The sequence below is a fragment of the Paramisgurnus dabryanus genome, chromosome 1 (assembly GCF_030506205.2).
Source record: "Paramisgurnus dabryanus chromosome 1, PD_genome_1.1, whole genome shotgun sequence".
Lineage (NCBI taxonomy): Eukaryota > Metazoa > Chordata > Actinopteri > Cypriniformes > Cobitidae > Paramisgurnus > Paramisgurnus dabryanus.
This window is the reverse complement of record NC_133337.1, coordinates 23,821,170-23,893,258: the sequence shown is the minus strand read 5'-3', so window position 1 is coordinate 23,893,258 and position 72,089 is coordinate 23,821,170. Positions and strand designations below refer to the sequence as shown.

At 38.1% G+C, this 72,089-nt stretch overlaps 1 protein-coding gene across 1 annotated transcript; it reads right to left on the bottom strand.

Annotated features, from left to right (window-relative positions):
* Positions 1-44,710: 44,710 nt before the first annotated feature.
* On the bottom strand, positions 44,711-46,408 carry LOC135779022 (uncharacterized). Its single transcript, XM_065289654.1, has one exon. It carries the CDS (start codon positions 46,406-46,408, stop codon positions 44,711-44,713), a length of 1,698 nt encoding a protein of 565 aa, XP_065145726.1.
* Between the last annotated feature and the right edge of the window lie 25,681 nt (positions 46,409-72,089).

Sequence of the window (72,089 nt, the reverse complement as noted above, 5' to 3'; positions counted from 1 at the left end):
CTTTAGTTTAGTGAAAAAAACAGTTGTAAGACCATTGGGCTCGCTCAATGTCAAAGGTTTTGTTCAATTATGAGGCCAACGAGTGGAACAGGCATATTATTTTTTGGGTATTGCCTCAGACTCTGCTCAGCCATCAGCGTATCAAATCTGGTGAAAAAATGTCATTTCGTTGCGGAGGTATAACCATTTATGTGTAAAAAACACAAAATTTTGAGGTAATTTTTCGTTTTTTGCAATTTTCTGCCATTTCTGATAGAAATTTTAACATAACGCCAATAGACTTTTTTGTTCAGAAGGTAATGCAATGTTCTTCCTATGGTCGTTTAAAGTCAATCGGAATAATCCTCGCAGAGTTATTCGCGCATGTTTTGTAAGTGCTATTTTTGCTGTGCAGAACTAACCGTAAGGCGAAACCTGGCATGCTTGGTATCGTAGGACTCGGAAACAATTCAGGATGCTAAAAAACTAACTCCCATGAAAATCTCTTGACCACAGATAAAGTTATAGGCGTGAAAGTTGCAACCATTGCATAATCACAGTATTTAGTGCTATTTTCCCCGTTATAGCGCCATCTAGTGTCCAATCGGGGAGCTTTTTATATCACGACCTTAGACCGATGGCCTACACATATGATTCAAGCCCCATGATGATATCTCAAACGCCTCTCGAGTTATGGCCGTTTAAATGTTTTAAGCTCCGCCCAGTTCGATTTTTGGCCACTCCTTGCGTGTTTGAATACAAATTTCAACTTTTTTTCGATAATTATTCATATTCCCACTCCACAGAATCAATCAGCTTTCGTTAGGTTCAGATCGGATGAAAAACCTAGGACTAGTTCGCAAAAGTAGGTTTGAACGTTATCGCCAATAACTAACGAACCGTTTGATTGACAACAACGCTTTAAGAGGCAAAGTTTTTCGTCATGAACCGATCTATCATATGATGTCATGTTTGTGTATGTATGTCAAACGTCACGTGATACAGGCACCGACATACGGTATTACGCCCCCTAGTGGCCAAATGACACCATAATTCTTACAGACCTTCTAGAGCAGTACACGAACAAGCACAGTGAGTGTCGTTCCGATCGACCTTCGTTAACCCTGTCAAATCAGCCCTCACACTTCATTGGCCGATGACGGCCATGTTTTTGCAGATACGCCAATGTCCTTCTAGAACCTCATGGTACATTGTACAAAGACACACCATACCAAATATGAAGTGTATCGGGCTTACGGTTGTGTAGTGATAGCCATTTTCGACCCTCAAGCTTATTATAGCGCCACCTAGTGGCCAAAATCCGCGTATTTTTTCCTGTGACCCCGGAGTGAGCTGATACACATGTGTACCAAACCGCGTTAAGATATCTCTAACCGTTCACGAGTTATAGCCATTTTCCTGGAGATAGTCTACTTCCGGTATTGAATTTTGGCGCCCCTTAGTGACACTGAAGCGAAATTACACATTCTGTTCGATAATTATTTACCTACTCACTCCACAGATTTCTCCTGCGTTGGAACGATTCCGATCGGGCGAAAAACCTAGGACTAGTTCAGTTTGGCTTGAAATGCATATTATGCAAATTAGCGAAAAAATTTGCATACCGGAAATGAAATCGGAGATATACATTTTTTAAGTTTGGAGCCAGGGATTACAATGATACCAAACACTTGAGTGTAGGATGTCCGGTTTAGGAGTTATGAGCCCCAACGCGTCGGGCATTGCTATAGCGCCACCTATGGGCCGATTTGGCTGATTCACTGTATCTGAGTAGCCTGCTAATATACAACCAGTTGACCAAGTGGCAAGTTTCTACGACTTACGGTTTGTGCTGGGCGACGCGTTTTATGGCGGAAAAATAATAATAATAATAATAATTAAAGCTGCAAGCAGCGTTTACCGGGTTTCGAGCATTAAAGCACATACAACATGTCAGATGTCGTCGACCAGGCTGATACACCACATCGCATCCAGGAAAACGTAAGAGATGGTTTAGAAACGGTTCAGACAGACTATGTAGCTTACACACAGGTGCACCTATAGGACAAACATGTCACATCCTTAATGTTAAGTCATTCTGATAATTTGTTAACGAGAATTAGTTTTTCAGATTTATACCGTAAAATACAATTCAGAAATGGCCGTGTTTAGTTGAATTACAAGGCCATTGAGTCAGGTTCAAGCGATTTGGGACCTTAAGACCTTTAAGGGCATGCCTGTGTAGTTTTGCTGAATTGTACAAAATAAATTATAAAAAATAAGCTACCTCACACACCTGTTCAAAGTCATCAGCAAAAAAGGTGCTATCATTCAGTGAAATGTCTCCCTCTCTTCTCACGAAGCATTGACAAATAGAACACTGAAGGAAATGTTTGTGGTGCTTACAGTGGCAAAACTTGGGTCACAAAATGTTAAAATAGTGTAAAAAAGTCAAACGAGCCGAACCCCATATCTCTACGATGTTCTGATACAAAGATACAGCTCTTGCTAAATGGTTGCTAGGGTATTCTGATTGGTTGCTAGGGAGTGAATTGCAATCCACCAATGATTATACTCAAAGCCATGAAAGGCATAATCCACGATGACTCATGATTTTAGATATAAGGTTGCAGTATTTTTAAGTCAAAATAACAAATAACCACTAGGTGGCGCTATGAAAAACTTGTGCATGCAACGTCATGAATGTGTTACATCTAGCTAGTATCATGGCTATACACTTAAGTTTAGTGAAAAAAACTGTTGTATGACCATTGTGCTAGCTCAACGTCAAAGGTTTTGTTCAATTATGAGGCCAACTAGTGGTGCAGGCATACCATTTTTTTTGTATTGCCTCAGACTCTGCTCAGACATCAGCGTATCAAATCTGGTAAAAAAATATCATTTCGTTGCGGAGTTATAACCATTTATGTGTAAAAAACAAAAAATTTGGAGTAAATTTTTCGTTTTTTGCAATTTTCGGCCATTTCTGATGGAAATTTTAACATAATGCCAATAGAACTTTTTGTTCAGAAGGTAATACAATATTCTTCCTATGGTTGTTTCGAGTCGATCGGATGAACCCTCGCGGAGTTATTCGCGCATGTTTTTTAAGTGCTATTTTCCTGTGCAGAACCAACCGTAAAGCAAAACCTGGCATGCTTGGTATCATTGGACTCGGCAACAATTCAGGAGTCCAAGGAAAAACGTCGCATGAAAATACGTTAAACTCAGCCTAAGTTATAAGCATTATTCGATTCGTATGACCACTAGGTGGCGCTGTGACGAAACGATGCATGAAACCTCAGGCCATGACTCTCATCACAAGTACCAAGTGTCGTGTTGATACTTCATTCCTGTCCCCAGTTATAGCCAATAATGTTCTAGTGCCTGCCCACAATTCAGACGTGTGGGCGTGGCATGTTGACCGTGAGTCGAAAGTTCAACTTTTTTTTGATAATTATTGATATTCAAACTCCAAGGAACATTTTAGCACTGGAATGATTCCGATCGGGCGAAAAACCTAGGACTAGTTCGTTTTTATTTTTTTCGACAAAATCGAAAATAGCGGAACATTTTTCATGACGGAAATGAAATCGGAGATATACATTTTTTAAGTTTGGAGCCAGGGATTACAATGATACCAAACACTTGAGTGTAGGATGTCCGGTTTAGGAGTTATGAGCCCCAACGCGTCGGGCATTGCTATAGCGCCACCTATGGGCCGATTTGGCTGATTCACTGTATCTGAGTAGCCTGCTAATATACAACCAGTTGACCAAGTGGCAAGTTTCTACGACTTACGGTTTGTGCTGGGCGACGCGTTTTATGGCGGAAAAATAATAATAATAATAATAATAAAACAGACAAATACAATAGGTTTTCAGCACTTCGTGCTCGAAACCCTAAATATAGCTGCAAGCAGCGATTAGCGGGGTTCAAGCGATCTGGGACCTTAAAGGGGTCATAGCGTGAAAATCTTTTTTCCAAGTGTAAGTGCTATAATTGGGTCCCCAGTGCTTATATCAACCTAGAAAACATGAAAAAGATAAAAAATAAAATAATCGAGAGCACAATTGAATTTCAATTACAACAAACCACCATCATTGTGATCAGTGTTTGCATTTCATCCACTCATTTGCATTTTAAAGGAAACACCCAAAAACTGCACAATTTTGCTCAGGCCTACAAAGTGTCAATTTTAACATGCTATAATAAATGATCTGTGGAGTATTTTGAGATAACACTTCACATACACACTCTGGGTACACAAACAATTTATTTTACATCTTTAAAAAATCTCATTATATGAACCTTTAAGACCTTTAAGGGCATGCCTGTTTAGATTTGCTGCATTGTTATCAAATATACTTAGAATATGAAATACTAACATGTTACCAATTAGGTAAATTTTCTGAAGAGAAAATTATGTGGTGCATGCTGTTGCAAGATTTGTCACACAAAATGTTTCAAAAATTGTTAACATGAGACAAAACAGCCCACCACAATTTCTCTACGATGTTCTGATATAGAGATATAGGTCTCATATGGCTAATCTATAACACAGCAATGATGAAGAATAAGCTAAAACACATACATGCATTTACACACAGAAGCAGAAATGGCAGGGTTAGGAAATAAGACTTTGAAATAAATGACCAATCTCCATATGCTTGGTGTCCTTTAAGAGTTCATCAACCTATTTAAATGTTTATCCTATGTTCGAATGTCACATGACTGTTAAAACGGATACCGTCAGAATGATTGACGAAATGTTATTTTAACATAATAATACTGACTTCATAAAGTTAAATCATGCATCCATTGATGAAACCTGTGAACACAATTTCATTGAGTATACATTTTAAATAATAAATAATAGTTTTAGCCAGCAGATGGCAGAAGATGACCTTCTGCCATCTGTTGGCTAAAATTATTGTTTTCCTTTTACAATTAATTTAACATAAAATTAGTATTGAATATTTAAAAGTAAATAAAGGTAGACACATTTTTAACTCAAATCCTGATAAGCATGCTCTTAAGTATATTAATGAGGGTCTGTGTTTCACACAGAGAGTATATATTTTTCATATAATCCTTTTATTGTGTTATTGTAAGAGAATACCAATTTATGGATTTGGAAACAATAAAGCAAAGTTACATATTTTAATAGAAACATTTTTAGGCTCTGTCATGTTAAATTGTCAAATAGTGGTATAGCTCTGCAATTATTTTCATGTGATTTTAGGCTGGGCCAATAAATAACTGATCCAGATATGTTTTCAATATCAAATTATGTCAATAACAAATGTCATGTTATTTAGTAGATTTGCAGCAGATTTGCTGGTGAGCATTTGTCTGTGTTACTTTCATAAAGTGCTGCTTTTTAGTCGGGTTCTAACAGGTCATTTATGTGAATAATAACCAATTGCATTATCACATGAAGTTTTTGGTGCAATATTTGAAAAATAACATATAAAAATGTAACAACTTTGTATTATACATCATGTCAGGACACGTTTATGTCATGGAAGGTAGAATAGAATCCTAATGCTACTGATGTAAATAAATGGAGATAATGAAAAACTTTAATCCATATCTTTATGAGTTCCTTTAAACACACATGCTGCAATTCAGTCGTACAAATGGCACCTACACCAATGTGTGACATCACATGAAATCTATGCTTACAAAAGCAGGTATTCAAATTCATTACATTTTGTATTTGATATACCTTTACACACAGAGGACAGAAAAATGTACTGCGCTGATTTTATTGTTGTTGACTGAAAAAATTCTAGTAGTTTTGAAAAGTTGTTTTTGTAATTCAAAGCTAAACAACTAAAGGAATAAGACGTACAATTGGTGATAACAATTTGGCATTCATATTTGCTCACAGACTACAGGAAATTGTATTGCATTGGCTTTAGTGGTGTTGAGTGAAAAACCAAGTATTAGTTCACAAAATAGTTTTTTCATATAAACATAAACATATAGAGCAGTGGTTCTCTACTCCGTTTCTGGAGAACCACTGCTCTGCACATTTTGTATGTTTCTCTCATCTGACACAATCAGTTTAGTTAATAGAGATCTCTACTATTGTGCTGATTATGTGAAGCAGGTGTGTTGAGAACCACTGATCTAGAGAACTGTTTACTTTGCACACATTGTGTTAGATGCAAAGATTTTCAGAAAGATGAACTAAAAATCCTCACAGACACTTGGAAACATAAGACCAACAGTCCCATGAGTTTAGTTGTAATCACACACCATTAGGCTTGACTCGTACATGGTTAATACTGGTTGGCTGTTGAGTGGCATGTTTTCAAAGATAAATAATTATCCTCATAGACCATTATAAGAACCTGAAAGTAGATGTAATGTGCAAAATAACAAGTAGGTCAGACAAATATTTATGTGTCATATACATATGCTATAGTTATGGTTATTTGTTCTTAAGTTATAGCGCCACCTAATGGACAATCTCTGCAATTTTTTGCATGTGACCTCAGCTTGGGTCTATACATATGTGTACCAAGTTTCATGTTGATATCTCATTCCTATCATAAATGATAGCAATTTAAGTATTTGTGGCCCCGCCTCTTCGTACTTTTGACCGTAGTGTTGCGACGACGAGTGCAAAGTTCAACTTTTTTTTGATAATTATTGATATTCAGTGTCTAAGGAATATTCCAGCACTGGATTGGTTCAGATCGGTCAAAAAACCTAGGACTAGTTCGCAAAAGTAGGTTTAAGAGAAAATTATGAATATCTAACAAACGATTCGACTGAGACAAGTGCTTCTTGAGGAAAAGTTGTTCATTAAATGTAGCTCTATTAAATGATATAAAGATCTTGTTGATATCTGAAACACTGCATAATACACAATCACTTAAACATTGAAAAAACGTGATAGCGCCTCCCGGAGGCCGAATTTTTTCTTACTCTGCACAGACCTTCATGGCCAAGAGACAAACAGGTCCACCACGTTTCGTTTCGATCGGCCTCCGTTAACCCTGCCCAATAGCTGCTTTTTCTTGATTGGCCGATGGCGGCCATGTTTTTTGAGCTACGCGAAATTCCTTTCCCACACAGATAGTACCCTAGACCAAGAGCACCCGTGCCAAATCTCAAGTTGATCGGTCCCATATTTCTCTAGTTACAGCTCTTCAAAGTTGAAGTAGTGTTATAGCGCCAACTAGTGGTCAAGCGATGCAATTTTTTGCACGTGACCCCAGAATAGTCCGCTGTATATGTGTACCAAATTTGGTTTCGATACCTCTTTCCAATCCCAAGTTACAGCCATTGAAGTCCAAGAGGCTCCGCCCATTGGGGGCGTTTGGGCGTGGCTTGACGACGACGAGTATAAAGTTCAACTTTTTTTTGATAACTTTTCATATTCACACTCCAAGGAATATTACAGCACTGGAACGGTTCCGATCGGACAAAAAACCTAGGACTAGTTCGTTTTTATTTTTTTCGACAAAATCGAAAATAGCGAAAAAAATTTCATGACGGAAATGAAATCGGAGATATACGTTTTGTTCGTCTTGACGCAAGGAATCCAGGGATATAAGACACTTGACATTTGGACAAGAATTCTGGGAGTTATGAGCATCAACGCGTTTGTTATCGCTATAGCGCCACCTATAGGCCAATCGGGTTGAAACTCTATCAACCTCTCCCCAAATTGGGTCCTACCATTTGGCCAAGTCTCAAGTCTCTAGGCCTTACGGTTTGGTCTGCACGATCCGTTTTACGGCAGAAGAAAAATAATAAAAAGAATAAAAATCCATACAAATACAATAGGGTTTCAGCCCTTCGGGCTTGAACCCCTAATAATAATAATAATAATAAAACAGACAAATACAATAGGTTTTCAGCACTTCGTGCTCGAAACCCTAAATATAGCTGCAAGCAGCAATTGCCGGGTTTCGAGCTTTAAGGCAATGTCAAAAACCTCACACTTCGCTTACCAGGCTGAGCAGTTAAACCCGAACACAGCCACAATGAATGTTAGACCACCTCGCTTCAGAAAATGAAAGAGATGGTCAAAAAAAGATCATACAGACTATGTATGCTTACACACAGGTGCACCTATAAGACAAACATGTAATGTCCTTAATGTGACGTTATGAGGATAATTTGTTAAGGAGAATTAGTTTTTCAGATTTATAACGTAACATACAATTCAGAAATGGCCGTGTTTAGTTGAACTACAAGGCCATTGAGTCGTGGTATGGTGCAATGGTGCAAACAGACTGCACAAGTGTACATAAGAAACAAACACAGCAGCGCAGCAGACCGCAAGGACCTACAGTGAACAGCAAACACAGCTGGAAAGATAATGCTTGACTTATTTAATGTCCTCCTGAATTGTGTTATGATAACCCCAGGCAGGGGTCGGGTCAACCGCCTTAACCTAATGTGATGCCCCGGGGCTAAGAGGTTTTGTAGGCCCCCCTTCCACTCGATTTTTAGTCTAATTTTTTTTTAAGTGTAATATCTAGGTACATCACAAAATGCATTAGTTTCTTTCGAGACATACAACAGTGAGTTTCCCTCTTTGAGCCAGAAAACACCATAATATTGTTATTAACATATCACTGAGCCCACTTGAGCATAAACACAAGACACTTTATTTAACAACCACACACAGCAACATGTGGTGATAATAAAACCAAAATGTTTGAAAGTATATATGTTTATAAGCTTTATATTTATATAGTTTTTGGAAAATACAAATTTGCAGAAAATTGCCACTCACAACTAAATGCTCACCACAGTTTTAAAAATATAATAAGTTAAAGTTAGTTTTAAAGTGAAAATGCATTAATGATAACAAAAGATAAGTCTTTATAGACAGAATCTTGTTAAATGCATTAATGATAACAAAAGATAAGTCTTTAGACAGAATCTTGTTTTTTAATCAGTTATTTATTTTGTAGGCTATTGAAGATATAGTATGCATTGTATTTAGTATTTATGCATACATAAGCATGTAAAACGACCAAGTATGAATATGCACAAGACAGACAGGGAACATACCTGTATATAAGATCTTAAGATAATGAGATTATAATGGTGCTATCAGGGGATGATCATTTGAGATGGTCTAGTCGCTCTTTACTTTCTTAGACTTGCACCTTTACCGTTGCGTCTCTTTCTCGTCTTTCTAAACCAACAGATGTGTGTACTGTGAGCTAACGTCGCGTCAAACATCGCTCCAGCTGCGCACGCGTCACTGATATAAACGCGAGTAAACTTAAACTTTATAACAACTAACAGCATTATGTGCGGGAACTCCTTTCTTTATTTAGCGGCACAGTTTCTTGTGCACATTTGGAGAGACTTCTGCATGCCAGAGACTCAGACAGCTGCACGAGCACAGAGAGAGCAAACGAGCGAGCGTGCGCGCGAAAGAGAGAGAGGCCTGCACCTCAGTGCTTATTATGAAATTTCAGAAATTACTCTTACATTTGTTGGTGGATTATTTCCCGTTTCTCTGTCACACTCAGTCTAACATGCAGGAATGTCAAGTTGACAACGCGCACTTAATTACATCACGCGGAATAAAAAATATGTTACGTCTAACATTTTATTTCACGTTAAGTTACAACGGACCAATCAGCAGCCATGTAACGTGCAATTAGAGTGATTGACAGAAAACCTGACAAGTTACAAAACAATATGACCTTTTCAGCTCATCATGAACGCAAACTTGGGAGGCCCTTGAACTTGGGAGGCCCCTGGGCTTCAGCCCAGGTAAGCCCGTGCATTAAGGCGGCCTTGACCCCAGGACTAAGCACAAGGCAAAACCGGGCATGTTTGGTATCGTTGGACTCTGCAACAATTCAGGACTCCTGTGAAAAAAGTCCCATGAAAATACGGTGACTGCAGCCAAAGTTGTAGGCATGTAAAATATGCGTCCGAAACTGCAGGCTCCCTCAGGTCCTGACAGCCATCAGAATTACCGAGTACCATGTCATTACGCATACGTTTGGTGAAGATACAACCTTAAATACATTAGTTATCAGCAAGAAAACGGCTCTCATTCAGTGAAATCTCTCCGCTCTCTATTCACTTCTAAGTGAAAATAACAAATAAGCACAGGGTGGCGCTACGACAAAATTGTGCATGCAACGTCAGGTCATACCTTTGTTACATCTAGCTAGTATCATGGCTAAACACTTCAGTTTAGTGAAAAAACTGTTGTAAGACCATTGGGCTCGCTCAATGTCAAAGGTTTTGTTCAATTATGAGGCCAACTAGTGGTGCAGGCATATTATTTTTTGGGTATTGCCTCAGACTCTGCTCAGACATCAGTGTATCAAATCTGGTGAAAAAATGTCATTTCGTTGCAGAGGTATAACCATTTATGTGTAAAAACGACAAATTTTGGGGTAATTTTTCGTTTTTTGTAATTTTCGGCCATTTCTGATAAAAATTTTAACATAACGCCAATAGACTTTTTTGTTCAGAAGGTAATGCAATGTTCTTCCTATGGTCGTTTCGAGTCGATCAGAATAACCCTCGCGGAGTTATTCACGCGTGTTTTTTAAGCGCTATTTTCCTGTGCAGAACTAACTGTAAGGCGAAACCTGGCATGCTTGGTATCGTAGGACTCGGAAACAATTCAGGATGCTAAAAAAAACAACTCCCATGAAAATCTCTTGACCACAGATAAAGTTATAGGCGTGAAAGTTGGAACCATTGCATAATCACAGTATTTAGTGCCATTTTCCCCGTTATAGCGCCATCTAGTGTCCGATCGGCGAGATTTTTATATCACGACCTTAGACCGATGGCCTACACATATGATTCAAGCCCTATGATGATATCTCAAACGCCTCTCGAGTTATGGCCGTTTAAATGTTTTAAGCTCCGCCCAGTTCGGTTTTTGGCCACTCCTTGCATGTTTGAATACAAATTTCAACTTTTTTTCGATAATTATTCATATTCACACTCCACAGAATCAATCAGCCTTGGTTAGGTTCGGATCGGGCAAAAAACCTAGGACTAGTTCGCAAAAGTATATTTGAATGTTATCGTCAATAACTAACGAACCGTTTGATTGACAGCAATGCTTCAAGAGGCAAAGTTTTTCGTCATGAGCCGATCTATCATATGATGTCATGTTTGTGTGTGTATGTCAAACGTCACGTGATACAGGCACCGAAATACGGTATTACGCCCCCTAGTGGCCAAATTACACCACAAATCTTACAGGCCTTCAGGAGCAGTACACGAAGAAGCACAGTGCATTTCTTTCCGATCGACCTCCGTTAACCCTGTCAAATCAGTCCTCAACATTCATTGGCTGATGACGGCCATGTTTTTGGAGAAACACCAATGTCCTTCTAGACCCTCATGGTACATTGCACAAAGACACACCATACAAAATATTAAGTGTATCGGGCTAACGGTTGTGTAGTAATAGCCATTCCCGAGCTCAAGCCTGTTATAGCGCCACCTAGTGGCCAATATCTGCATCTTTTTTACTGTGACCCCGGACTGAGCTAGTACACATGTGTACCAAACCTCGTTAAGATATCTCAAACCGTTCACCAGTTATAGCCATTTCATTGATGGTAGGCTACTTCCTGTATGGAGTTTTGGCGCCCCTTAGTGACCCTAAAGCGTAATTTCAAATTCTGTTCGATAATTATTTACCTACTCACTCCACAGATTTCTCCTGTATTGGAACGGTTCGGATCGGGCGAAAAACCTAGGACTAGTTCATTTTGGCTTGAAATGTATATTATGCAAATTAGCGGAAAAATTTGCATACCGGAAATGAAATCGGAGATATACATTTTTTAAGTTTGGAGCCAGGGATTACAATGAGACCAAACACTTGAGTGTATGATGTCCGGTTTAGGAGTTATGAGCCCCAACACGTCGAGCATTGCTATAGCGCCACCTATGGGCCGATTTGGCTGATTCACTGTATCTGAGTAGCCTGCTAATATACAACCAGTTGACCAAGTGGCAAGTTTCTACGACTTACGGTTTGGCCTGGGCAACGCGTTTTACAGTGGAAAAATAATAAATAATAATAATAATAAAACAGACAAATACAATAGGTTTTTAAGCACTTCGTGCTCAAAACCCTAATAATAAATATAGCTGCAAGCAGCAATTGCCGGGTTTCGAGCTTTAAGGCAACGTCAAAAACCTCACACTTCGCTTACCAGGCTGAGCAGTTAAACCCGAACACAGCCACAATGAATGTTAGACCACCTCGCTTCAGAAAATGAAAGAGATGGTCAAAAAAGGATCATACAGACTATGTATGCTTACACACAGGTGCACCTATAAGACAAACATGTAATGTCCTTAATGTGACGTTATGAGGATAATTTGTTAAGGAGAATTAGTTTTTCAGATTTATAACGTAACATACAATTCAGAAATGGCCGTGTTTAGTTGAACTACAAGGCCATTGAGTCGTGGTATGGTGCAATGGTGCAAACAGACTGCACAAGTGTACATAAGAAACAAACACAGCAGCGCAGCAGACCGCAAGGACCTACAGTGAACATCAAACACAGCTGGAAAGATAATGCTTGACTTATTTAATGTCCTCCTGAATTGTGTTATGATAACCCCAGGCAGGGCCGCCTTAACCTGATGTGAGGCCCCGGGGCTAAGAGGTTTTGTAGGCCCCCCTTCCCCTCGATTTATAGTCTAATTTTTTTTAAGTGTAATATCTAGGTACATCACAAAATGCATTAGTTTCTTTCGAGACATACAACAGTGAGTTTTCCCTCTTTGAGCCAGAAAACACCATAATATTGTTATTAACATATCACTGAGCCCACTTGAGCATAAACACAAGACACTTTATTTAACAACCACACACAGCAACATGTGGTGATAATAAAACCAAAATGTGTGAAAGTATATATGTTTATAAGCTTTATATTTATATAGTTTTTGGAAAATACAAATTTGCAGAAAATTGCCACTCACAACTAAATGCTCACCACAGTTTTAAAAATATAATAAGTTAAAGTTAGTTTTAAAGTGAAAATGCATTAATGATAACAAAAGATAAGTCTTTATAGACAGAATCTTGTTAAATGCATTAATGATAACAAAAAGATAAGTCTTTAGACAGAATCTTGTTTTTTAATCAGTTATTTATTTTGTAGGCTATTGAAGATATAGTATGCATTGTATTTAGTATTTATGCATACATAAGCATGTAAAACGACCAAGTATGAATATGCACAAGACAGACAGGGAACATACCTGTATATAAGATCTTAAGATAATGAGATTATAATGGTGCTATCAGGGGATGATCATTTGAGATGGTCTAGTCGCTCTTTACTTTCTTAGACTTGCACCTTTACCGTTGCGTCTCTTTCTCGTCTTTCTAAACCAACAGATGTGTGTACTGTTAGCTAACGTCGCGTCAAACATCGCTCCAGCTGCGCACGCGTCACTGATATAAACGCGAGTAAACTTAAACTTTATAACAATTAACAGCATTATGTGCGGGAACTCCTTTCTTAATTTAGCGGCACAGTTTCTTGTGCACGTTTGGAGAGACTTCTGCATGCCAGAGACTCAGACAGCTGCACGAGCACAGAGAGAGCAAACAAGCGAGCGCGCGCGCGAAAGAGAGAGAGACCTGCACCTCAGTGCTTATTATGAAATTTCAGAAATTACTCTTTCATTTGTTGGTGGATTATTTCCCGTTTCTCTGTCACACTCAGTCTAACATGCAGGAATGTCAAGTTGACAACGCGCACATAATTACATCACGCGGAATAAAAAATATGTTACGTCTAACATTTTATTTCACGTTAAGTTACAACGGACCAATCAGCAGCCATGTAACGTGCAATTAGAGTGATTGACAGAAAACCTGACAAGTTACAAAACAATATGACCTTTTCAGCTCATCATGAACGCAAAGTTGGGAGGCCCTTGAACTTGGGAGGCCCCTGGGCTTCAGCCCAGGTAAGCCCGTGCATTAAGGCGGCCTTGACCCCAGGACTAAGCACAAGGCAAAACCGGGCATGTTTGGTATCGTTGGCTCTGCAACAATTCAGGACTCCTGTGAAAAAAGTCCCATGAAAATACGGTGACTGCAGCCAAAGTTGTAGGCATGTAAAATATGCGTCCGAAACTGCAGGCTCCCTCAGGTCCTGACTGCCATCAGAATTACCGAGTACAATGTCATTACGCATACGTTTGGTGAAGATACAACCTTAAATACATTAGTTATCAGCAAGAAAACGGCTCTCATTCAGTGAAATCTCTCCGCTCTCTACTCACTTCTAAGTGAAAATAACAAATAAGCACAGGGTGGCGCTACGACAAAATTGTGCATGCAACGTCAGGTCAAACCTTTGTTACATCTAGCTAGTATCATGGCTAAACACTTCAGTTTAGTGAAAAAACTGTTGTAAGACCATTGGGCTCGCTCAATGTCAAAGGTTTTGTTCAATTATGAGGCCAACTAGTGGTGCAGGCATATTATTTTTTGGGTATTGCCTCAGACTCTGCTCAGACATCAGTGTATCAAATCTGGTGAAAAAATGTCATTTCGTTGCAGAGGTATAACCATTTATGTGTAAAAACGACAAATTTTGGGGTAATTTTTCGTTTTTTGTAATTTTCGGCCATTTCTGATAAAAATTTTAACATAACGCCAATAGACTTTTTTGTTCAGAAGGTAATGCAATGTTCTTCCTATGGTCGTTTCGAGTCGATCGGAGTAACCCTCGCGGAGTTATTCACGCGTGTTTTTTAAGCGCTATTTTCCTGTGCAGAACTAACTGTAAGGCGAAACCTGGCATCCTTGGTATCGTAGGACTCGGAAACAATTCAGGATGCTAAAAAAAACAACTCCCATGAAAATCTCTTGACCACAGATAAAGTTATAGGCGTGAAAGTTGGAACCATTGCATAATCACAGTATTTAGTGCCATTTTCCCCGTTATAGCGCCATCTAGTGTCCGATCGGCGAGATTTTTATATCACGACCTTAGACCGATGGCCTACACATATGATTCAAGCCCTATGATGATATCTCAAACGCCTCTCGAGTTATGGCCGTTTAAATGTTTTAAGCTCCGCCCAGTTCGGTTTTTGGCCACTCCTTGCATGTTTGAATACAAATTTCAACTTTTTTTCGATAATTATTCATATTCACACTCCACAGAATCAATCAGCCTTGGTTAGGTTCGGATCGGGCAAAAAACCTAGGACTAGTTCGCAAAAGTATATTTGAATGTTATCGTCAATAACTAACGAACCGTTTGATTGACAGCAATGCTTCAAGAGGCAAAGTTTTTCGTCATGAGCCGATCTATCATATGATGTCATGTTTGTGTGTGTATGTCAAACGTCACGTGATACAGGCACCGAAATACGGTATTACGCCCCCTAGTGGCCAAATTACACCACAAATCTTACAGGCCTTCAGGAGCAGTACACGAAGAAGCACAGTGCATTTCTTTTCGATCGACCTCCGTTAACCCTGTCAAATCAGTCCTCAACATTCATTGGCTGATGACGGCCATGTTTTTGGAGAAACACCAATGTCCTTCTAGACCCTCATGGTACATTGCACAAAGACACACCATACAAAATATTAAGTGTATCGGGCTAACGGTTGTGTAGTAATAGCCATTCCCGAGCTCAAGCCTGTTATAGCGCCACCTAGTGGCCAAAATCTGCATCTTTTTTACTGTGACCCCGGACTGAGCTAGTACACATGTGTACCAAACCTCGTTAAGATATCTCAAACCGTTCACCAGTTATAGCCATTTCATTGATGGTAGGCTACTTCCTGTATGGAGTTTTGGCGCCCCTTAGTGACCCTAAAGCGTAATTTCAAATTCTGTTCGATAATTATTTACCTACTCACTCCACAGATTTCTCCTGCATTGGAACGGTTCCGATCGGGCGAAAAACCTAGGACTAGTTCATTTTGGCTTGAAATGTATATTATGCAAATTAGCGGAAAAATTTGCATAACGGAAATGAAATCGGAGATATACATTTTTTAAGTTTGGAGCCAGGGATTACAATGAGACCAAACACTTGAGTGTATGATGTCCGGTTTAGGAGTTATGAGCCCCAACACGTCGAGCATTGCTATAGCGCCACCTATGGGCCGATTTGGCTGATTCACTGTATCTGAGTAGCCTGCTAATATACAACCAGTTGACCAAGTGGCAAGTTTCTACGACTTACGGTTTGGCCTGGGCAACGCGTTTTACGGTGGAAAAATAATAAATAAATATAGCTGCAAGCAGCGATTACCGGGGTTCAAGCTATTTGGGATCACAAGACGTTTAAGGACATGGCCATATAGATATTCTGCATTGTATATTGTACACACACACATTTACCTGAGAAAGGAGAAACAAGACTGTTAAAGAACAAGACTTAAAATTGACATGGTTACACACTCATTTGGTATGTAGTTTTTTAAAATAAAAAAAGTCTTACTGCAAATGTCATGTAAGTGCCTCCAAAATTATGTTCACGTTTCACAGCTATCATAAAGTGACATGAGTGTTAAAACTGATAACTGAGAACAATTGAAGTGGTAGTCTTTCACTAAATGTGATTTTAATATTATAACAGTAAAATCATGAAGTTAAAGGTGCAGTGTGTAAATTTTAGCGGCATCTAGTGGTGATGTCACGAAATGCAACCAATGCCTTATTACACTGCTCACCCCTCGCTTTTGAAACACATAGAGAAGCTACGGAGCCGCCACCAGACAAACATTTCATCTTCGGAGACAACTTAGTAAAAAAAATGTCCGTTAAGGGCTTCTGTAGAAAAATGGCAGAACAAAATGGTGACTTCCATGTAAGGGGACCCTAGGTGTATGTAGATAAAAAGGTCTCGTTCTAAGGTAATAAAGGATTTTAAGAATTCTAAGACAACATTTGAAGCTTTATAACTTTATTGGGTTGTTTCCCACAGGTTTAAATTGATGCATGACTAGCCATTAGTTATGTAAAAACATTTAGGTACTTTTTACAAACAAACCTTATAAAAACATTACTGGTGTACATCTTAAGACAAAACTATGGCCCTGATATATTTAAAGGTAGGCCAGTGTAAGCTATTTTCAAGTAAGACAACTAAAACTTAAGCCTAAATTTTAGTCTGGAACTACACTTAAACCAATGGTCATTAACATTAATCTCTAAGACTAGTATTCAAAGTTAGTAATACATTTTTACCTTTTTGATTGAACATAACTGTTTTAATTATCATGTGAAAAAATATTTAAATTATTTAAATTATATTTAAATCCAAATAGTAAGACTGATTAGCCCTAACTAACTACTAGTTATTCAGACTAGTCCTTAAAGTCTTAATTATATTTTTTATATTATATAGTTTTTAAATAACATTACTAAAATAGTATGTATCATTTTTTATTACGAGTTGAATTTGAATCCTGAGCAGTTTTAACCTAACAGACATGTTACTATAACAACAACTCTAGGATGAGCTTCGAAGAAACAAATAATTCAACATGAAGCTAAATTGTCAACAATGAAATCCAGCTAACCGAGTAATCTACGTATGAACAACGGACCCAGCAGTGAAAGCTTTTAACAACTATAGTGTATACAGCTCTTGCTTTAGAAGTCCCACAATCAGTTATAAAAGAGGTGGATATTATTTTGTTTAATTTCATATGGAAGAACAGACCGCACTACATTAAAAAGTCAATTCTATGCAATCCAGTTGAGGAAGGAGTTTAAAATGTACTAGATTTTAATACTGCTAACTGTGTTTTTTTTAAATAAGTGGATAAAAAGTTACTGAAGTTGCAAAGGTAGTATATGGAACATCATACCAGAAATGATTTTTAAGAAATTGGGTGGTTTGGAATTTTTTTGCGATACAATTTTGATATAAACTTTTCTCCACATAGATCTGTTATTTGGAATAACAAGAATATTCTATACAAAAACAAATCCTTATTTTATAGAAATTGGTATGATAATAAAATAATATTAGTGAGGCAGTTATTTAAAGATGATGGTCACCTATTTAATAATTGTGAATTCCTCAATCACTATAAGATTCCAGTAACTGCTAAGGAATTTGCAGTTGTATTTGATGCCATACCTAGTGGACTTATTCAACTATTTCAAGGTTATACATCTTATGATTGTAACTCCTTACATAATACTCAGTTATGTATCAAAGAAGTAAATATTCCAGAAAAAAAAATTAATAACTTTTTTATAAGAACACTATGTAGAAATGAATATTTGCCTAGATGTAAACCATACTGGAACTCCTTATATAGTCAACGTGTATGGAAAGAGGTTTGTAGTTTATCACATAAATACTGTCTCATGAATAAGGTTAGAGAAATTACTTATAAATTGGTTCATTTAATTTATCCAGTGAAACAAGTAGTCTTTAGATTCTAAAGAGATATAGAATTTACTTGCATTTTTTGCAATTTGGAAGTAGAATCCATAAAATATTTTTTTATCCATGTATATTTACTTAATCTTTTTGGATTGATGTGGAATACTTGATATTTAAACTCACAAAATATTAATTCAGTTGGCGGGTAAGGATATATTTTTGTATTATAAAAGTAACTGTGTGGAGAAAGACTTGTTAATCAACTTATTGATTATATATGGAAAATTTCACATCCATAAACAAAAATGGGCAAATAATAAACCCAATAGCATTTTATTTAGAACGGAATTAAGAAATTATTTTGAAACTATTAAAAGTCTAAAAAATAAAAAAGCAAAGCAAATATATAACATTTTTTAAACCTTTTCTTTTATTGAATTATTGTAGAATATCCCCATGTTGTTGTTAATTTATTTATTATTTTTTTGATCCATTGTTATGTTGAATGTTAAATAAGCACATTATAAACCTCTTGTATGTATGCAATGTTTTTGATCTTGAAATGAATAATAAAAAAAGCTTTTAACAACTACCCAATTATTAATCCTCTACTGCCATCTAGTGGATAAAATGTCAAAGTTTGGATTTTAATGTTGGTTTAACTCTAATCTGCAGTTCAACCTTTAAACAAGTTTTAATTTAAACTATTTGATTTTAATATTATAGTAGTGAGTTTGTAAAATTAATATATATATATAGAAATTATTCATATTTTAATTTGATAACAGAAGTGGAGATAATTAGATTTTATTTCAAGTTAATAGACACATTTGTCATTTAATACTATTGTTGTTTTTTTAAAAACAGTTTTAATACATTTTGATGATTTGATTATAAAATAAAACAAATATAAGATAGGTTATAAAAGTCAGATGATAAAACATGTAAAGTCAGTCTAGAGTAAGATTTCTACTTCTTAGTTTTCATATTTCTATTCAGAAAGAAACCACCCTGCTGAAAAAAACAATAAAACCATTACAGAAAATTGTAATTGTTTCTGTTAAAATACCAATAGGAACCATTAGCTTTTACCATTAAAACCACTACACTATAGTGTATTTTGGGCCATATTCTATTAGAAACAATACATAGAACCAACAAAACCAATACATAGAACCAATAAAACCAATACATACCATTAGAGACCAACAAAGACAAAACAAGGTTTTTTAGCAGGGCAAAGGTCAATTCCTACACAAGCATTATGTCAATACATCACCTTAATTACATAAATTTGTTTGCTTGTTTAAATATTTGAGACTATTTTTAACAAAAGTAATTGTTCTTATAGAACATATATATTCTTTGACATAGATATTGTGTGCAAACTTACAAGTATTTCAGATGACAGAGTCTCTGTCATATTATAGTAGGCCTAAAATTAGTACTAAAGTACATATTTTTATATTTAACCACTGGCTATGCCCATACATAACTGATCCAGATGTGTTGTTTATATCAAATGGAGTTAATAACAAATATGGTGTCATTAAGCAGATGTCAGTCAGATTTGCTATCAAGCACTAATTTGTGTTCACACATGTGCTGTGCTAGAGTAAGTTTTCAGTAAATCATTTACATTTAAAACAACCACTTGTATCATAACATTACAATTTCATTGCAATAATTATATAAACAATTATTAAAAACTTTATAAGACACATCATGACATGTTTATGTCATGGAAAATAGATTAGAATACTAAAGCTACTGATAACCAAATATATATTCTCTTTATGTATGATTATTAGTTATTATTTCTAATGTTGGCCTGTTCTTTAAGGATCCACATATTTACAGCAATCTTTTTCATACCTTTAGGATTTGAAGAATTCTAAGACAACATTTGAAGCTTTATAACTTTATTGGGTTGTTTTCCACAGGTTTAAATTGTAAGACTGATTAGCCCTAACTAACTACTAGTTCTTCAGACTAGTCCTTAAAACACAGTCTTAACTGAATGGCTACTTTATGTTTATTCAACCAGCCCTAGTCTTGGAAAGACATATATTGTCTGATCTTAATAAAACTATTAATATTTTGTCATAAGCTTCACATTACTAGTTAATTAGTTATATATACTTAGTCTGGTCCATTTTGAAAATGTCATATTTCAAAATGCTTGAATTGATTACCTCAAGTCTTTGAGGTAAATGACTGCAAATCATTGAATCTTATAATAATTTTTATACAGATGCAAACCCATGGACAAAAGGAACATAACAGCAGCTACAAATGAAATAACGAATACAGATTACAAATGGTGCCCACATCACTATGTGACATCACATCAAATCTAGGAATACAACGGCAAAAGTTTATCTTATGTTTCATATTGATATTTGCCCAGATAGTACAGCAAATTCACAAAATTGTTTTTCATATAAACATAGAGCAGTACTTTCAACTCAGCGAAATGCAGTGGTTTCTCGAGACCCAATGCTCGGCACATTTTGTATGATTATCTCATCTGACACAATCAGTTCAGTTCATACAAATCTCTACTAATGATTAAAGTAGATTTGTTTAAAATAGAAGACTTTTGTATATGTGCAGATCAGTGGGCCTCCAGGAATAGGACAGTTAACGTAACACCCGTTGTTCTAGATGCAAATATTTCCGGAATGATGAGCCAAAAATCCTCACAGACACTTGAGAACATAAGACACACAGGCCCATCAGTTTAGTTGTAATCGCACACCATTACGCTGGACTCGTACATGGTCAATGCTGGCTGACTGTTGGTCGGCATGTTTTCTAAGATATGTAATTATCCTAATAGACCCTTATAAGAATCTGAAAGCAGATGTTAAGTGCAAAATAACAAGTAGGTCATACAAATATTTATGTGTCGTATACATATGCCATAGTCATCGTTCTTTGTTCTTAGGTTTTAGCGCCACCTAGTGGACAATCTCTGGAATTTTTTGCATGTGACCTCAGCCTAGGTCTATACATATGTGTACCAAGTTTCGTGTTGATATCTCATTCCTATCATAAATGATAACCATTGTAGTATTTGTGGCCCCGCCTCTTCTTACTTTTGACCGTGGTGTTGCTACCAGGAGTGCAAAGTTCAACTTTTTTTTGATAATTATTGATATTCAGTGTCTAAGGAATGTTCTAGCACTTGATTGGTTCAGATCGCTCAAAAAACCTAGGACTAGTTCGCAAAAGTAGGTTTCAAAGAAAATGATGAATATCTAATAAACGATTCGACTGAGACAAGTGCTTCTTGAGGAAAAGTTATTCATTGTAAGTACCTCTATTAAATGATATGAAGATCTTGTTGATATCTGAAACACTGCATAATACAGAATCACTTAAACACCGCAAAAACGTGATAGCGCCTCCCGGAGGCCGAATTTTTTCTTACTCTGCACAGACCTTCATGGCCAAGAGACAAACAGGCCCACCGCGTTTCGTTTCGATCGGGCTCCGTTAACCCTGTCTAATAGCTGCTTTTTATTGATTGGCCGATGGCGGCCATGTATTTTTGACCTACGCGAAATTCCTTTCTCACACAGATAGTACCCTAGACCAAGAGTACCCGTGCCAAATCTCAAGTTGATCGGTCCCATATTTATCTAGTTACAGCCCTTCAAAGTTGAGGTAGTGTTATAGCGCCAACTAGTGGTCAAGCAATGTAATTTTTTTCACGTGACCCCAGAATAGCCCGCTGTATATGTGTACCAAATTTGGTTTCGATACCTCTTTCCAATCCCAAGTTATAGCCATTTAAGTCAAAGAGGCTCCGCCCATTGGGGGCGTCTGGGCGTGGCTTGACGACGACGAACATAAAGTTCAACTTTTTTTTGATAACTTTTTATATTCACACTCCAAGGAATATTACAGCACTGGAACGGTTCCGATCGGACAAAAAACCTAGGACTAGTTCGTTTTTATTTTTTTCGACAAAATCGAAAATAGCGGAAAATTTTTAATGACGGAAATGAAATCGGAGATATACGTTTTATTCGTCTTGACGCAAGGAATCCAGGGATATAAGACACTTGACATTTGGACCAGAATTGTGGAAGTTATGAGCATCAACGCGTTTGCCATCGCTGTAGCGCCCCCCATAGGCCGATTGGGGTGACACTCTGTCAACTTCGCGCACGAATGAGACCTACCATTTGGCCAAGTCTCAAGTCTCTAGGCCTTACGGTTTGGTCTGCACGATCCGTTTTACGGCAGAAGAAAAATAATAAAAAGAAATATAGCTGCTAGCAGCGATTACCGGGGTTCAAGCCATTTAGATCACAAGACGTTTAAGGACATGGCCATATAGATATTCTGCATTGTATATTGTACACACACACGTTTATCTGAGAAAGGAGAAACAAGACTGTTAAAGAACAAGACTTAATATTGACATGGTTACACACTCATTTGGTATGTTTTTTTTATAAAAAACTAAAAATATATAATTCTTACTGCAAATGTCGTGTAAGTGCCTCCAAAATTATGTTCACGTTTCACAGCTTTCATAAAATGACATGAGTGTTAAAACTGATAACTCAGAACAATTGAAGTGGTAGTCTTTAACTAAATGTGATTTTAATATTATAACAGTAAAATCATGAAGTTAAAAGTGCAGTGTGTACATTTTAGCGGCGTCTAGTGGTGAGGTCACGAATTGCAACCAATGGCTTAGTCCACTGCTCACCCCTCGCTTTTGAAACACATAGAGAAGCTACGGTAGCCGCCACCAGACAAACATGTCATCGTCGGAGACAACTTAGTAAAAAAATGTCCGTTAGGGGCTTCTGTAGAAAAATGGCGCCACAAAATGGTGACTTCCATGTAAGGGGACACTCGGTGTATGTAGATAAAAAGGTCTCGTTCTAAGGTAATAAACACATACCGGTTCATTATGAAAGGTCTTTATACACCCCTGATAATATAGTTTTTTATATCATTTTGCATTTCTGTCAAGAGATCCTTCTAAAATTTACACACTGCACCTTTAAATGTGAACAGATTTCTATTAATAGTAAACTTAGATGATGATTACTCTTTAACTGTGTTTTCTGTGAGTGCAAATGTCAGCCAGTGATTGATCCTCTTCTACCATCTAGTGGACATAACGGAAAATTGCACCTAAAAACCACAATAAGGAATTTGAGTATATTGCCTGATCTCAATAATACATTGTATGCTTTGTCATAAGCTTTAGGGGCCGTTCGTCAGAGCCGTTTTCAAAATGACTGTGTGATAGCTATACTTCTGCAAAGTTGTTTTTGTATTTGATATATTTATATTTATACAGTGTAGAGAAAATTGTACTGCACTGGCTTTACTGTTGTTGAGTGTAAGAACTGAAACAATTTAATAAACATAACCAGATACTTTATCTGAATGGTGGATGATGTTATTAAATCGTGTCAATAACAAATATCATTTCATTTAGCAGATTCATGTTCATGTCCTTTAATCGAGTACCATGAAGGCTTTCTGTTTTAATTAGGTAAATAAAGTGAGGTATGCAAGTTATTAAACCGTATATATTTTTATGGACAAAAGGAACATATACACAAACATGCTCTGCACATTTTGTATGTTTCTCTCATCTGAAACAGTCATTTTAGTTCATAGAGATATATTCTGTAGGTCTTACTAAATGGTTGCTTGTTTAAATCTTTTAGACTATTTTTTTTATTAACAAACGTAATTGTTCTTAAAGAACATATATATTCTTTGACATAAATATTATGTGCAAACATACAAGTATTTCAGATGACAGCCTCTGTCATATTATAGTAGGCCTAAACATAACAAATCCAGATGTGTTGTTTATATCAAATGGAGTTAATAACAAATATGATGTCATTAAGCAAATGTCAGTCAGATTTGCTATTAAGCACTTATTTGTGTTCACACATGTGCTGTGCTTGAGTAAGTTTTCAGTAAATCATTTACATTTAAAACAACCAATTATATCATAACATTACAATTTCATTGCAATAATTCTATAAACAATTATTAAAAACTTTATAAGACACATCATGACATGTTTATGTCATGGAAAATAGATTAAAATACTAAAGCTACTGATAACCAAATATATATTCTCTTTATGTGTGATTATTAGTAATTATTTCTAATGTTGGCCTGTTCTTTAAGGATCCACATATTTACAGCAATCTTTTTCATACCTTTAGGATTTGAAGAATTCTAAGACAACATTTGAAGCTTTATAACTTTATTGGGTTGTTTCCCACAGGTTTAAATTGATGCATGACTAGCCATTAGTTATTTAAAAACATTTAGGTACTTTTTACAAACAAACCTTTTAAAAAACATTACTGGTGTACATCTTAAGACAAAACTATGGCCCTGATATATTTAAAGATAGGCCATTGTAAGCTATTTTCAAGTAAGACAACTAAAACATAAACCTAAATTTTAGTCTGTAACTACACTTAAACCAATGGTCAGTAACATTAATCTCTAAGACTAGTCTTAAAAGTTAGTCATACATTTTTGTCTTCATGACTGAACATAACTGCTTTAAGTATCATGTGAAAAAATATTTAAATTATTTAAATTATATTTAAATCCAAATAGTAAGACTGATTAACCCTAACTAACTACTAGTTCTTCAGACTAGTCCTTAAAACACAGTTTTAACTTAATTATTCAACCAGCCCTAGTCTTGGAAAGACATATATTGTCTGATCTTAATAAAACTATTAATATTTTGTCATAAGCTTCACATTACTAGTTAATTGGTTAGATATACTTAGTCTGGCCCATTTTGAAAATGTCACATTTCAAAATGCTTGAATTGATAAGTCTTTTAGTTTTAATGAGGTAAATGACTGCAGATCATTGAATCTTATAATAATTTTCATGCAGATGCAAACCCATGGACAAAAGGAACATAACAGCAGTTACAAATGAAATAACGAATACAGGTTAGAAATGGTTCCCACATCACTGTGAGACATCATATCAAATCTAGGAATACAACGGCAAAAGTTTATTTTATGTTTCATATTGATATTTGCCCAGATAGTACAGCAAATTCACAAAATTGTTTTTCATATAAACATAAACATCTAGAGCAGTACTTTCAACTAAGTGAAACACAGTGGTTTCTCCAGACCCAATGCTCAGCACATTTTCTATGATTCCCTCATCTGACACAATCAGGTCAGTTCATACAAATCTCTACTGATGATTAAAGTGGATTTGTTTAAAATAGAAGACTTTTGTATATGTGCAGAGCAGTGGGCTTCCAGGAATACTTTTGAAAACCACTGATCTAGGGGACAGTTAACGTTACACCCATTGTTCTAGATGCAAATATTTCCGGAATGATGAGCCAAAAATCCTCACAGACACTTGAGAACATAAGACAAACAGGCCCATCAGTTTAGTTGTAATCGCTGGACTCGTACATGGTTAATGCTGGCTGGCTGTTGGTCGGCATGTTTTCTAAGATATGTAATTATCCTAATAGACCCTTATAAGAATCTGAAAGCAGATGTTATGTGCAAAATAGTAGGTGAGACAAATATTTATGTGTCGTATACATATGCTATAGTCATCGTTCTTTGTTCTTAGGTTATTGCGCCACCTAGTGGACAATCTCTGCTATTTTTTGCATGTGAACTCAGTCTAGGTCTATACATATGTGTACCAAGTTTCGTGTTGATATCTCATTCCTATCATAAATGATAGCCATTTAAGTATTTGTGGCACCGCCTCTTCGTACTTTTGACCGTGGTGTTGCGACGACGAGTGCAAAGTTCAACTTTTTTTTGATAATTATTGATATTCAATGTCTAAGGAATATTCCAGCACTGGATTGGTTCAGATTGGTCAAAAAACCTAGGACTAGTTTGCAAAAGTAGGTTTAAAAGAAAATGATGAATATCTAACAAACGATTTTACTGAGACAGTTGCTTCTTGAGGGAAAGTTGTTCATTGTAAGTACCTCTATTAAATGATATGAGGATCTTGTGGATATCTAAAACACTACATAATACACAATAATTTAAACACTAAAAAAACGTGATAGCGCCCCCCGGAGGCCGAATTTTTTCTTACTCTGCACAGACCTTCATGGCCAAGAGACAAACAGGCCCACCGCGTTTCGTTTCGATCGGCCTTCGTTAACCCTGTCTAATAGGCACTTTTTCTTGATTGGCCGATGGCGGCTATGTTTCTTGAGCCATGCAAAATTCCTTTTAGACATTAATAGTACCCTAGACCAAGAGCAACCGTGCCAAATTTCAAGTTGATCGGTCCCACACTTTTGTAGCTACAGCCCTTCAAAGGTTGAGGTGGTGTTATAACGCCAACTAGTGGTCAAGCGGCGCAATTATTTGAACGTGAGCCCAGAATAGTCCCCTGTATATATACACCAAATTTGGTGTCGATACCTCTTTCTAATCCCAAGTTATAGCCATTTAAGACCTAGAGGCTCCGCCCATAGGGGGCGTTTGGGCGTGGCTTTACGACGGTGAGTCGAAAGTTCAAGTTTTTTTTGATAACTTTTGATATTCACGCTCCAAGGAATATTACAGCACTGGAATGGTTCCGATCGGTCGAAAAACCTAGGACTAGTTCGTTTTTATTTTTTTCGACAAAATCGAAAATAGCGAAAAAAAATTCTAGGCGCAAATAAAATCGGAGATATACGTTTTGTTCGTCTTGACGCAACGATTCCAGTGATATAAGACACTTGACATTTGGACAAGATTTGTGGGAGTTATGAGCATAAACGTGATTTCCGTCGTTATAGCGCCACCTATAGGCCAATCGGGTTGATACTCTGTCAACCTCTCCCCAAATTGGGTCCTACCATTTGGCCAAGTTTCAAGTCTCTAGGCCTTACGGTTTGGTCTGCACGTTCCGTTTTACGGCAGAATAATAATAATAAAAATCTTAACAATTACAATAGGGTTTCAGCGCTTCGCGCTTGAACCCCTAATAATAAAAATCCATACAAATACAATAGGGTTTCAGCCCTACGGGCTTGAACCCCTAATAATAATAATAAAACAGACAAATACAATAGGTTTTTAAGCACTTCGTGCTCAAAACCCTAATAATAAAACAGACAAATACAATAGGTTTTCAGCACTTCGTGCTCGAAACCCTAATAAAACAGACAAATACAATAGGTTTTCAGCACTTCGTGCTCGAAACCCTAATAATAATAATAAAACAGACAAATACAATAGGTTTTCAGCACTTCGTGCTCGAAACCCTAATAATAATAATAAAACAGACAAATACAATAGGTTTTCAGCACTTCGTGCTCGAAACCCTAAATATAGCTGCAAGCAGCGATTACCGGGGTTCAAGCCATTTAGATCACAAGACGTTTAAGGACATGGCCATATAGATATTCTGCATTGTATATTGTACACACACACACGTTTACCTGAGAAAGGAGAAACAAGACTGTTAAAGAACAAGACTTAATATTGACATGGTTACACACTCATTTTGTATGTAGTTTTTTTAATAAAAAACATAAAAATATAATTCTTACTGCAAATGTCGTGTAAGTGCCTCCAAAATTATGTTCACGTTTCACAGCTATCATAAAGTGACATGAGTGATAAAACTGACAACTCAGAACAATTGTGGTAGTCTTTCACTAAATGTGATTTTAATAGTATAACAGTAAAATCATGAAGTTAAAGGTGCAGTGTGTAAATTTTAGTGGCATCTAGTGGTGAGGTCACAAATTGCAACCAATGGCTTAGTCCACTACTCACCCCTCGCTTTTGAAACACATAGAGAAGCTACGGTAGCCGCCACCAGACAAACATGTCATCGTCGGAGACAACTTAGTAAAACAATTTGTCCGTGAGGGGCTTCTGTAGAAAAATGGCGCCACAAAATGTTGACTTCCATGTAAGGGGACCTTGGTGTATGTAGATAAAAAGGTCTCGTTCTAAGGTAATAAACACATACCGGTTCATTATGAAAGGTCTTTATACACCCCTGATAATATAGTTTTGTATATTATTTTGCATTTCTGTCAAAAGATCCTTCTTAAAATCACACACTGCACCTTTAAATGTGAACAGATTTCTATTAATAGTAGAATTAGTTACAGAGTAATCATCTGTGTTTTCTGTGAGTTCAAATGTCAGCCAGTGATTGATCCCCTTCTGCCATCTAGTGGACATAACGGAAAATTGCACCTAAAATCCACAATAAGGAATTTGAGTATATTGCCTGATCTCAATAATACATTGTATGCTTTGTCATAAGCTTTAGGGGCCGTTCGTCAGGGCCATTTTCAATTTGACTGTGTGATAGCTATACTTTTGCAAAGTTGTTTTTGTATTTGATATATATATATATATGTACTGCACTGGCTTTACTGTTGTTGAGTGTAAGAACTGAAACAATTTAATAAAACAACCAGATACGTTATCTGAATCGTGGATGGTGTTATTAAATCGTGTCAATAACAAATATCATTTCATTTAGCAGATTCATGTTCATGTCCTTTAATCGAGTACCATGAATACTTTATGTTTTAATTAGGTAAATAAAGTGAGGTGTGCAAGTTATTAAACCGTATATATTTTTATGGACAAAAGGAACATATACACAAGCATGCTCTGCACATTTTGTATGTTTCTCTCATCTGAAACAGTCATTTTAGTTCATAGAGATCTATTCTGTAGGTCTTACTAAATGTTTGCTTGTTTAAATCTTTTAGACATTTTTTTAACAAAAGTAATTGTTCTTATAGGACATATATATTCTTTGACATAGATATTCTGTGCAGATGTCACAAGGTGACGATCTTTTCAGGGCGGAACCAAAAGTTGGGAAAGTTTGGTTCCGCCCGGATGTTTCCGTCCAGACCGGAAAACAGGAACACCGGACATCCGGCAGATTCGCGGAGGCTGTAATCAGCCGATTGGGCACAGCTGTGCCTAGTTGAAGAGATCGCCGGGCGATTGGATAACTGGAGTACACAGAGGAGTATTTTAAGAGCAGTTAAAGCACAGTTTGGGAGTTCGGGCACGAGAGGGGGATTGACACGGGGAAAGCTCCTCTGCTTAGTGCAGAAAGAAGCAACTACGTACCTTTTGAAGAGCCCGCAGGCTCTGTTGATCCGGGCTGCGCTTGGAGCGCGCGGAAAGAAGACAGGGGCTGCCTGGGGTGAAAGAAAGGCGATACGTGGGAGGAGAAAAGGAGCACCCCGAAGAGAGCATTGTGCTGACAGTTTTTTTGTGTGCTGGGAAACGGAGCTGTGCTCATTTTTGGACGTGGTGGCTGTCTGTGTTTCTCTCTCTCTCTCTCGTTTCAGCCTTTGTTGTGGACCTGCTGGAGTAAACAGGAAAGTCCTGTGGGTAAGAAGGAACTTTGTTCTAACCAATACTGAAGGAGTAAAGCAGGAAGAGTTATTGACCGTTTGGTACAACGTAAATAAAGGCTATCCACCGTGAGTATGCCTTTTTTTTTGGGTGGAGTAACTGGCAAAAATTAACTTGTGTAGCCATTGGAAACCTCCAGGAGAAGGAGGGCGGCCCTACCCCTACAAGAGTGTGGTGGGCGAGCCGTTAGAAGTACACATTCAAACAGCCGCCGCAACGAGACTTATTGTGGTCGTATTTCCCATCGCCTTATCGTAGCCCAAGCGCAGTGGAGGACACCGGGCGCTTCCCTTGTTGTGGTGCACTTATAGTGTGGTGAGTGAGACTGTGTAATAAATCTTTTTCACGTTTGGAGTGGTGCTGTGTATTGCTGTGGGTTGCTGTGTGTCTTGTAGACGAAGCCCCGCATCATCCATTTTCTTCCACTGGGCAGAGGACGGAGAGGCCAACGACCTCAGAAACTACTGTTACTATTTGTAGTGTGCTGTTCGGAGTACGAAGGGACGCAGACTAAGAGCTGTCCGTGACCGTGAGTAAACCATTGGAAACATTCGTGGTGTGAACTTACCTGTGTCTGTTTTGTCGCAGAGTCAGAGGCGAAAGGGTCCGCCGCCCCGTGGTCTCTACGAAAAGGGCGCCCCCGTCTAGGAATCGATCGGCCTATGGGCATTGGAGATAGGGCAGCGCTCGACCCGGTGAGGTGGTGTGTGACCTTCGCCCCTCTGTTGACCTACGGAGGAGAACCATACCTACCCAGAAAGCTGTAAACAGCAGGGCCGGTGAGAAATACCCGAAGTCTCAGTAACAGTGTCTTTGTGTTCTAGCGGCCACCTGTAGAGAGAGAGCAGAACGAGAGTGAATCATTGAAGAGCAAACTGTGAACGTGATATCTACCCAGAAAGCTGTAAGCAGCAGAGCCGGTGAGAATTACTCGAAGTCTCAGCAACAGTGCCTTTGTGTTCTAGCGGCCACCTGTGGAGAGAGAACAGAACGAAAATGAATCATTGAAGAGCAAACTGTGAACGTGATACCTACCCAGAAAGCTGTAAACAGCAGAGCCGCGGCCGCCTGTGGAGAGAGAGTAGAACGAGAGTGAATCATTGAAGAGCAAACTGTGAACGTGATACCTACCCAGAAAGCTGTAAACAGCAGAGCCGGTGAGAAATACTCGAAGTCTCAGTAACAGTGTCTTTGTGTCCTAGTGGCCTCCTGTGGAGAGAACGGAAAACGAGGATGAACATGAGGAGAATGGACTGTGTGAAGATACAGTGGTGGTGGAGGAGAGCCTAGAGTGGCCATTGTTTTAAGTCCCCCGTTTTCCCTTCCCTATATATTTTTTTTAAGTAAATTAAATAAAGTACCTTTTTAATATTATGCTTACCTTGTGTGTCTGGTCATTGGGGTGGCTTTGGGAATCTCCTCGAGGTGGAGAAAGGGGCGTGACCTTATTTACATCTGGGTCCACCCCTACCTGTGACAGATTTGGCGTAGTCGGCAGTCCACCTCGGGTTGAGACCAAGGTCCCCCAATGGCCTACCACATTTTTTTTAAAAGAACAGCTCCCATCAACACTCTTTCAGTCCCCAAACAACGCGTTCTCGGGACGAGAACGGATTGGCGGGGGAGGATGTCACAAGGTGACGATCTTTTCAGGGCGGAACCAAAAGTTGGGAAAGTTTGGTTCCGCCCGGATGTTTCCGTCCAGACCGGAAAACAGGAACACCGGACATCCGGCAGATTCGCGGAGGCTGTAATCAGCCGATTGGGCACAGCTGTGCCTAGTTGAAGAGATCGCCGGGCGATTGGATAACTGGAGTACACAGAGGAGTATTTTAAGAGCAGTTAAAGCACAGTTTGGGAGTTCGGGCACGAGAGGGGGATTGACACGGGGAAAGCTCCTCTGCTTAGTGCAGAAAGAAGCAACTACGTACCTTTTGAAGAGCCCGCAGGCTCTGTTGATCCGGGCTGCGCTTGGAGCGCGCGGAAAGAAGACAGGGGCTGCCTGGGGTGAAAGAAAGGCGATACGTGGGAGGAGAAAAGGAGCACCCCGAAGAGAGCATTGTGCTGACAGTTTTTTTGTGTGCTGGGAAACGGAGCTGTGCTCATTTTTGGACGTGGTGGCTGTCTGTGTTTCTCTCTCTCTCTCTCGTTTCAGCCTTTGTTGTGGACCTGCTGGAGTAAACAGGAAAGTCCTGTGGGTAAGAAGGAACTTTGTTCTAACCAATACTGAAGGAGTAAAGCAGGAAGAGTTATTGACCGTTTGGTACAACGTAAATAAAGGCTATCCACCGTGAGTATGCCTTTTTTTTTGGGTGGAGTAACTGGCAAAAATTAACTTGTGTAGCCATTGGAAACCTCCAGGAGAAGGAGGGCGGCCCTACCCCTACAAGAGTGTGGTGGGCGAGCCGTTAGAAGTACACATTCAAACAGCCGCCGCAACGAGACTTATTGTGGTCGTATTTCCCATCGCCTTATCGTAGCCCAAGCGCAGTGGAGGACACCGGGCGCTTCCCTTGTTGTGGTGCACTTATAGTGTGGTGAGTGAGACTGTGTAATAAATCTTTTTCACGTTTGGAGTGGTGCTGTGTATTGCTGTGGGTTGCTGTGTGTCTTGTAGACGAAGCCCCGCATCATCCATTTTCTTCCACTGTGCAGAGGACGGAGAGGCCAACGACCTCAGAAACTACTGTTACTATTTGTAGTGTGCTGTTCGGAGTACGAAGGGACGCAGACTAAGAGCTGTCCGTGACCGTGAGTAAACCATTGGAAACATTCGTGGTGTGAACTTACCTGTGTCTGTTTTGTCGCAGAGTCAGAGGCGAAAGGGTCCGCCGCCCCGTGGTCTCTACGAAAAGGGCGCCCCCGTCTAGGAATCGATCGGCCTATGGGCATTGGAGATAGGGCAGCGCTCGACCCGGTGAGGTGGTGTGTGACCTTCGCCCCTCTGTTGACCTACGGAGGAGAACCATACCTACCCAGAAAGCTGTAAACAGCAGGGCCGGTGAGAAATACCCGAAGTCTCAGTAACAGTGTCTTTGTGTTCTAGCGGCCACCTGTAGAGAGAGAGCAGAACGAGAGTGAATCATTGAAGAGCAAACTGTGAACGTGATATCTACCCAGAAAGCTGTAAGCAGCAGAGCCGGTGAGAATTACTCGAAGTCTCAGCAACAGTGCCTTTGTGTTCTAGCGGCCACCTGTGGAGAGAGAACAGAACGAAAATGAATCATTGAAGAGCAAACTGTGAACGTGATACCTACCCAGAAAGCTGTAAACAGCAGAGCCGCGGCCGCCTGTGGAGAGAGAGTAGAACGAGAGTGAATCATTGAAGAGCAAACTGTGAACGTGATACCTACCCAGAAAGCTGTAAACAGCAGAGCCGGTGAGAAATACTCGAAGTCTCAGTAACAGTGTCTTTGTGTCCTAGTGGCCTCCTGTGGAGAGAACGGAAAACGAGGATGAACATGAGGAGAATGGACTGTGTGAAGATACAGTGGTGGTGGAGGAGAGCCTAGAGTGGCCATTGTTTTAAGTCCCCCGTTTTCCCTTCCCTATATATTTTTTTTAAGTAAATTAAATAAAGTACCTTTTTAATATTATGCTTACCTTGTGTGTCTGGTCATTGGGGTGGCTTTGGGAATCTCCTCGAGGTGGAGAAAGGGGCGTGACCTTATTTACATCTGGGTCCACCCCTACCTGTGACACAAACATACAAGTGTTTTAGATGACAGCCTCTGTCATATTATAGTAGGCCTAAAAGTAGTACTAAAGCTCTACATTTTTTTATATTTAACCGCTGGCTATGTCCATACATAACTGATACAGATGTGTTGTTTATATCAAATGGAGTTAATAACAAATGATGTCATTAAGCAAATGTCAGTCAGATTTGCTATTAAGCACTTATTAGTGTTCACACATGTGCTGTGCTAGAGTAAGTTTTCAGCAAATCATTTACATTTGAAATAACCAATTGTATCATAACATTACAATTTCATTGCAATAATTCTATAAACAATTATTAAAAACTTTATAAGATACATCATGACATGTTTATGTTCTGGAAAGTAGATTAGAATACTAAAGCTATTGATAACCAAATATATATTCTCTTTATGTATGACTATTAGTTATTATTTCTAATGTTGGCCTATTATTGTTCTTTAAGGATCCACATATTTTTTTAACAAAAGTAATTGTTCTTATAGGACATATATATTCTTTGACATAGATATTCTGTGCAAACATACAAGTGTTTCAGATGACAGCCTCTGTCATATTATAGTAGGCCTAAAAGTAGTACTAAAGCTCTACATTTTTTTATATTTAACCGCTGGCTATGTCCATACATAACTGATACAGATGTGTTGTTTATATCAAATGGAGTTAATAACAAATGATGTCATTAAGCAAATGTCAGTCAGATTTGCTATTAAGCACTTATTAGTGTTCACACATGTGCTGTGCTAGAGTAAGTTTTCAGCAAATCATTTACATTTGAAATAACCAATTGTATCATAACATTACAATTTCATTGCAATAATTCTATAAACAATTATTAAAAACTTTATAAGATACATCATGACATGTTTATGTTCTGGAAAGTAGATTAGAATACTAAAGCTTCTGATAACCAAATATATATTCTCTTTATGTATGACTATTAGTTATTATTTCTAATGTTGGCCTATTATTGTTCTTTAAGGATCCACATATTTACAGCAATCTTTTTCATACCTTTAGGATTTGAAAAATTCTAAGACAACATTTGAAGCTTTATAACTTTATCGGGTTGTTTCCCACAGGTTTAAATTGATGTATGACTAGCCATTAGTTATGTAAAAACATTTAGGTACTTTTTACAAACAAACCTTGTAAAATACATTACTGGTGTACATCTTAAGCCAAAACTATGGCCCAGATATATTTAAAGGTAGGCCAGTGTAAGCTATTTTCAAGTAAGACAACTAAAACTTAAGCCTAAATTTTAGTCTGGAACTACCCTTAAACCAATGTTCAGTAACATTAATCTCTAAGACTAGTATTCAAAGTTAGTCATACATTTTTATCTTCACGATTGAACATAACTGTTTTAATTATCACGTGAAAAAATATTAAAATTATTTAAATTATTTTAAATCCAAATAGTAAGACTGATTAGCCCTTACTAACTACTAATTCTTCAGACTAGTCCTTAAAACACAGTCTTAATTATGTTTTTTATATTATATAGTTTTTTAAATAACATTACTAAAATATTAAATGTATCATTTTTTTTAACGAGTTGAATTTGAATCCTGAGCAGTTTTAACCTTACGGACATGTAACTATAACAACAACTCTAGGATGACCTTCGAAGAAACAAATAATTCAACATGAAGCTGAATCGTCAACAATGAAATCCAGCTAACTGAGGAATCCACGTATGAACGACAGACCCAGCAGTGAAGCACTACATTAAAAAGTCAATTCTATGCAATCCAGTTGAGAAAGGAGGATACATTTTTTTACTAGATTTTAATACTGCTAACTGTGTTTTTTAAAAATAAGTGGATAAAAAGTTACTGAAGTTGCAAAGGTAGTATATGGAACATCATACCAGAAATGATTTTTAAGAAATTGGGTGGTTTGGAATTTTTTTGCGATACAATTTTGATATAAACAAGTTTCCCATAAAACTGTCAGGTTTCCATAAACAGGTTTGTTTTTCTTGGATGCTCATATATAAACATAACTTTTCTCCACATAGATCTGTTATTTGGAATAACAAGAATATTCTATACAAGAAACAGATCCTTATTTTATAGAAATTGGTATGATAATAATATAATATTAGTGAGGCAGTTATTTAAAGATGATGGTCACCTCTTTAATTATTGTGAATTCCTCAATCACTAGAAGATTCCAGTAACTGCTAAGGAATTTGCAGTTGTATTTGATGCCATACCTAGTGGACTTATTCAACTCTTTCAATGTTATACATCTTATGATTGTAACTCCTTACATAATACTCAGTTATGTATTAATAGAGTAAATATTCTAGAAAAAAAAAAAATAACTTTTTTATAAGAACAGAAATAATTGTAGAAATGAATATTTGCCTAGACGTAAACCATACTAATCTGCAGTTCAACCTTTAAACAAGTTTTAATTTAAACTATTTGATTGTAATATTATAGTAATGAGTTTCTAAAATTAATATATATATATATATATATATATATATATATATATATATATATATATATATATATATATATATATATATATATATATATATATATATATATATATATATATATATATATATATAAAAATTGTTCATATTTTAATTTGAAAACAAAAGTGGAGATAATTAGATTTTAATTAGTTTTAATACATTTTGATGATTTGATTATAAAATAAAATAGATATAGTACAGTAAATTCACAAAATAGTTTTTCATATAAACATAAACATCTAGAGAAGTACTTTCAACTCATTGAAACGCAGTGGTTTTCGAGACCCAATGCTCGGCACATTTTGTATGATTCTCTCATCTGACACAATCAGTTCAGTTCATACAAATCTCTACTGATGATTAAAGTAGATTTGTTTAAAATAGAAGACTTTTGTATATGTGCAGAGCAGTGGGCCTCCAGGAATAACTTTGAGAACCACTGATCTAGGGGACAGTTAACGTAACACCCGTTGTTCTAGATGCAAATATTTCCGGAATGATGAGCCAAAAATCCTCACAGACACTTGAGAACATAAGACAAACAGGCCCATCAGTTTAGTTGTAATCGCACACCATTACACTGGACTCGTACATGGTTAATGCTGGCTGGCTGTTGGTCTCATGTTTTCTAAGATATGTAATTATCCTAATAGACCCTTATAAGAATCTGAAAGCAGATGTTAAGTGCAAAATAACAAGTAGGTCAGACAAATATTTATGTGTCGTATACATATGCTATAGTCATCGTTCTTTGTTCTTAGGTTATAGCGCCACCTCGTGGACAATCTCTGAAATGTTTTGCATGTGACCTCGGCCTAGGTCTATACATATGTATACCAAATTTCGTGTTGATATCTCATTCCTATCATAAATGATGGCCATTTAAGTATTTGTGGCACCGCCTCTTCGTACTTTTGACCGTGGTATTGCGACGATGAGTGCAAAGTTCAACTTTTTTTTGATAATTATTGATATTCAGTGTCTAAGGAATATTCCAGCACTGGATTGGTTCAGATCGGTCAAAAAACCTAGGACTAGTTCGCAAAAGTAGGTTTATAAGAAAATTATGAATATCTAACAAACGATTCGACTGAGAAAAATGCTTCTTGAGGGAAAGTTGTTCATTATAAGTACCTCTATTAAATGATATAAAGATCTTGTTGATATCTGAAACACTGCATAATACACAATCACTTAAACACTGAAAAAACGTGATAGCGCCTCCCGCAGGCCGAATTTTTTTTTACTCTGCACAGACCTTCATGGCCAAGAGACAAACAGGCCCAACGCGTTTCGTTTTGATCGGCCTCCGTTGACCCTGTCTAATACCTGCTTTTTCTTGATTGGCCGATGGCGGCCATGTTTTTTGAGCTACGCGAAATTCCTTTTAGACATAGATAGTACCCTAGACCAGGAGCACCGGTGCCAAAGGTCAAGTTGATCGGTCGCATATTTCTATAGTTACAGACCTTCAAAGTTGAGGTGGTTTTATAGCGCCAACTAGTTGTCAAGCGGCGCATTTTTTTGCAGGTGACCCCAGAATAGTCCCCTGTATATGTGTACCAAATTTGGTGTCGATACCTCTTTCCAATCCCAAGTTATAGCTATTTAAGTCCAAGAGGCTCCGCCCATTGGGGGCGTTTGGGCGTGGCTTTACGACGGTTAGTCGAAAGTTCAATTTTTTTTTGATAACTTTTGATATTCACACTCCAAGGAATATTACAGCACTGGAACGGTTCCGATCGGACAAAAATCCTAGGACTAGTTCGTTTTTATTTTTTTCGACAAAATCGAAAATAGCGAAAAAAATTTCATGACGGAAATGAAATCGGAGATATACGTTTTGTTCGTCTTGACGCAATGATTCCAGTGATATAAGACACTTGACATTTGGACAAGATATTTGGGAGTTATGATCATCAACGCGTTTGTTATCGCTATAGCGCCACCTATAGGCCAATCGGGTTGATACTCTATCAACCTCTCCCCAAATTGGGTCCTACCATTTGGCCAAGTTTCAAGTCTCTAGGCCTTACGGTTTGGGCTGCACGTTCCGTTTTACGGCAAAATAATAATAATTAATAATAAAAATCTTAACAATTACAATAGGGTTTCAACCCTACGGGCTTGAACCCCTAATGAATTAAAAATAGAAAATCTTTCAACTCAGTTAACTAAGCGGAGATGTTGGACAGAGTAATTCAAAATCATCTTTAAGTTTAATGACATTCATTTATCAAAATATTTTCTTCATCATTTATCACAATACTTTCAAAATATTTTTCCCTAATTTTTTTAAACTATCCCTTTAAGTAGATTCAGTTTGTCCAGGCTAACAGTATATATATTAAAATCTCTGTATGTCATTAGCAATAACCAATGTTAGGTAAAAAAAAAGATACACAAAACAATTTATTTCAACAATTTTAATTGTTTTAACAGTTTTAATCAGGCTCAATTTGTGCATTCTATGCAAACATCATCAAACAACATGTCAAACAACAAAATGTCTGTCTGGATGGGAATGAAGCAAGGAAACTTGTGCAATTACATCACAGCTCAAATACTGTTCATAGTGGCATGACTACAGTTATTGAATTCACATACTGGTAATCCTGCCATACTTGTCCATCATATACATCTCCTAACACACCCTTTGGCATTTCCCGCTTTCGCCTTTCATCTAATTTCTCTTCAAATCCAAGTCTTTTAACAAGTCCTCCCAGAGACTGCACAACACTCTTGTATCAGTAAGAACGTATTGGATGGACATACTCTTCACTGCTCAAATATGTAGCCTTGCTTAGCAAGGCAGAGCCACATTTCTTCCATAATGCAGACCTCTGCTGTGGGTGATTGTAGAATGGGATGTGACCACAAGTCCTGCAAACCTTTGTACCATCCCGTCTGAGCTCATAGGTTTCAGTAAGCATGTACACTGTCATACATTTTGGACAACCCACATACTGTAAGAAGTCGTCACGGAGGATACCAGTCAATTTTATCATGGCCAAAAGGTTCATCAACAAGTGTTCTGGTTTTTCACTTCTGGCCTGATCACTTCCATGCTCCTCCCCATCTTGTATGTGAGGATAGGGTTCACTCTGCTCCTCAGCAAGGATTTCCCCCTCTTCATCCACATAGTCATCCTATGAAATTTTAAAGGACATATTTAAAACACATGCAATGCACATACTCAGCACCACCATTAGACCATTAGAGATGGAAAAGCCCATCGTTAATATGGCCATTTGAGATTGAAAAGTCCATCATGAATGTGGCCATTTGAGATTTAAAAAGAACATAATTAATATGTTCATTTCTCATCAATATGGCCATTTGAGTATGAAAAGATTTGAAAACTGTAGTTGAAAAAGATCATGTGCATCTCAAACAGCTAGCTTTAGTGCAATGAATCGGTTAAGTACTTTGTGGGAACTTCATCCACTTCAACTTCATTTTAGGATTTTTTAATACTTTATAAAGTGTGTTTATACTTTAGTTGCTTTCATTAGTTAACTAACAGAAATTTAAGAGTGAAAAACAATCATGTGGGTGAAAATTGTTAGGTTTTCCCATTTCAGCTCTGCATTAGCATGTATTGAACTTTATACTAGTATATCCAAATGTAATTTCATGCTTACCACACAACAGGAGATGTCCAGGAAAAGATGAATGCTTTGGTCATCTGCGGTTTCGTCTGAAAAACAACAAACAGAAGATACCGTTATGCATTATAATGCAATATTCCTATTCAATTATAATTTACTATTAAAATAACAACAACAGTGATAATCAACCACATTTAACTCCAACCTTTTTGTGAGCAAGGGCTGCCACAATGGATAAAACATGCATGCTGGAGGGCTACTTTTTGATATAGTATACTCAAAGGTTTTTGTTTAACTTGTTGATTTTATTTTACTTTACTTGTTGATATGTTTTAGTATTGTTTAAAATGTTAACATACGTAAAGCAAGCCAAGCTTATATAAAAAAATATGTAATTATGCTCACCGTTGTCTGAACTGCAATTCGCTGGGTGCGTTTCTTCAAATTCTTCAATCACTTCTTTTTCTGGGTCCTCGGAGTGCATTTCACTTTCACCAATCTCTCTAACTCCAGTAAAGTTATCCTCCGGGTCTTTACACATGACGGGACATCACTCACAGCGGGTTAATGACTGGATAGCAGCAGGCTCTGTACGTTATCTGAAGTAGCCCTTTTGGATTTTTTTCTCCCAAACTCCATTTTTGAAATAGCGCTTTCTGTGGTCAAAATACTGTGTATGACACAGTTCAGTGTTGCAATGTTTACAGAAGCACAGAGGTCGTTTCTTAAGTCTTGGGACTTCCATCTTTCAACTGACAGCACACTGTGTTGATATCACAAAGAGCTTCCGGCACATCGCGTTTGTTGTTTATATCATACGCATACGCGCACGTCTCACAATATTTTCCTTATATCAATAACCTTGCATGTGATTGGAGGAGCCCGACAGGCTTCTCGCCTTCGTCCAATCACGTGCGGGGTCATGGCCACGGCTCACACAGCAGTGTCGACGAGCGTAACAGACGTTTGGTTTGGTGTTTGTAACTCTCCAAGAAGAGAAGACGGGTGCACAATCCCAAGATTGCGGTAAGAATAATTTTATGTATAAGCATATTTTTGAAGTAGCCCAAGCTGTGTGTTTTATAACTAAGAGGTGTTTTTTGTCTTGTAATTTTTAGGAGGCTGTACGGCGTCTCTGAGGCACACTGCAGGCGCAATGAACCAGAGCAAAGGTTCAATTCAATTCAATTTTATTTATATAGCGCTTTTCACAATTTGGTAATTGTATCAAAGCAGCTTTACATAAGAGATGTAGTGAAAAGCACAGAAAATCGACAGATAGCATAACATAATACACGATAGCACAAGCAGCTAAATTTGCTGCGGCTATAAATCAACATTATAAGCAAACGTATTACTAATGTAACGTATAGAAGTTAAGCCCAAAAAGGCTGCCTCCCCGGGTTGAAAAACCCCCTAGGAGAAAAAAACCCCGGAATTTTAGCCGGGGAAGTAAAAAAAAGTCCTAGGAGGAAAAAACCCTTGGGAGATATATATATATATACACATTGAAACGGAAGGAGATTAAGCGGAGATTAAGCGGAGATTAAGCGGAGATTAAGCGGGTTCTGCCGGTGGTCTTTGGTCAGGCATCAGCTGGACATCACGTTGAAGAACAGCCAGTAGATCAGAGGTGTGCCGACTTTCACATGTACCGGAACTGGATCTGGATCTGTTTGTCTTATTGTCCTCGGGATTGAGGACGAGACAGGGAGAGAGAAACAAAATCTTATTAGCGTAGGGGTCGTTCACATAAAAAGCAGGTGTCACACAGTAATGTGGTTTTAGTCAGCTCGGTTCCGGGCAGGCTAACTATTGCTGGTTAAGTGTATTACATATAGTTGATGATTTTAGAAACAGAAACAGAACTCGTTTGACTAAGGCCAGAGGCCCCACTGCCGTCGTTAATACTAACGTACAGCGGCAAGCGGTTCTGTATGACATACTATTTTTAAGGCCATGGGAAAAGGCCAAAATTGCAAACCGACCATATTTGGCAATTAAGACTCAATCGACAACCAATGCAAAGTTTCAGCATATTACTAAAGAGTATTAATGACATTTACCAGGTAACGTTACGATTTAAAGAATATGTTTTTATTCTTGTATAAGGAAATAGATACGTTAATAGATCCGAGCTTAAACCCGCACATTTTGTTTTCACAGACTAACGTCGCCTCATAACAAAGCCGTGACCTCCAAATTGGCTTGGGGCTATTTCAGCAAGTCCAGATTTACTGAGAATGAGAATGACGACATTGTTTGTAAGTATAACTTAAAATGGTTTTCCTCATTTCTTGTTTAATTGTACCGTGACTCTTTTTATTAATACCAGTCTCATTTAATTGTTTTCCAGCTGCCCGTAAGACGTATTATGAGTCGGTACGCCGGAGCTTCAGATACAAACAACCTGAACTCGCATCGCAGGCGGAAAATGCGAAAAGTTTAGCTCGGAGTCGATCCAGAAGAAAAGGGGTAAGATTTATTATATTAGATCAGTTTTTTGTCAATGTGAGTATTTTTCAGGTTAACACAGTCTCACCCCATGGCGTCAACATATTGACGACACTTGACCATGCGTCAATATGTTGACGCGGAGGGTATACCTTTTGCGTCATTTTTTGACGAACTGGGGACTTCAATACTATTACGTCCGTTGCATTCTCTTTCCTATTTTCTTACCATTTTCGCGTTGGTTTAGGGTTAGATTACGCAAAATTAAACAGTGTACGCGAAATTAAACAGTTGTCACCTGGCGTTGGGGTTAGAGTTAGGTACGCGAAATTAAACAGTTGTCACCTGGCGTTGGGGTTAGAGTTAGGTTTGGGTAGGGATGTCATTATGTAAATCTAACCCTAAACCGACGCGAAAATGGTAAGAAAATAGGAAAGAGAATGCAACGGACATAATAGTATTGAAGTCCCCAGTTCGTCAAAAAATGACGCGAAAGTTATACCCTCCGCATCAACATATTGACGCATGGTCAAGTGTCGTCAAATATTGACGATATGGGGTGAGACTGGGTTGTTCAGGTCACTTATTTTCTTTATTGATTGTATTACAGTTGCTGGAAGCGAGACGAAGTGTGCTGGCTGAGGATGAGATGGACATTTGGAAGTGCGCCACCATAGATCTCATATCTGATGAGGAAGACGGCATTGTTGGCGGGGTGTCTGGATGGATTGTGCGGCCACCGCCCTTTCGCAGCCTGGAACTCTCCGAGCTCTGTGCCACGCTGCAATCCAGATTAGAGGCGATACCAAAGTACATTGCAACTCACCATATACGCCTGAAAAAGTGACTTTTTTACAACGTTTTTGAGGTTTTTTTTCAACACTTTGAAAAAGATTTTTAGGGATCTTTCCCGAACGTCTTAGGCACTTTTTGACGTGTTTGGAGGACATTATAAGAGACATTATGCTGCTTTGTACATAGTTGTGTGTTTATAAATAAAGCTCTTTCTTTGAATAAACAGCTGTGTGTTTATAAATAAACCTCTTTGTTTTCTCTTATATTGTTGTGTTTTGTGGTGTTCTGTCATTTGTGTCAAGTTTTGTTATTTCTTATGTACATGTTTAATGAAAAAAATATTATATATTAGAGCAATAAATGCTGCAAGTAACATTTATGTAGAAATATTAGCGGCCCAATAATGCAGTGTCTCTTTAAGAGGGGAGTGTGCATGTGACCGGTGTTTTAATACTTTAAAAAGGAAGCGCGAGATTCAGTTAGTTGTATTGACGTTCAACCCGGTGTGCAGCCACTTGGTAAGCTCTTTATTTCATATGTTATCTTGACTGCATTTATGTTATATGCTTCATGTTATTTTATGTCACCATGCTATGTTTTGTACTGTGTTTACATTCGTTGCACGTTAAAGATAGCGCTATGCTTCGGTAGATCTAAGCTGTTAACTGATAACTTTAGAGCATAGCGTTATCTTTATAAGTTGACTAGGTAGCGACCATATATATAACATTTAGACTTATAAGATTGATGTGCCATACCTTTTATTCCTGTTTCGTTTCTTTGGCTTTGTGAATGTTTGGTTTTGTATGAGTCGCGGACCGACATTTACGTAGCACAGTACTTCCTGGTTTGCCGCAGGGCATTCTGGGAGCTGTAGTTTCCTGCTTCTAAAAAGACTGTAAGCTTTTACATAGAGTTTGATAGGGCTTGAACATGGTGTATAATATTTAAATATGAAGCTTATACATGAAATTTATGATGATGATATTATTATTATTATGTATTTGTATGCTACTAATATTATTATTAGGATATTTGTATTTGATTTGTATTTATATATACTAATTATGTCTTGTATATTTGTATTTATATATTTAAAAACTATTGATAATGTTATATATTTATATGTAATTTGTATTTGTATATCTGTATATTAATGGTATTATTGTGTATTTATATTTAATTCATATTTTTGATGAATGTTATTTATTATTATTGACTGCAAAGACCTGGGGAGCTGTACTGTTTGTAGTATGCAATGCATTTGAGAATGTTGCATTTCTTATTATTTCAGGTTTATTACCTTGTTGCATTTTTGAAGAAAAAATAAAGAATACAGAAATGTGGAAAACAGAGTAATATCCTTTTGTACACTGGGTTGCCCTTTCCGTGGGGAGAACACGGAACATATATTCCTTGATGTTGTGAATAATGTAGTAAATAGCACAATCACATTAATATATAAAAAATGATTACAACATAAATTATTTATTATTATTATTATTGGGGTTTACATTTATAATGAGCCAGGGTGCCCAATAACCCCCCTCTTTAGAGTAACGGCCCGACTTGAATTTACTCACTCGGTATTGGCTGAAGCCACTACTTTTAAACAAGAAAAATCCCTTGTGATTGGCTTGAAGTGATCTGCCAACCATTCACGGGGGATTTTACTTGTTTAAAAGTTGTGGCTTCAGCCAATACTGAGTGATTACATTCAAGTAGGCCGTTACTCTAGTTTTGCTACTATTCACATGCTAATTAGGCCAGAGACGCTCTACCTGGCCGGCAGAGGTTTCGCTGCTTTTCATATGCTAATTAGAGGCATCGCACCCGCGTGGGGCTCTCCACCTACGTCATGGTTCGTTTATGACAATTTGTGACACAGACAAACGCGACGGAAAGCTGAGGAAAATTGAGGAAAAGCTGCCGAAAATTGGGGAGATTTTTGGGAGCCTACAGGCGCTTACGGGGACGAAAATCCCACTTTTCATGCAGTGTACGTGAGGGTGAGAAATGGTTTGGCATTGGTCGCCAGTGGCGAGTTTGTAGATAAAGTTCATTCCCGATAGATAGGTCTGAATGGAGGAAGCCCTGATGTTTTGGTAGGAATGGGCGTGAGTAACGAAATTGCAGATGGACCAAACATTCATTAGAGGGAATGAGAGTTGGTAGAAGAAATGGTACGCCTTGAAACAATTCCAACCGGTCAAGTAAGCGGAGAGGGTACTCTGGGCAAGGCCGTTGAGAATAGCTTCTCGCGAAGCGTCAGCTATGCTATTGCTGTATCCTAGAACGTGTGCTGCTCTGATGATGAACTGATGTTGCGCTGATATAAGTGTCAGTCTGCGGACTAATTGCATGATAGCCAGGGAACGAGATCTGCCTTTATTTATGATTTCGACTACTGCAGAGTTGTCAGAGTGGATGAGAATGGATTGTCGGGACCATTCGTGCCCCCAAAGGATGGTCGCTATGATGACGGGATACATTTTGTAAAGTGCGGATGAGGGAAAATCTGACTTCTGGATTAGATTGCTGAACTCTGGTGGCCACTCAGAAGCGAACCAGCGACCGCTGTAGTAGCCGCCGAATCCGATGGAAGGTGCTGCGTCTGTGTACATCTGAATGTCTTCTGGATGTGTGATGTAGTCGTTATAAAAGAAGGATATGCCGTTCCATGAAGACAGGAATTGCTGCCAAAGCCGCATTTCCATTTTGCAAGCTTCATCCAAGGTGGTTTTATCATGTAGAGAGGGTATTGTTGCTGCTTTTGCTAGTAGGTTGGAAACAAAGGATTTTCCTTGGGGAATTATTCTGATGGCGTAGTTGAGGTGGCCGAGGAGCGCTAGCAGTTGTTGCTTTGTGCATCTGTCTGCTAGAATGTAGTTTGATAGGAGCAATGCAATGCGTTGTATTTTCTCCAGAGGTAGAGATGCTTGAAAGGAGATAGAGTCTAGGGTGATGCCTAAAAACTCGATGGAGGTGCAGGGCCCTAAGGTCTTTTCTTTTGAAAGGGGTACACCTATTTCAGAAAACACTTTGACGAGGGTGGAAAGTCCTGAATGTGGAGGTGAGGATGTAGGTGTGATGATGAGGAAGTCATCGAGGAGGTGGAGGACGTAGGGAAGCTTGTGGTTATTGGTGAGAATCCAACATAAAGCCTCCGAGAGGGAGTCGAAGATCTTCGGGCTGCTTCTGCAGCCGAAAGTGAGGCACACTGAAAAATAATAAGCTCCTTTCCAGAATATTCCGAAGAAATGCCAAAATTCTGGGTGAATGGGTAAGACTTTGAAAGCGCTGGTGATGTCTGCTTTAGAGAGCCATGCCCCGTGGCCTGCTTTGCGGATGAGAGTGATGGCATGGTCGATGAAAGCGTATTTCATGGAGAAGTTTGGGGCTGGAATGATGCTATTGATGCTGGGAACGTATGTGCCATGTGGAGAGGACAGGTCTATGATTAATCTCTTTTTCCCGGAGTATTTCCTGGTGGCGATTCCAATGGGGCTGATGCGAAAAAGAGAGAAAGGAGGTTCTTTAAATGGGCCTATCATGAATCCTTCTTGGACTTCTTTGGCTATTAATGTGTCGACGATGCCTGGTTTTGAGAGGGCGGATTGGAGGTTATGTGAGATATGAGAAGTGTCTGGGATTATTTCTATGCCTGGAAGGAAGCCGTTTTTGAATCCATTAATGAGGAAGTCTACGAATTCTCTGTCGGGGTGGTCTAGTAAGGCGGTGGCTAATTCTTCTACCTTGACTGGTGTGTTAAGATACTGTAATAGTCAGACGGGTACAGTAGTTGGGTTGTGGGAGCAAGAGGGTTTGGAGTGGGCGCCTCCGCAGAAGGAGCAGGTGTGTAGGAATCTGCAGTTGGAAAGAGAGCAGCCAAGATGATTGAAGTTGTTGCACACCATTCTGCCTCCTTGGTAGAGGATCGGTCGTCCTCTTTTGTCAATGCTTTTGGGAAGTGGAACGTTGGCTGTGGGCTGTGTGTTGAGAGGTTTCGGAATTAAAGGAGGAGGTGGAGCTGCTGCGGATAATCTATTGAATACTGATGTTTTGCGTGAAGAAGGTTGGGATTGGGAGGGTGTGATGGTGCATGCTGAAGCTGGATGTGATATTGCCCTGCATAGTTCACATGACATGGAAGTGCATGCTGCAAAGATCCGACAGTAGAGTTCTGCATCAAGAGTGCCCCAGTATGTCCCCTGGTTGAATTGCTGTAACCGGCCTGCTACTTGGGTGGCAAAAAGAACATGATAGTTGTAGAAACCCGTTCCTCTGAAGCGCACAGCTATGTCTAAAATGATTGAGAGGTAATCGTCTAGCTCGGTTCTTCATTCGGGATAAACGTAGCAAATTATATCTCTGTAGATCGAGAAAGCTAAAGCAAATTCGGTGAACTGCATTAGGCCTTGACTGGTTTGCAGCTCTCCGGACTGGCTGGTATTTATGAGGGATGGATGGAGGAGCTAGGCTACATCTGTGTAGTTACCTGATAAGATCTGAAGACGTAAGGCTGAAGAGACTGGGGAGGGTCGGTGAATTGATGAAGCTGGACGAGGAGGCAGAGCGGCTGTGGCCAGGGTATATGGACTAGTTTTTATTTGGAGGATGTGGGGGTTTTGAGGAAGGGAGGGGTATGGTTGGGGGAGGGAGGGGGAGAAGGGGTGGATTAGTTGGGTAAAATGAAGAAATAGGAGGAGGTTGAAAAGGTCCACTGAGAGGTAGAAGCCCTGTGTTTGCTGCAAGAGGGACTTGGATTGCGTTATTTTGTAAGGAAGAATCAGAAATGACAGGAGCTATGTGGCTGTTGATGCCGGAAGGAATGGTAGAAGAATGGATGTTGGGATGAATGGCTGTGGAGATTTTGAGCTGTTTGTGAGTTTAAATATGCAAAGAAAGATGTCATAATTTGTGTTAAATCTGATGTGGAAGTTGTAGATGTTGAGGGTAGTATTGCTTGGTCTCCACTAGGTGGCACACATGTTGCTGGCTGAGGTCGCCGTGGAGGCAGTGCGGTGACATCATGAGTGACGATGGGAGGATCGCGTGTCAGAGCCGGAAGTGTTGGAGGCTCGGGATTTGAAACTGGAGTTTGCGTAGATGCAGTGAAAAGCTGAAAAAGTCTTGATTTATTGTCAGATCGGCTGAAGAGGATACCTTTGTCTTTAAGAGCTCGCTGGAGGCGAGCCACGGTCCAATTCTTGATGGTATTCTCTCGTCTGGGGGACGTCGCGTGAGTACGCTGAGAATTACTGCGGTTTGTTGTGTAATGGCGCGGTTGACGAGGAGAGCGTTTGCGGCGGCTTTCGTGCCTGTAGCGATCGTTGGTAGTTCTCTTTTGCGGGGGAGAATTGATCTGTCGAGTCAGGGTTGCAGAAATCTTCGATGATGAACTGTGCCGTGAATGCCCGCTAGATCGAGGGATTTCTACGACGGAACGCAACCGATGTGGATTTTGGCTGCCTGGGGATTGTTGTGAAGACATGACGATACTCTGTGACGGAGAAGAGTTTCCGAAAAGGTCGTCTTCGGAGTCAGAGGGGTTAATCTGCAGCTCGGAATCCATGTCGAAAAACTGAGACGAACGTGTGTTGAAGGTAGGTTCGTTGTATATATCCGCGAATGGGAAATGAGCTGATTAGTTGAGGCGTGGTCCTGCTCCTGAACCTTAATTAACTTGTTAACTTCATTAAATATCACTCGTTACAACTTCTCATAAACACGCAAATCTTGCATCATTAAGTTAACATCAGAAACTTGTAATACTGATCTGCAGTTCAATACGGAACAAATAATCATAAGAAAATCATATTAACAATCTTAACATAACGATTACTACAGGGCAAGCCTTTAATACAATTATTTTGAATGTTGTGAAACATAAAACACAGAATGAAGTGTTATTAATGTTTAATGAACAACACTCAAACCCCATCTCAATCAGTGCCTCACATTTTATTTTTAAATATGAAAATGCGGCAGTCCGGACCTCAATTTAATTGCTGGCTACGGTCATTCAGTTCAGTTCAATTTATTTATATAGCACGTTTAAAAACAACCATGGTTGACCAAAGTGCTTAACGATGTCATACACAAAAAGACAAATACAGTAAAAACATTAAAATATAAAAACATCATGAACGTCTCTGCTTAGCACGAAACAAAAGCCAAGGAATACAGTTGTGTCTAAAAGTAATGACTTAAAAATTCCAACAGTCTCAGCAGTTCTCATATGTACAGGTAAACTATTCCACAAATTGGGAGCCACCACTGAAAAGGCTCGGTCACCTTTATTTTTTAACCTGGTTCTTGGTACATCGAGGAGCATCTGATTGGACGACCTCAGTGTTTTAACAGGAGTATGAACATGTAAAAGCTCTGATAAATAAACAGGTGCCAACCCATTTAAAATCTTAAAAACAAACAATAAAATCTTAAAATCAATCCTGCAGCGGACGGGAAGCCAATGTAGTGAAGCTAATACAGGGGTTATGTGCTCATATTTTTTAGTCCCAGTTAAAAGCCGCGCTGCTGCATTCTGAACTAACTGCAAGCGTTGGATAGACGACTGATCCAAACCAACATACAAAGAGTTACAGTAATCTAGTCTAGATGTTATAAGAGCATGGATTACACTTTCAAACTCCTTGCGCGGCAGATAGGGCTTTACTTTAGCCAACAGTCTCAATTGATAAAAAACGGCTTTTACGACAGAACTAATCTGTTTCTCAAACTTAAAAGCACTGTCAAAAATTACACCAAGATTCCTGCTAAAAGGACGAATATACAAACCTAAATCTCCAAGTGCATCTACACAGGCACTTAAATCTCCAGGACGACCAAACACAACAATCTCAGTCTTATTTTCATTTAAACAAAGAAAGTTCTGATCCAGCCAAATTTTTTAATCTCTTATGCAATTTAATAATGACTGAGATGAAGCTTTGTAATTTATTTTAAGAGGTAAGTAAATTTGTATATCATCCGCATAGCAGCTTGTGCTTCCTAAACATATTCCCCAAGGGCAGCATATACAAAGAGAACAACATAGGACCCAGTACTGACCCCTGAGGAACACCACAGGAAAGAGAGGCAACAGATGATGTAAATTCACCAAGGTGAACAGAAAAACTTCTGTCTCTCAGATATGATTGAAACCTTTTAGGGCTATACCCTTAATACCAACACACTGTTTAAGTCTAGATAAAAGAATAGAGTGGTTGACCGTATCAAAGGCCGCAGTCAAATCCAAAAGGACTAACACAGCAGAGTTACCAGAGTCCATAGTTAAAAGAAGATCATTAGAAACTCTTCAAAGAGCAGTTTCTGTACTGTGACGGGACCTAAAACCAGACTGAAAATTTTCATAAATATTAAATTCATCTAAAAATTATTTAAGTTGATTAAAAACAACTCTCTCCAAGATTTTCGATAAAAATGGGAGTTTAGATATAGGTCTAAAATTAGACAAAATTGAAGGATTCAAGTTATTCTTTTTTAGTAGTGGTTGCACAACAGCATGTTTAAAAACCGATGGTACACACCCTGAGCTAAGAGATGTATTAACCAAAGATACAACGCTTGGCCCAAGTGTGTCAAAGACCTCTTTATCCAAGCGTGCAGGAATACTGTCAAGGGGGCAGTTTGCTGGACGTAGCTGTTTAACTAAGTCAGAGAGAGATGAAAATGTAACTGGCTCAAACTGCTGAAAGACAGTTGGGCAAAAAGAAAAATCATAAGAGTTATGATTTGTCACATAGTATATTGTTCTCGTTAAGTTTATATGGCATCCCCTTACTAAAGTGCCCATCGAAGGGAGAAATATCATGTCTGCACCCAAAGTCTTTTTCGAAATTAAAAAAAAGTAATTTGTTTTGGAATATTGTGGTATGTTTTTACAAATGACTTATCTGTGAGCTTCCTTATTATTTTTTTAAATACATGTGTTTTAACCAAAAACGCAAATCTCCTCCCCTCCTTGAAACGATCTCTCTTTACTTTCGGTCATATGTTATGAGTGGGGTCCGAAAAAAGATTGCAGCGATTAGCAATTACCAACATCTAGCAAATTCAAATGATCCAATCAGTTCTCAATCGACGAATTCAAGTCCAGGACCGCCTTATTTCATTTCAGAAGCCAGTTTCAATCAGATATTTGTCACCACAGGAAAACAAGACAATCGCTACTTCCATTTCATGCTATTTCCATCAATGCTGTGGCTGCCATGGAAGTTTTGCTATCGATTGGATGTAGAAAGGACATCAAGATTTGGATATTTGAAACGTTATTTTGACGACAATGTAATATTTACTTGAGACATAACGGATTTTAAGAATAATTGCAGCACATCTTCTGTAAATAAAATCAAGGCCTCAAAACAACTTTCGTTATGATGTTGCACTTGCACTTCTATCCATCAACTGATCTGAGCGTCTTTCACACTGGTCCTGAGCCATCAGGTCGCTCTTACTGTCGAGTCCTGCGTGGTGTCATAAATAATTATAAAACAATGAACAATAGCTAAAACAAAACAGAAGATGAACTCAGAGTTCATGAAAATGTATGGTGCTTTCTTGACTCACGTTCTTCTGAAAATAAATCTGAATGGAAAATCTAAACATCTGAATGCAAATGAGTTTCAGTTTTACATAACATTTATTTGTGTTTGAATTAAGCAATGCTAAACGAAATCAAACCTGAAAGGAAGAGATAGTACAGACCACTTCAGCTTCAGTCTTTACTGTTCCTGCAGGTAAAAATGAAGGTTTTCATCACAATTCAAAGGGGTTTTGTGTATTATTAGGGTTTCGAGCACAAACTGCTGAAAACCTATTGTATTTGTCTGTTTTATTAGGGTTTTCGAGCAAGAAGTGCTGCAAACCTATTGTATTTGTCTGTTTTATTATTAGGGGTTCAAGCGCGAAGCGCTGAAACCCTATTGTAATTGTTAAGATTTTTTGTATTTTTTAATCTGCCGTAAAACGGAATGTGCAGACCAAACCGTAAGGCCTAGAGTCTTGAGACTTGGCCAAATGGTAGGACCCAATTTGGGGAGAGGTTGACAGAGTATCAACCCGATTGGCCTATAGGTGGCGCTATAACAATGGCAGGTGTCACCTTTGAAGGTCTGTAACTACAGAAATATGGGAACGATCAACTTGACATTTGGCACTTTTAACTTAATTGCTGGCTACGGTCATTCAGTTCAGTTCAATTTATTTATATAGCACGTTTAAAAACAACCATGGTTGACCAAAGTGCTTAACAATGTCATACACAAAAAGACAAATACAGTAAAAACATTAAAATATAAAAACATCATGAACGTCTCTGCTTAGCACGAAACAAAAGCCAAGGAATACAGGTGTGTCTAAAAGTAATGACTTAAAAATTCCAACAGTCTCAACAGTTCTTATATGTACAGGTAAACTATTCCACAAATTGGGAGCCACCACTGAAAAGGCTCGGTCACCTTTATTTTTTAACCTGGTTCTTGGTACATCGAGGAGCATCTGATTGGACGACCTCAGTGTTTTAACAGGAGTATGAACATGTAAAAGCTCTGATAAATAAACAGGTGCCAACCCATTTAAAATCTTAAAAACAAACAATAAAATCTTAAAATCAATTCTGCAGCGGACGGGAAGCCAATGTAGTGAAGCTAATACAGGGGTTATGTGCTCATATTTTTTAGTCCCAGTTAAAAGCCGCGCTGCTGCATTCTGAACTAACTGCAAGCGTTGGATAGACGACTGATCCAAACCAACATACAAAGAGTAACAGTAATCTAGTCTAGATGTTATAAGAGCATGGATTACACTTTCAAACTCCTTGCGCGGCAGATAGAGCTTTACTTTAGCCAACAGTCTCAATTGATAAAAACGGCTTTTACAACAGAACTAATCTGTTTCTCAAACTTAAAAGCACTGTCAAAAATTACACCAAGATTCCTGCTAAAAGGACGAATATACAAACCTAAATCTCCAAGTGCATCTACAGATTATGTTAATTCACCAAGGTGAACAGAAAAACTTCTGTCTGTCAGATATGATTGAAACCTTTTAAGGGCTATACCCTTAATACAAACACACTGTTCAAGTCTAGATAAAAGAATAGAGTGGTTGACCGTATCAAAGGCCGCAGTCAAATCCAAAAGGACTAACACAGCAGAGTTACCAGAGTCCATAGTTAAAAGAAGATCATTAGAAACTCTTAAAAGAGCAGTTTCTGTACTGTGACGGGACCTAAAACCAGACCGAAAATTTTCATAAATATTAAATTCATCTAAAAATTATTTAAGTTGATTAAAAACAACTCTCTCCAAGATTTTCGATAAAAATGGGAGTTTAGATATAGGTCTAATATTAGACAAAATTGAAGGATTCAAGTTATTCTTTTTTAGTAGTGGTTGCACAACAGCATGTTTAAAAACCGATGGTACACACCCTGAGCTAAGAGATGTATTAACCAAAGATACAACGCTTGGCCCAAGTGTGTCAAAGACCTCTTTAGCCAAGCGTGCAGGAATACTGTCAAGGGGGCAGCTTGCTGGACGTAGCTGTTTAACTAAGTCAGAGCGTCTTTCACACTGGTCCTGAGCCATCAGGTCGCTCTTACTGTCGAGTCCTGCGTGGTGTCATAAATAATTATAAAACAATGAACAATAGCTAAAACAAAACAGAAGATGAACTCAGAGTTCATGAAAATGTATGGTGCTTTCTTGACTCACGTTCTTCTGAAAAGAAATCTGAATGGAAAATCTAAACATCTGAATGGAAATGAGTTTCAGTTTTACATAACATTTATTTGTGTATGAATTAAGCAATGCTAAACGAAATCAAACCTGAAATGTAGAGATAGTACAGACCACTTCAGCTTCAGTCTTTACTGTTCCTGCAGGTAAAAATGAAGGTTTTCATCACAATTCAAAGAGGTTTTGTGTATTATTAGGGTTTCGAGCACAAAGTGCTAAAAACCTATTGTATTTGTCTGTTTTATTAGGGTTTTGAGCACGAAGTGCTGCAAACCTATTGTATTTGTCTGTTTTATTATTAGGGGTTGTAATTGTGAAACCCTATTGTAATTGTTAAGATTTTTTGTATTTTTTAATCTGCCGTAAAACGGAATGCGCAGACCAAACCATAAGGCCTAGAGTCTTGAAACTTGGCCAAATGGTAGGACCCAATTTGGGGAGAGGTTGACAGAGTATCAACCCGATTGGCCTATAGGTGGCGCTATAACAATGGCAAACGCGTTGATACTCATAACTCCCACAATTCTTGTCCAAATGTCAAGTGTCTTATATCCCTGAAATCCTTGCGTCAAGCCAAATAAAATGTATATCTTCGATTTTATTTGCGCCAGGACAATTTTTTCGGTATTTTTCGATTTTGTCGAAAAAAATAAAACGAACTAGTCTTAGGTTTTTCGTCCTATCGGAACCGTTCCAGTGCCGTAATATTCCTTGGAGTGTGAATATCAAAAGTTATCCAAAAAAAATTGATCTTTCGTCTCGCCGTTGTCAAGCCACACCCAAACGCCCCCCATGGGCGGAGCCTCTTGGACTTAAATGGCTATAACTTGAGATTGGAAAGAGGTATCTAAACCAAATTTGGTACACATATACAAGGGACTATTCTGGGGTCACGTGCAAAAAATGCGCCTCTTGACCACTAGTTGGCGCTATAACACCACCTCAACTTTGAAGGTCTGTAACTACAGAAATATGGGACCTATCAACTTGACATTTGGCACTTTTAACTTAATTGCTGGCTACGGTCATTCAGTTCAATTTATTTATATAGCACGTTTAAAAACAACCATGGTTGACCAAAGTGCTTAACGATGTCATACACAAAAAGACAAATACAGTAAAAACATTAAAATATAAAAACATAATGAACGTCTCTGCTTAGCACGAAACAAAAGCCAAGGAATACAGGTGTGTCTTAAGTAATGACTTAAAAATTCCAACAGTCTCAGCAGTTCTTATATGTACAGGTAAACTATTCCACAAATTGGGAGCCTCCACTGAAAAGGCTCGGTCACCTTTATTTTTTAACCTGGTTCTTGGTACATCGAGGAGCATCTGATTGGACGACCTCAGTGTTTTAACAGGAGTATGAACATGTAAAAGCTCTGATAAATAAACAGGTGCCAACCCATTTAAAATCTTAAAAACAAACAATAAAATCTTAAAATCAATCCTGCAGCGGACGGGAAGCCAATGTAGTGAAGCTAATACAGGGGTTATGTGCTCATATTTTTTAGTCCCAGTTAAAAGCCGCGCTGCTGCATTCTGAACTAACTGCAAGCGTTGGATAGACGACTGATCCAAACCAACATACAAAGAGTTACAGTAATCTAGTCTAGATGTTATAAGAGCATGGATTACACTTTCAAACTCCATGCGCGGCAGATAGGGCTTTACTTTAGCCAACAGTCTCAATTGATAAAAAACGGCTTTTACGACAGAACTAATCTGTTTCTCAAACTTAAAAGCACTGTCAAAAATTACACCAAGATTCCTGCTAAAAGGACGAATATACAAACCTAATTCACCAAGTGCATCTACACAGGCACTTAAATCTCCAGGATGACCAAACACAACAATCTCAGTCTCATTTTCATTTAAACAAAGAAAGTTCTGATCCAGCCAAATTTTTAAATCTCTCATGCAATTTAATAATGACTGAGATGAAGCTTTGTCATTTATTTTAAGAGGTAAGTAAATTTGTATATCATCCGCATAGCAGCTTGTGCTTCCTAAACATATTCCCCAAGGGCAGCATATACAAAGAGATCAACATAGGACCCAGTACTGACTCCTGAGGAACACCACAGGAAAGAGAGGCAACAGATTATGTTAATTCACCAAGGTGAACAGAAAAACTTCTGTCTGTCAGATATGATTGAAACCTTTTAGGGCTATACCCTTAATACCAACACACTGTTCAAGTCTAGATAAAAGAATAGAGTGGTTGACCGTATCAAAGGCCGCAGTCAAATCCAAAAGGACTAACACAGCAGAGTTACCAGAGTCCATAGTTAAAAGAAGATCATTAGAAACTCTTAAAAGAGCAGTTTCTGTACTGTGACGGGACCTAAAACCAGACCGAAAATTTTCATAAATATTAAATTCATCTAAAAATTATTTAAGTTGATTAAAAACAACTCTCTCCAAGATTTTCGATAAAAATGGGAGTTTAGATATAGGTCTAATATTAGACAAAATTGAAGGATTCAAGTTATTCTTTTTTAGTAGTGGTTGCACAACAGCATGTTTAAAAACCGATGGTACACACCCTGAGCTAAGAGATGTATTAACCAAAGATACAACGCTTGGCCCAAGTGTGTCAAAGACCTCTTTAGCCAAGCGTGCAGGAATACTGTCAAGGGGGCAGTTTGCTGGACGTAGCTGTTTAACTAAGTCAGAGAGAGATGAAAATGTAACTGGCTCAAACTGCTGAAAGACAGTTGGGCAAAAAGAAAAATCATAAGAGTTATGATTTGTCACAAAGTATATTGTTCTCGTTAAGTTTATATGGCATCCCCTTACTAAAGTGCCCATCGAAGGGAGAAATATCATGTCTGCACCCAAAGTCTTTTTCGAAATTAAAAAAAGTAATTTGTTCTGGAATATTGTGGTATGTTTTTACAAATGACTTATCTGTGAGCTTCATTATTATTTTTTTAAATACATGTGTTTTAACCAAAAACGCAAATCTCCTCCCCTCCTTGAAACGATCTCTCTTTACTTTCGGTCATATGTTATGAGTGGGGTCCGAAAAAAGATTGCAGCGATTAGCAATTACCAACATCTAGCAAATTCAAATAATCCAATCAGTTCTCAATCGACGAATTCAAGTCCAGGACCGCCTTATTTCATTTCAGAAGCCAGTTTCAATCAGATATACTAACCCTAACCCTAACACCACAGGAAAACAAGACAATCGCTACTTCCATTTCATGCTATTTCCATCAATGCTGTGGCTGCCATGGAAGTTTTGCTATCGATTGGATGTAGAAAGGACATCAAGATTTGGATATTTGAAACGTTATTTTGACGACAATGTAATATTTACTTGAGACATAACGGATTATAAGAATAATTGCAGCACATCTTCTGTAAATAAAATCAAGGCCTCAAAACAATTTTCGTTATGATGTTGCACTTGCACTTCTATCCATCAACTGATCTGAGCGTCTTTCACACTGGTCCTGAGCCATCAGGTCGCTCTTACTGTCGAGTCCTGCGTGGTGTCATAAATAATTATAAAACAATGAACAATAGCTAAAACAAAACAGAAGATGAACTCAGAGTTCATGAAAATGTATGGTGCTTTCTTGACTCACGTTCTTCTGAAAAGAAATCTGAATGGAAAATCTAAACATCTGAATGGAAATGAGTTTCAGTTTTACATAACATTTATTTGTGTATGAATTAAGCAAATCAAAAAGAAATAAAAACTGAAATGTAGAGACAGTACAGACCACTTCAGCTTCAGTCTTCACTGTTCCTGCAGGTAAAAATGAAGGTTTTCATCACAATTCAAAGAGGTTTTGTGTATTATTTTTTACTTGTTCTTGCGCACTATAAAATCCAGCGAGTTAACCTTACTTAAAAGTTTAAGTAACTAAAAAACCTGCAGAGAGTACTTTAGATATAGCCTTGCTTTATTAATTGACTGTTAGAAAGGATTATTTGATTGAATGATTTGAGTTATGTAGTATAAACTTTCAAGTTTATTGCACTGTAAGGTATTTTTATGAATTAAAATGTTGCTAAAGTGCTAAACTCCTAAATAATTCAGGCATAATTCAAATTAAACAATGATGACAGTAACTTTTCAATGTACAAATGTTTTCAACAAAATTATTGCAAATGTTCAAAGAGGATTATTTTAATGAAAGTCAAGCGCACAACTAAATTAAAACATTGATCACCATAATATTGACTTCAGACAAAACTTCTTTTCAATATAATCTCAACTAAAGTTAAACCTCTGTTAATTATTATTAAGAATGTTTGTGCATGTATGAAATAAAATCAGATCGAGGTGAAGATGGTTATGGTGTTTTTAACAAGAATTAAACGACTTGTTTAGGCATCCTCAGGTAAGATATTGATGACCGAGTCAACAAATCTTTATTTTTTGCTTGACTGTTTTAGGTTAACATCACTAATTTAATAACGTTTTATGCATTTTACGCAACTTAATAAAAACTAGTAAGACGTGATACTAAGTAATGTTGACTAATTATATACAGTTAGATTAGAGTTTAGAGTAGATGTTAATTAGAATTTACAATAAAAGTGTATAAATGTGTTTGAATTAATTAACTCTTCGTTTTTTATTTAGGATTAACTGCATACTGTTAATCCATCACCAATGGAGATGTTGATTCATTTTCTGCTTTTCTCAGGTCAGTGCACTTTGTTACTTTAAATACTCTGTATGGTGGACTTTAACACCGGGGATTTTGTTGTGCAGAATAATCCATTTAAGTTGCACATTATAGACATAGACAAAGTTCATTTTTAAATGTTTCTCTATACTATTTATGGTAACAATGTACATTATGACCAACAATGTGCCGCATATTCAAACAGATTTTACAGCGTACCTACAGTATATGTAAAAACAGAGTAAATAAATTCATTGTTTTGTGCAGGTTTTAATATAAAGTTCTTTAATATTAGGTTAAAAGAAGGTTTAATACTGTTAAAATAATATATACAAAGACTTAATAATACTTATAAAAAATATAAATGCAGTATTAATGTTAGGGTTATCAATATTTTTCCAAATATATTATTTTGTGTTCTGCAGAAGTCACACAGATGGTGAGTTACAGATGACAGAATTTTCATTCTGAGGTGAACTCCTTGTTAGCCAGCACTTCTATTTTTGAGCATTTTCTGAAAAATGACAAACCCAAACTAAAATGTCTGCAGCTCTTAAACCCTATGGCCTATATTCATTATTCTGGTCTTGAAACTAAACACTTGACATATTGTTGCCCAGTATTCATAACAACTCTGAGTAGTATAGGAACAAGGTAAAACAAGGTAAATATAAATTAAATTACTTCCGATTTTCTTTGAATAACATTCACTTAGCAAAAAAAAAAAATGTATGAAATTGTAATGCAAGACACCTGGGGACACCATATAGGTAAACTGAATGTCTGACCATGTTGTGATTCAAATTTGCAGATGATACTCCAAAAATGCAGTTTCTGTGAGCTTTTTTTTTTAAAGTCCAGACGTTCTTTCAAAAAAGTGCACTTGGAGACTCCAAACAGACACAATAACCAAATGACATGATAATAAAATGAGAATAAGTCAGCACTACATATATATAGCAATATTTATTACACGGCTCTCTGGAATGCTTGATTCTGATTGGTCAGTTGAGACATTTGCAGGTTCGTTCTTTTCAAACCGCTCCAAAATAATAACGCATAGCCGGACTACTTGCACGAGTAAAATCGCTCCGCGCCAATAAAGATCAATAAAGATTACTGTTTGGCGCCATCTTGTGACAAACACTGGACAACCACGACAAGACACAGACAGCTTACTGAGACTGAACTTGACAAAATAGAGCATGACAGCTACGAAGCCAACACACAAAAAAATACAGAATGGGCATTCAAACTTCTCAAAGACTGGTTAAAGAGAAAAAATGGAGACAGACAAGTATGAAGCAGAGGATCTTAGTAAGGTATTACGATCATTTTATGCATCTGTGCAAAGTTTCGCGGAAGGATAAAAATGTTAATTTAAAACAAATATGCCAATAAAATGTTTCAAATTCATATTCATGTCCAGTTTTTTTTCTTATGGGGCAAGTAGCCGTGTAATAAGCGGGATAATGTAGAGGCAGCCGGTAGTTATTGGGAAATAAGCCCCGACCGTGTGATCAGGACCCGACGCGAAGCGGAATCCACGGGTTTGGACACAAACATTGCGGGAGTGGAACTCACAGGTTGCGGGCATCCTGGTCAGAAATTCGGCGGACGCGAGTTTGAGAAAAATCTAGTCCACACCGCAGATATTTTACTTCAGACAAGCACGTGCAGGTCGCAGTTTCTGCTTGCGTCATCACATTATTTCGGCCGTATTTTTTCGGTGATAAAAGTCTTTCGGCCGAAAATCGAAAATCCACTTTTGGGCCATTTTCGGCCGAAAAATTTCGGTGGCCGAATATTCGGTGCATCCCTAATAATTAGATTTGTTGTTTTTGCAATGTTAAAGTGATCATATATAATTGTTTCTTAGTCTCTTTTCACATTTTCAAAACTCTAAACACAATTAGCACAGCATCGGCCTTTTGTGGCCATACAATTCAAAAATTTCATGTCGTTTTCACACAATATGCAGTCCGTGAACACATTTCCACAATGCTTACATTTCTTAACAGATAAGCTATACCTCCCAACTAAATTATAGATTGTTTTTGTAGTATTTACGAATGTTAACACACAACATCTCACTATAGCAAAAACAATATTCCAAACCTAAGATACAGTATAAAAACTTAATGTTGGGTAAATTGGGCCAACCACAGCTGATTCAAGTCTGGCGTAGACTCAGTGGCAGGAGTTATTTTTTGTCTATTAAATTTAAAATTATGACTTTGAGGAGTGATGTTTTTGGAAACAGAAAAACAGTGTAATGTCTGGACGAGGAAGAGTAAGAGCAAGGGGCCAAGGCAGAAGAGCAGGCCCAGTGAGAGGTGCAGGAGCAGTGAGAGGTGACGTGAGAGGTGCAGGAGCAGTGAGAGGTGCAGGAGCAGTGAGAGATGCAGTGAGAGGTGCAGGAGCAGTAAGAGATGCAGTGAGAGGTGCAGGGCAGTGAGAGGTGATGTGAGAGGTGCAGGAGCAGTGAGAGATGCAGTGGGAGGTGCATGAGCAGAGAGAGGTGCAGTGAGAGGTGCAGGAGCAGTAAGAGATGGACTGAGAGGTGCAGGAGCAGTGAGAGATGCAGTGAGAGGCGCAGGAGCAGTAAGAGATGCAGTGAGAGGCGCATGAGCAGAGAGAGATGCAGTGAGAGGTGCATGAGCAGTGAGAGATGCAGTGAGAGGTGCATGAGCAGTGAGAAGTGCAGGAGCAGTAAGAGATGCAGTGAGAGGTGCAGGAGTAGTAAGAGATGCAGTGAGAAGTGCAGGAGCAGTGAGAGATGCAGTGGGAGGTGCATGAGCAGAGAGAGGTGCAGGAGCAGTAAGAGATGCAGTGAGAGGTGCATGAGCAGTGAGAGGTGCAGGCGCAGTAAGAGATGCACTGAGAGGTGCATGAGCAGAGAGAGATGCAGTGAGAGGTGCATGAGCAGTGAGAGATGCAGTGAGAGGTGCATGAGCAGTGAGAGGTGCAGGAGCAGTGAGAGATGCAGTGGGAGGTCCAGGAGCAGTGAGAGATGCAGTGGGAGGTCCAGGAGCAGTAAGAGATGCAGTGAGAGATGCAGGAGCAGTGAGAGATGCAGTGAGAGGTGCATGAGCAGTGAGAGGTTCAGGAGCACTAAGAGGTGCAGGAGCAGTGAGAGATGCAGTGAGAGATGCAGGAGCAGTGAGAGATGCAGTGAGAGGTGCATGAGAAGTGAGAGGTTTAGGAGCAGTAAGAGATGCAGTGAGAGGTGCAGGAGCAGTAAGAGATGCAGTGAGAGGCGCATGAGCAGAGAGAGATGCAGTGAGAGGTGCATGAGCAGTGAGAGGTTCAGGAGCACTAAGAGATGCAGTGAGAGGTGCAGGAGCAGTGAGAGGTGCAGGAGCAGTAAGAGATGCAGTGAGAGGTGCAGGAGCAGTGAGAGATGCAGTGAGAGGACCAGGAACAGTGAGAGGAGCATGAGATCTGCGAGATCTCTCATGCGCGCCGCGGAGGCTGGCTGTCTGTCAAACACAACCACAACAACGAGCGCGGCACACGCATAACAGCACGAAAACTACCGCTTAATACAAAGAGTGACGATGGCGGATAGAGCAAAACATTCAAAAGTGTGGTTATACTTCACTAGAGTTGATGCAGACAACCTTGTCATACAGGTAAGTGCAACAAGATGTTTGCATGTAAGGGCGGAAACACAAGCAATCTGTCAAAGCATCTTTCAAAAGTGTATTACGTGCAGAAAGAAGCTGTGTCCCAATTCAAGGGCTGCGACCTTCTAAGCATACAACCTTAAAAGGGGAGCACTCTGTCTTTCAAGGTGGCAGCCTCAGAAGTCCGCGAAGAGAACTGAAATGAGACAGTCTAACCCTCGGAGGACCTATAATTTGCGTCACCTGTTGCACGCGCCCACCGCGCCTGTCAGCAGGACACAGCGGAGACGTTTCTGACTTATTTAAATAAATATGGAATCAGAAAAATATTCATTTATTTTAGAAAATATGACACGTTGATGTAGATTAAACTATTCAACAGTATATAAAATTAATCAACCTTAGAACTACGCAACATAAACAGAATAATATTAACACAAGTCACAGCCTCAAGTCGCGCTGCTGTGACGCAATCGGTCTTAAAATACGTCCTTAGAAGGTCGCAGCCTGCAAAATTCAACCATCATCTCTGGTGGTTGCCGCATCAACGTCAGGCATGTATGCTAAAATCATGTTGAATCAACATTGTTCACGTCATTTAAAATAAATGTACAATCTCCCTAATTGGTTTGCTTACCTTACGTTGAAATTCTGTTGATTTCTTTTGGGAGAAATGCTGAACGTTATGCATTCAACATATTTTCTACTTCTTTTTAAAATCCCAAATAAAGAAAAATCAGCATGTAAACATTTATTTAGCCTAAATATCCTATTTAGAGTATTTTTTCTGCAGCTTTCACGCTGGTGCATTAATAAATATATGTATAATATTTAGAAATGATATCCAGAAATTAATTTGTAATAATGAAATGCAGACACATAATTAACTTAATCATGTGAACATAGGTTCGTGATCAAATGTTAACATTGGCCAAAGTACCGATAAGAATACCGTTAAAGCACCGGACCGTTAAGCAGTACCGGTAAGAGTAGTAATACCGTTAAAACCTTAACGATACCCATCCCTAATCATACCGTACCGGTAGTCAACAGTAAATGGAAAACAACTGATTTGCTTTTTACTAGAATGCTTTTGAATGTGAACATTGCTGTACATGTGGACATACAGTTCCCAACCAAGAATTTTTGTGTAAAAAAGTTGATTGCATGTTGCATGCAGATACCTGTAAAACTGAAACATAAAAGTCTATGCAGTTTTTGTAATATTTTGAAACCTGGTGTACTTTGATTGACTGCATGTACCTTGTGAAGTGAAAACAGTGTCGGTCTGGTGTTTTTGCACCTCGATTGTGCTCCTTCTCCAAAACACCCTCAACACAAAAAAGTAATCTGCAGTCTACAATCAACAATGGAGATGTTTATATCTAATCCCCAGAGAAAATCTGACCATTTCTCAGCTGCTCTGTGAAAGTATAAACAAAACATTTGGATGTGCACCCATGTATCTGCATGTACAGACACATGTACAGGGCACATTTACAGACACAAACTTAGGGCCAATCTCATTTCTCTGTCTTACCCCTTCCCCTGTTTCTTTGTCTTCCCCTTGACCCTCGAAACTGAGTAAAGGGGAAAGGGTAAGACAGATCATTGGTCTAAAAAATGAGACCCCACTCGATTGTCATTTGCGACACCTTTCCTTGCCACCAACTGGCTGCTACGTAAATAGACAAGCATTGACATAAACTGAGGACGTCGTAACAAACTGTATATGAGATTACACTTTAGGTTCCAATAAACACGCATTGAAAATTTGTTTTTAAAAGTAGGCAGGAGTTTAATCCATAATATCCAAATAGCGCTGTTATTTCCGTGAGCCATGATAACAGCATAGAGCAGTGGTTTTCAATCTTGTCCTAGGGGACCCACAGCTCTGCATATTTTGTATGTCTCTCTTAACTGACACACCCAGTTCTGTTCATGGATCTCTCCCTTAATGAGCTGATGATCTGAATCAGGTGTGTTAGATAAGGGAGACAGGCAAAATGTGCAGAGCAGTTGGTCCCCTAGGACAAGTTTGAAAACCACTGGCATAGAGGATATCAGCGAAGTGACTGCTCTGTGCTCTCTAGCTACCTGGTAGGTGGAGACCTGCGAGTGGGGTAGTGGGCCGAAAATTCAAACGGAATGTGATGACAAGGCTAGTTGCGTCACAACGGAGCTGGGTTTGAAATCGTGCAATCTGAGGCACTCAAGGCAGAGGACATTCAGAAACCTGTATCTCACTCAAAACAGCATGGATGGATTTTTTTCCAAGTTTGTATGCGTGTGAAAGCATCAGAGACACAAATGAACACCCCAAAACCCAGAAAAAGTGAGTTTTTCATAATATGGGCACTTTAAATGAAGTGTTGTCAAGATTATGTATATAATATATACTGAATAAAAGTGATATGTTGTATTATAATATATATCTTATTTGCTGACGTGGCTTGTACATCGACTGTATACAACAGGTAAGTAGTGAATATGAACATTTAAAAAATAGGTGTCCTGTAGTTATAAAATGCTTACATCAGAGGTCCCCAACCACCGGGTCGCGACCCAGTACTGGGTCGTGGACAAGTTGCCACCGGGTCGCAAAAACGTCCCGAAAAATGTGTATAATAGCCACGTAATAGCTTAATCGGGTATTTTGTAATGTAAGAGCCGACTTCAAATAACATCAATCATTTCCACTTTTGAACAGAGCCGCGCTCTCTCTCTTTTTCTCCGCCTCTCTCTCTCTACCAGCGCATCAGCGATCACATTTCTGTCATTAGAGTTTGAGCATACAGTACTTCTAAAACACAATCGATCAAAGAATTGCGGAGGTATTACTTTATGAATCATTTGCAAATGTACGTCGCAATGATGTTCATATGCGGAGACGTTCAAATGTGTGACAGCGCAAATGACTGAAAAGTAATTATTTTATTCTTCTTTAAAACAACTTCAGAATTATCCATCGATCGTAGCACCATGATCAAAATAAACTATTAGGCTAATAATATTTTAACGGCTACACTTTTAACGTAGGTTTGAAAGGAACCTAAACTTGTCAATCATCATTAATCATGGTAAATGTGAGTCTCCGTGCCTCTGCGCCCAGCCGCAATTCTTCTGGCATCTCTCCACCTTCACTGCATTTTTCTTCTCTTCTGTTACTTGGAATTGGGTCTCGAGCCCGACCAAGATTCGAGCTGCCTTCGAGAACAGCAAGCCAAGTTCGTTTAGGTTCTATTAATTATTAAGACTAAATGGGCAGGCAAACTAGTAAAAACAATGAAAGTAAAAAACAATCCGCCAAAATATGCCTAAATAAAGCAATTATTAATTTTCCTAATGCATGGTTGTTATCTTTACTTCCGTTTAAAACGAAAATTTAGAAAAGGAGGATTTTCAGCACGTTTGAACAGCAACTCAGCGACCCCAATCTTACCCCCCGGTCCGCGAAATTTTTTTAAAGCTGAAACCGGTCAGTAGTTGTAGCGGGACACCATTCGTCAAACTTTTATGACCCCCTCCCCCACCCGTTGACAGGTCGTGTTTTATGACCCTTTGACAGGGGGGCGGGACCATCAATCAAAATCTGTACAAGTTGTCAACTTTAGACAGCGAGTGTTTTAATAGTTTTATGACAGGTCATTTAGTGGTTTGTTTTTCCTGTGTGTGTGTTTTATGTCAAGCGTATGCGGTTATGTTTAATGACGGCTCGTGTGTGACGGCTCGTGTATGACAGATCGTGTTTATTGTCAGCTTGTGTTTGAAATTTACCGCCTGAGTCTCTCTCTCCCCCCACTTTTCTCACAAGCCCCTGCATTCTTTCACAGGGGTGCGTGTTGTAAAGCGAGTAGAGATTTCTAAAAATCAATGTGGGTGGAATAATCCCCCATTACGGTGTCAAAGAAGTAAAGGTTTATTTTAGATTTAGACAAATCATGAACAATGCGCTGATTAAAACTTTTGATTGTAACATCACAAGTTATTTAATTAAATATTCCGTATACGTGTATAGTTTAAGCAATGACCTGAGCCATATCCTTCGGCGCCGTCAATACTACAATATTTAGACGATAGTCTAAACTAAATAAAATTTTTAACGGTTTCAGGAACTCCGTGAATCTTTTCATAACCTGCTCTATAGTTTCACGCGTATTAAAGATCCGGCGGTGCCTGACAAAGCGCCGGGTGTGTGTTCATATATGCCGTTTTAAATTAACCTTAATAAAATGTAATTCTGTCCACTATGGCAAAATAGGAGTTTATTTTAGATTTAGGGGAATCTTTAACCAAGGCGCTGATTAAGACATATGTATACGTGCACCGATGGTGACAGAGAAACTTATAGCTGACGTTAATAAACTTTTTAAATGTTTTTAAGACGTCTACAACTCATTTTAGGGGTTTTATTTTTAATTAAACGCTTCTTAAAACATGTGTGAATATGTGTATATTATACAAAGAGTATTATATTGTCTGCTCTGACAAAAATAAATTATTATTTTAGATTTTAAGAAAATGACTGTGTCTATCTTATAAATACAACTTGATATATACGTTTGTTTTGTCAAGAGACTTTTTTAAAGTCACGCAAGAATAAAATCTTTTAGTTGTAATTGGTTAACATTAAATGTACTATTATCTATTTAACTATAAGCTATATTTTTCTGATCAGATATTTTTCTGTTTCTGATGATGGTCTTATAACAGTGTGTGTGGGATGATGATGGCTGTTCACAGCAGGTGGCGGGTTGTAAACTAGGGTCTTTTTAAAACTGTAGTGGTAAAAATGTAATAGCACACTGACAAAAATAAAGCATTTGGTTGTAACAAATTATTTAATGAAATATTCAGTATGTGTATAGCGATGAACGGTGTCAAAATCACCGGGGTCCCAACAATACTATAGTCTTTAGACTAAAGGGTATTTATTTTAATATAAATAAAATCTTAATCTTTTTGTGCACAATATTCTGATCACGCCATTAGATTGTGTTCCAGCGTTTACAATAGAGAACATACGCGGATGCGTGTTCATATACACCGTTAAGAAACTTTAAAACGATAAAAAAATTAATATCTTCTGGGTTTTGTTTTAAATTAATGACATCTTAAAACCAACTGGGAATATGTGTTTATTACACAATAAAATGTAATTCTGGCCGCTCTGACAAAATAAGGGTTTTAATTTTAGATTTAGGGAATTCTTTAATCAAGTCCCTGATTAAAACACATGAATGCGCGAACCACAGTTGCCAGAGAACGTACGCTGAGGTGCTCTTATGGCGTTAAGAACCTTTTTATTGTTTAAGACATTTTGACCCCATTTCCTGGTTTTGTGTCCGCTGTGGATCCCAACCTCTATGTGTTTATTATACAACAAATGCAATTCTGTCAGCATTTCTAGTTTAGAACGCCTCTGATTTAAACATGCGGGTTTTAAAATGAAACGTCCATGTGACTTTTATGACAAAAGCTATTCGATCTTAATTTTTTGTTTTAACATCCAAAAGTTTTTATACACATTCCATAATTAAACATCTAGGTGTGTATGAGTAAGTTTATATCTAATGTCACACGAGCAGCACCAAATCGCGCTTGTGTCTCTGTGTGTGCATCCAGGCTGTTTATGTGGGGGCGTGTTTATGAGCCCGTGTCTTTGCAAGGTGTGTGTGCGTGTGTGTGTGTGTGTGTGTGTGTGTGTGTGTGTGTGCGGCCGGGTAATTATCACGTTGGGGGGACCAATTGTCCCCACAAAGATAGGAATACCAGTGTTTTTGTGACCTCATGGGGACATTTTGATGTCCCCATGAGGAAACAAGCTAATAAATCAAACAGAATGATGTTTCTTGAAAATCTAAGGTATCAGACAGTTTCCTGTGATGGTTGGGGTTAGGGAATGGGGCAGGTAAGGGGAATAGAATATACAGTTTGTACAGAATAAAATGCATTACGTCTATGGAATGTCCCCAAAAAACATGGAAACCAGAACGTGCGTGCGTGTGTGTGTGTGTGTGTGTGTGTGTGTGTGTGTGTGTGTGTGTGCGTGTGTGTGCGTGTGTTTGCTTGCACGGGGGTCTATGGTGTCTCTGTTTGTTACTAAAGTTTTGATATTAAGTCTGTGTCCTCATTGCCAAAAATAATGTGGTTTTTAGATTTAGGCTTCATTACACAGATACTGATTAAATCATGTTATGCATTATTTGCGATTTAAAGAAACTTAAAAGGTTTAAGACATTTTATCTCACATTTTGGTGGTGTTTTTTAATCAATGTATCCTTAAACCCATCTGTTAACCATTTAGGGAACAATAAAACGGGGTGCAAATATTATTTATCAAAGTTGACGATGTTATAATCCAGGTTGTCACTAACGTGACAACAACCATTTCTTTAAAGACAAAACATTTAACAAAATTGACATGGCACACAGAGACTTTTTGTATGATTTTTGTTAAACATGATTGTGTGATTCCATAAAGATAGCTATAAACACAACAACAGATAGGACATGGTTCTACATAACATTAAAATCACGTACTTACGTTAAATAGGTAAACCCTAACATTTACTAAATAAAATAAAAATATACTATTTGAACATCTTAACTGATATTAGGTTTAAGATGAATCATTGTCTATAGCTTTACGATTTACAGCACAAAACCCCCAGAGGATGTGGTATGTGTTTATATGTGTATTGGCAGGTATCACGTGGTAGGGACCAAACGACCAACGCCGTGGGGGGTTGTGAAGCGAAGAACGAGGACTGTATAGATGAGAAGCTATCCTCCTGAACACACAAGCTTTACCAAAAAAAAAAACTTAACCCCGGATTAACACATCCCAGAACAATTTTGAACAACCGTGCAGGATTCGCACACATCAGAGGTCTGTGTTATGTTTTGCAGAATCTGTGGAACCTTTTGAAGCTGCGAAGGTGTCCGAATTCGCAAACAAACTATCGAACGCAGCGCGGCAGAAACTGTGGACACGAGCTTTTTGTTGCTGAGAAGTGTTTGAACTCAGAAACAAACAAGCAAGCAAAGTTGTCTACGATGCTACGGATTCTTGAAAAAGATGGAACAAAGATCATTTGAACGACTACGCAATGGTCAGATGGGGTATGTGTACGGTACAGACCTTTTTAAAGATATGCTTAAAAAGAACTACAAGAGGGAGATGACCAATCTACTATGTACTGTGATATACAAAGAAGCCAATGTGGGAATGCCTCCAAATTATTGCGAAGCTAACGCCGAGTGTGTAACCAGACTCAAGGAAAAAACAGATGTTGTGAAAAGTATAGATGAATCTCTCAGTAACATGGTGCAGACGGTGGTTCAGGCCCAAGAGGAACCCCGTGTGATTATTAGAAAGGCCCTAGAGATATTTTATGAATGTGACGAGGTCGAGTTTTACGTTGGCAATATCATAATAATGATAGCCTTTGTAATTGATGTATGCATTGATATGCTTGTAAAGAAACGAGAAATTAATGTGTGTGAAATCATAGAAAATGCCGTAGATTTCATGTTTGAAAAGGGTATTGGATCATGCATGCACTTTCTATGGTATCTAGACAATATCATAACGTTTAATAATGATGATGCCTAAAAACCAATCGTGTGAGCCAGTGGCATATCTTACGCAAGTTTTTACAGTTGTTTTTTAGTTTTCCCAAAAGTTTCATTCTGCTTTATTTTTTACTCAACATTATGATGGCAAACCATGTCCGTCAACAATTGTATACTTTAACAAAAACTACGTTCTAGTAGTTTCAATGTATGGTCACTGTTGTTTTTCATCATTGATTTTGTTTACTGCTTATGTTTTTTTTTTTTTGTATGTTTTGCTGTACCGGTTTCATAAAAACAAAAAATATACAAGGATTTTTGGTCTTAATGTCTGTGTTGTTACCATTAGAACATTTAGACATCTTGTTCAGACAACGTGTGACATTGCTCATTCTTCATATGTTTTTGCAAATCCACACAGAGAAACGTGAAAGATTAATAGAAATTACATGTGGCTACATCACATGTTTTTTCAGAGACGTAAAAATAAAAGTCAACAGTGTTAGTATGGGAATCTAAAACAGCATATGCACGATATGATCCTAATTTTGTTACCTGACGTCTGTCACATAGTCAAAGATCATCTAATTCATGTCTCTACGAATCCTGACAGAGCTTTAGTTTCATATACACAACACATCAAATGTAAACCACGGTAAACTAAATACATTTGACAGTCAAGATCTCTAATTGCCCAAAAAAGATGAGGAGGTCATCATCAAACATCGCTCACTTTTAAGGTACCGAAAGGTTTTTGTTTATTTTTGTATAACTCAACACTGAAATTTTAGTTAAGCACACAGAAATGCACAGATTTTACGTTTTCAGTATACATGTGTACATCACATTGTGATTTCAGTCTCAACTTAGTTCGATGATCTATCAATATTAGCCACAAATGTTGTTTGTATGAGTGCTCTGATTTCACAAAACATCCATTTACATTCAAAACCTTTTGGATTCAACGCCTTAAAGTCATCAATTTTATTTCGTTCACATCAAACGCACCAAAATTTTGAATGTGCAAACTGTTTTACTTCGTTTTAAACATGTTTGTGCGGTTTCGGTCTAGATTTTTATAGAAAACTTCAGAACATGACACCATTTTAACATTTACAAAATGATGAAACATTGTACTTTTAAGTGGATCCCATGAGTATGTGTTGCTGTGACAAATACCTGTGATTGTTTGGAAATTATATGAATGCAGAGAAACAACGCAAAAGTTTTGAACTTTAACATAATTTATATGCGTCCTGATTTTTAAAAAACAGTAAGCTGTAATGTTTCTTACACACAGATCTAAACACATCACAAGTCTCAATGTTTAATAACATAAAAACCTGTATGCAAAGGTTTGTTGGCGTATTTTTAGGCACAAGCTGTTTATTTTCATCTTTAAACAAATGTGTATGACAAAAGTTGTTCTGCCTGAACTGACACTAAGGATCGATGCCGAAATGTTAAATCTAAGTATTTGCAAAACAACCTTCACCGTCATATAGATGTTTTCAATCTAATGGTACCTGTTTAAATGTGCCCATACTATTTCAAACATTACCAAGTTGTAGATGGTTGTGACTCAATTTTACAAAGGTTTTAACACACATTACTGTTTGTCACGGTGTGTTTCATCGCATTGCTGTTGCATGCAACAGACTCTCAAGTTTTATGTTAAAAGGATTACTAAATAAAAACCTAAGTATTCTGTATTATGTTGGTGCTGATGATTTTACAAGTTTACAGTTTCAAACATTTTTGCTATATTCGCTGTGAAAGATTTAGTAAATAAATCTAAAACATAAACAGTGTTGAAGCGTTCCCTTAATCTTCTAGCAACAATTTTCAAGAGATTACCAACATGTATGATGTACTAACTGTCAGGGGATCTGTGATATTATTTTCTGAAGTAATTAGCTATCTAATGGCTACTGCACAATAACTTAAGCGATAAAGAGTTTGACAAATGTTACATAAACTATAGAAACGAAACAAGATAAATTACAAAGTCACTGGCATGAGGTTTACACTTAAATAAATCACGCAGATGTTTAAAGTGCAGTTGTTACCCCTCAGAGAGGAATGTCCCTAACTCCAGGACTCCTATCTCCGCCTATCCATTACAGTCATTAAAACGGCACCAGTATGATTCATTCAAACACAATCGCCTAACAAGTTTCAAGAAACTATGGACTCCTACTGCTACACCGACACATTCGCGCTACCCACCCCAGAGCAGTATGAAGATGAGAGAACCTACAGTTGGACTTGCGCACTCAATAAGTCCACCATAGTATCTGATGGCGGACCATCAACCTACAACAACAACACAACCCTTTGTACGGATCAAGTAATGTCTGATGATGTTCCAATGGACCTGGGTCCCCAAGAAGGATCCGACAATGCCTGATGAATCAATACACATTGCGTGTATCGATACCACATACTGCTTGGTTTCAAGATCATGAATAGGCTTAGTGATACATCTGTTACAAACTTGATGACAAAAAGCTAATAGTATTCTGTAGAATATTTAGAGACTCTTACATGTGTGGTTTGTGTGTGTTACAATATCAAATAATGATCAAATTGCTGTTTGTGAAATGAACC

Bases quoted from the DNA above. Each gene is read 5' to 3' on its own strand.
- LOC135779022 (XM_065289654.1), bottom strand. From the start codon at position 46,408: ATGATAGGCCCATTTAAAGAACCTCCTTTCTCTCTTTTTCGCATCAGC.